At 45.4% G+C, this 72,089-nt stretch overlaps 1 protein-coding gene and 2 long non-coding RNA genes across 3 annotated transcripts; 2 read left to right on the top strand and 1 right to left on the bottom strand.

Moving 5' to 3' along the window:
* Positions 1-58,098: 58,098 nt before the first annotated feature.
* LOC124687135 lies at positions 58,099-58,860 on the bottom strand. The gene is made up of 2 exons (XR_006998103.1): positions 58,665-58,860; positions 58,099-58,424 (listed from the first exon to the last, which is right to left on the bottom strand). It is a non-coding gene; the product is annotated as an uncharacterized LOC124687135 (long non-coding RNA).
* Positions 58,861-59,422: 562 nt separating this feature from the next.
* Positions 59,423-61,872, top strand: LOC124687134. The gene is made up of 2 exons (XR_006998102.1): positions 59,423-59,636; positions 61,225-61,872. It is a non-coding gene; the product is annotated as an uncharacterized LOC124687134 (long non-coding RNA).
* A 1,797-nt stretch (positions 61,873-63,669) lies between these two features.
* On the top strand, positions 63,670-67,640 carry LOC124692260 (glutathionyl-hydroquinone reductase YqjG-like). Its single transcript, XM_047225586.1, has 6 exons — positions 63,670-63,866; positions 63,960-64,172; positions 64,331-64,507; positions 64,608-64,832; positions 64,910-65,038; positions 67,337-67,640. The coding sequence occupies exons 1-6, from the start codon at positions 63,777-63,779 to the stop codon at positions 67,568-67,570; spliced, it is 1,068 nt and encodes a 355-aa protein (XP_047081542.1). The 5' UTR covers positions 63,670-63,776; the 3' UTR covers positions 67,571-67,640.
* Positions 67,641-72,089: the final 4,449 nt, after the last annotated feature.

Below are 72,089 nucleotides of genomic sequence, written 5' to 3'. Positions count from 1 at the left end.
GCGCCCTCCACGCGCGATGGTCGCTGCCAACGGGCAGCTAATCGACGCGCGCACGCACATCGTCAACGACCAAGCGTGGCGTGCGCGCAACCGCCTGGACAACAACTACAGGGACGAGCAGCCGCGCCAGAGCGCGTTCACTCGGGTCAGCCCAGCATGTTTCGGCCCCGTGATCAGGGGCGAGCCGTACCCCATCGGGTTCAAGGGCCCCCGCGACATCGAGAAGTACGACACCCACATCGACCTGACGGTCTGGATCGATTCATACACCATGGCGATGGGCATCCAAGGAGTCGGACCTGCTCGCCGCTCGCTACTGCTGGCGTGTAGGGAGTTAGAAATCCCTGGGGTGTAACAGCGCCAGAAAAGTAGCTACTTGTGACGGTAAAGCACACGTCCGTTGGGAACCCCAAGAGGAAGGTATGATGAGTACAGCAGCGAGTTTTCCCTCAGTAAGAAACCAAGGTTATCGAACCAGTAGGAGATGAAGGCCACGTGAAGGTTGTTGGTGAAGGAGTGTAGTGCGGCGCAACACCAGTGATTCCGGCGCCAATGTGGATCCTGCACAACACAATCAAACTACTTTGCCCCAACTTAACAGTGAGGTTGTCAATCTCACCGGCTTGCTAAAAACAAAGGATTAAACGTATGGTTTGGAGAATTATGTTTGCTTGCAGAAAACAAAAGAGAACAATGATTGCAGTAGGTTGTATTTTAGATGTAAAAGAGTGGACCGGGGTCCACAGTTCACTAGTGGTGTCTCTCCAATAAGATAAATAGCATGTTGGGTGAACAAATTACAGTTGGGTAATTGACAAATAGAGATGCACATACATATCATGATGACTACTATGAGATTTACTTAGGGCATTACGACAAAGAACATAGACCGCCATCCAGCATGCATCTATGCCTAAAAAGTCCACCTTCGGGTTAGCATCCGCACCCCTTCCAGTATTAAGTTGCAACAACAGACAATTGCATTAAGTACTGTGCATAATGTAAACAATACAAATATCCTTAGACAAAGCATTGATGTTTTTTCCCTAGTGGCAACAGCACATCCACAACCTTAGGGGTTGCTGTCACTCCCCCAGATTCAATGGAGACATGAACCCACTATCTAGCATAAATACTCCCTCTTGGAGTCACAAGTATCAACTTGGCCGGAGCCTCTACTAGCAACGGAGAGCATGCAAGAACATAAATAACATATATGATAGATCAATAATCAACTTGACATAGTATTCCATATTCATCGGATCCCAACAAACACAACATGTAGCATTACAAATAGATGATCTTGATCATGATAGGCAGCTCACAAGATCTAAACAAGATAGCACAAGAGGAGAAGGCAACCATCTAGCTACTGCTATGGACCCGTAGTCCAAGGATGAACTACTCACGCATCAGTCCGGAGGCGTGCATGGTGATGTAGAGCCCTCCGGTGATGATTCCCCTCTCCGGCAGGGTGCCGGAGGCGATCTTGTGAACCCCCCGAGGTAGGGTTGACGGCGGCAGCGTCTCTGGAACTTTTCTCGTATCGTGGCTCTCGGTACTAGGGTTTTCGCGACGGAAGGAATAAATAGGCGAAGGGGCAGCGTCGGGGGGCGCCCGAGGGGCCCACCCCATAGGGCGGCGCGCTAGGAGGTGGGGCCGCGCCCCCCTATGGTGTGGCCGCCTCGTGGCCCCTCTTCGTCTCCTCTTCGGTGTTCTGGAAGACTCCATGGAAAATAGGACCGTGGGCTTTTGTTTCGTCCAATTCGGAGAATATTCGTAAACTAACTTTTCTGAAATCAAAAACAGCAGAAACGAGAGCGCCTGCGGCATCTTGTTAATAGGTTAGTCCCGAAAAATGCATAAAAACATTATAAAGTATGACTAAAACATGTTGGTATTGTCATAAAACTAGCATGGAACATAAGAAATCAGCTACCTGCCCCTCATGATGGACGGGGCGAATCGCCAATGGTTCAACACCCTCACTCCGAACAGGATCGACTCATGGGAGGAGGCCCGTGCTGCCTTATTCAGCACTTCGCCAGCGCGTACACTCGCGCCACCACCATCGAGGACTTGTACCGCTGCATCCAGGGCCCCTACGTATCAACTCGCCGATGGGTGCAACGCTGGCAGGATATGTGGACGATCTCTACCGGCATCAGCACCGACACGGCAATCTACTGCTTCCGTCGGTGCTGCCGGTACGAGCCACTCGGCACCAAGCTCAGGCGCGTTAGTGATACGTCTCCAACGTATCTATAATTTCTGATGTTCCATGCTAGTTTTTATGACAATACCTACATGTTTTATTCACACTTTATATCATTTTTATGCATTTTCCGGGACTAACCTATTAACAAGATGCCGAAGTGCCAGTTCCTGTTTTCTGCTGTTTTTGATTTCAGAGATTCTACACAGGAAATATTCTCGGAATTGGACGAAACAAAATCCCAAGGCCTTATTTTCCACGGATTGTTCCAGAACACCGAAGGAGAGACGGAGAGGGGCCACGAGGTGGCCACCCCACCTGGCGGCGCGGCCAAGAGGGGGGGCCTCCTATGGTGTGGGCCCCTCGGGACCCCTCCGACGCCGCCCTTCCGCCTATATATTCTTGCAGTCGCGAAAACCCTAAATCGTCCAGTCATATTCCACGAAGAGTTCCGTAGCCGCCTCCATCGCGAATAAAAGTTTCGGGGGACAGAAGTCTCTGTTCCGGCACGCCGCCGGGACGGGGAATTGCCCCCGGAATCCATCTCCATCGACACCACCGCCATCTTCATCGCCGTTGTTGTCTCCCATGATGAGGAGGGAGTAGTTCTCCCCCGAGGCTGAGGGCTCTACCGTAGCTATGTGGTTCAATCTCTCTCTTATGATGTGATCTTTATGTGATCATAGGCTTTACAATCTAGATGTCATATGCTACTCAAGTGTTTTATTATGTGAACTTTGGGGTTAGTGTGACCTCGGTGTAAAGGAACAGTGTGTGCACCGTGTGTAACTCCCTTATCAATTGTGGTGTGTTAGTACCTCCTATGAATGCTCACGTTGAAAGTGTGGGGTGTTTATTAGTACTTGGGAATACGCCTTTGAGGTGTGCTTTTGCACACTTGCCCAATGAATTTGAGTTCTTTATCCAACAAGAGAGTGTTTTCAGAGTAGTATGATGAAGTGCTTATATTTATGTTCAATTATGATTGCAATGTTGAGAGTAGCCACTAGTGAAAGTATGATCCCCAGGCCTTGTTTCCAAATACTGCAAACACCGCTTATTTACTGTTTTACTTCATGTTTATTTCCTGCAATATTTATTTCAGATCGCAATTACCATTTACCACCATCTATATCACCTGCGTTTTAATATCTCTTCGCCGAACTAGTGCACCTATACATCTGACAAGTGTATTAGGTGTGTTTGGGACACAAGAGACTTCTTGTATCTTAATTGCAGGGTTGCTTGAGAGGAATATCTTTGACCTCTACCTCCCTGAGTTCGATAAACCTTGGGTGATCCACTTAAGGGAAACTTGCTGCTGTTCTACAAACCTCTGCTCTTGGAGGCCCAACACTGTCTACAGGAATAGAAGTGTGCGTAGACATCAAGCTATTTTCTGGCGCCGTTGCCGGGGAGATCAAGACATGCTGCAAGGGGAGTCTCTCACATCCAATCTCTTTACTTTGTTTATTGTCTTGCTTTATTTTGTTTTCTGTCTTGTTTGCTTTCTTTATATCAAAAACACAAAAAAATTAGCTACTTGTTTTACTTTATTTAATTCGGTTTGCTTTATTACTTTTAAAATGAATACTCCTGAGAACACTAAGTTGTGTGACTTCACTAGTTAGGCTTAATGGAAAACAACAAAAATATTAGAGATCTTTATAGTATTTATCTTGAGTTAGGACATGAGGTGTTTGAAGAGAAAATTAAAAACCCTATGGAACTTTATATGCATGCTAATGGCAATGTTATTAGTATGAATGCTTTGAACACCATTGTTGCTAATGCTATGGAAAATTCTAAGCTTGGGGAAGCTGGTTTTGAGGAGCATGATATTTTTAGTCCCTCAAGCATGGAGGATAAAATTTACTTTGATGATACTTTACCTCCTATATATGATGATTACAATGATGACTATCATATTTTCAGTCCACCTACTATGGAGGAGAAAATTAATTATGATTACAATATTCCTCCTATATATGATGATTATGGTGATGAGAATAATAATGATAGCTATCTTATTGAATTTGCTCCCACTACAATTAATAGTAATGACTATGCTTATGTGGAGAGTAATAATTTTATGCATGTAGCTCATGATAAGAATGTTTCATGTGATAGTTATATTGTTGAGTTTGTACATGATGCTACTGAAAATCTTTATGAGAGAGGACAATATGGTTGTAGGGATTTTCATGTTACTAAAACACCTCTCTTTTTGCTTAAAATCTTGAAGTTGCGCTTGTCTTGTTTTCCTATGCTTATTGCATTATGCTTACATGACTTGTTTATTTACAAGATTCCTTTTCATAGGAAGTGGGTTAGACTTAAAAGTGTTTCTTATTTGCCTTTGATGCTCTCTTTTGCTACAACTCTTATTTCTTGCGAGAGCATCATTAAAATTACTGAGCCCATCTTAATGGCTATAAAGAAAGAACTTCTTGAGAGATAACCCATGTTTTTATTTTTTTTGCTACTGTTTTGTTGTGTCTTGGAAGTTGTTACTACTGTAGCAACCTCTCCTTATCATGTTTATTTCGTTTTGTGCCAAGTAAAGTCTCTAATAGAAAGTTGATGCTAGATTTGGATTTCTGCGCAGAAACAGATTTTTAGCTGTCACGAATTTGTGTTTTTCTCTCTGTAGGAAACTCGTAAAATTCTGAAAACTTCATGCGTGATCGTCAGATATGTACGCAACTTTCATTAGTTTTGAGTTTTCTGATCTGAGCAAGTTAAGTGCCTCGAAAAAATTCGTCTTTACGGACTGTTCTGTTTTGACAGATTCTGCCTTTTATTTCGCATTGCCTCTTTTACTGTGTTGAGTGGATTTCTTTGCTTCATTAACTTTCAGTAGCCTTGGGTAATGTCCGGAAGTGTTGGGAATGATTGTGTCCTCGCTGAACATGTGAATTTTTGATTATGCACTAACCCTCTAATGAGATTGTTTTGAGTTTGGTGTGAAGGAAGTTTTCAAGGATCAAGAGAGGAGGATGATATAATATGATCAAGAAGAGTGAAAAGTCTAAGCTTGGGGATGCCCTGTGGTTCATCCTGCATATTTCAAGAAGACTCAAGCATCTAAGCTTGGGGATGCCCAAGGCATCCCCTTCTTCATCAACAACTTATTAGGTCACCTCTAGTGAAACTATATTTTTATTCCGTCACATCTTATGTTCTTTACTTGGAGCGTCTGTTTGTTTTTATTTTTGTTTATGTTTGAATAAAATCGGATCCTAGCATTCCTTGTGTTGGAGAGAGACACGCTCCGCTTTTTCATTTGAACACTTGTGTTCTTAGTTTTGCTTTTAATGTTCATGGCGGAAGCTGAAAGTCGCTTCACTTATTCCTATTTGGTTGGGAACAGAAAATGCTTCATGTGGTAGTTGGTATATTGTCTTGAATAATTTGATACTTGGCAATTGTTTTGAGCTCTCAAGTAGATCATGTTTAAGCTCTTGCATCATGTAGTTTAAATCTATTAGTGGAGAACTACCGTAGAGTTTGTTGAAATTTGGTTTGCATGATTGGTCCCTCTAAGGTCTAGATATTTTCTGGTAAAAGTGTTTGAACAACAAGGAAGATAGTGTAGAGTCTTATAATGCTTGCAATATGTTCTTATGTAAGTTTTGTTGTACCGGTTTATACTTGTGTTTGCTTCAAACAACCTTGCTATCCAAAACCTTGTACTGAGAGGGAATGCTTCTCGTGCATCCAAAACCTTGAGCCAAAAACTATGCCATTTGTATCCACCATAACTACCTATATGTGGTATTTTTCTGCCATTCCAAAGTAAATTGCTTGCGTGCTACCTTTGAAATTTCATTCCTTGTCTTTGCAATACATAGCTCATGGGAAAGTAGCCTAAAAAACTATTGTGGTAATGAATATGTTGTTTATGTATCTTAGTTCTTATAAGTTGCTTGTTGTGCGGTAACCATGTTTCTGGGGACGCCATCAACTTGTCACACCTTTGTTGAATATCATGTGAGTTGCTATGCATGTTCGTCTTGTCTGAAGTAAGGGAGATTTGCCATGAGTTGAAATGGTTTGAGTATGCATGTTGTTAGAGAAGAACATTGGGCCGCCAACCAAAGCCATGCATCATGGTGGAAGTTTCATCTTGGACATTAATCCTCAGAATCTCTTATGAGAATATTATTTGTTGTTGAATGCTTAAAGCATTAAAAAGAGGAGTCCATTATCTGTTTTCTATGTTGTCCCGGTATGGATGTCCTTAAGTTGAGATCTATCAAAATCGAGAAATCAAATGCGATTTATCTCCTTGGACCTTTGTACAGGTGCCATAGAGGTACCCCTTTGTGACACTTGGTTAAAACATATGTAATGCGATGATAATCCATGGAAATCCGAGCTAATTAGGACAAGGTGCGGGCACTATTAGTATTCGATGCATGAGGCTTGCAACTTATAGGAAGTTTTATGCATAACCCATATGAATTATTACTACCGTTGACACAATTGTTTCCATGTTTTCAAAATAAAAAGCTCTAGCACATGAGTAATCCCTGCTTCCCTCTGCGAAGGGCCTTTCTTTTACTTTATGTTGAGTCGGTTTACCTACTTCTTTCTATCTTAGAAGCAAACACTTGTGTCAACTGTGTGCACTGATTCTTACATGCTTACTTATTGCACTTATTATATTACTTTGTGTTGACAATTATCCATGAGATATGCATGTTGAAAGTTGAAAGCAATTGCTGAAACTTAAATCTTCCTTTGTGTTGCTTCAATGCCTTTTACTTTGAATCTATTGCTTTATGAGTTAACTCTTATGCAAGAATTTTTGATGCTTGTCTTGAAAGTATTATTCATGAAAAGTTTTTGCTATATGATTCAGTTGTTTAGTCATTATCTTTTTGATTAGCAACCTATAGACCATTGCTTTGGGTCACTTCATTCATCTCATATGCTTTACAATAGTGTTGATCAAGATTATGTTGGTAGCATGTCACTTCAGAAATTATTCTTTTTATCGTTTACCTACTCGAGGGCGAGTAGGAACTAAGCTTGGGGATGCTTGATACGTCTCCAATGTATCTATAATTTCTGATGTTCCATGCTAGTTTTTATGACAATACCTACATGTTTTATTCACACTTTATATCATTTTTATGCATTTTCCGGGACTAACCTATTAACAAGATGTCGAAGTGTCAGTTCCTATTTTCTGTTGTTTTTGGTTTCAGAAATTCTACACAGGAAATATTCTCGGAATTGGACGAAACAAAAGCCCTAGGCCTTATTTTCCACGGATTGTTCCAGAACACCGAAGGAGAGACGGAGAGTGGCCACGAGGTGGCCACCCCACCTGGCGGCGCGGCCAAGAGGGGGGCGCGCCCCCCTATGGTGTGGGCCCCTTGGGACCCCTCCGACGCCGCCCTTCCGCCTATATATTCTTCCAGTCGCGAAAACCCTAAATCGTCCAGTCATATTCCACGAAGAGTTCCGTAGCCACCGCCATCGCGAAGACAAGTTTCGGGGGACAGAAGTCTCTGTTCCGGCACGCCGCCGGGACGGGGAATTGCCCCCGGAATCCATCTCCATCGACACCACCGCCATCTTCATCGCCGTTGCTGTCGCCCATGATGAGGAGGGAGTAGTTCTCCCCCGAGGCTGAGGGCTCTACCGTAGCTATGTGGTTCAATCTCTCTCTCTCTTATGATGTGATCTTTATGTGATCATAGGCTTTACAATCTAGATGTCATATGCTACTCAAGTGTTTTATTATGTGAACTTTGGGGTTACTGTGACCTCGGTGTAAAGGAACAGTGTGTGCACTGTGTGTAACTCCCTTATGAATTGTGGTGTGTTAGTACCTCCTATGAATGCTCACTTTGACAGTGTGGGGTGTTTATTAGTACTTAGGAATACGCCTTTGAGGTGTGCTTTTGCACACTTGCCCAATGAAGTTGAGTTCTTTATCCAACAAGAGAGTGTTTTCAGAGTAGTATGATGAAGTGCTTATATTTATATTCAATTATGATTGCAATGTTGAGAGTAGCCACTAGTGAAAGTATGATCCCCAGGACTTGTTTCCAAATACTGCAAACACCGCTTATTTACTGTTTTACTGCATGTTTATTTCCTGCAATATTTATTTCAGATCGCAATTACCGTTTACCACCATCTATATCACCTGCGTTTTAATATCTCTTCGCCGAACTAGTGCACCTATACATCTGACAAGTGTATTAGGTGTGTTGGGGACACAAGAGACTTCTTGTATCTTAATTGCAGGGTTGCTTGAGAGGAATATATTTGACCTCTACCTCCCTGAGTTCGATAAACCTTGGGTGATCCACTTAAGGGAAACTTGCTGCTGTTCTACAAACCTCTGCTCTTGGAGGCCCAACACTGTCTACAGGAATAGAAGCATGCCGTAGACATCAGTTAGCAGGGACAACATCTCTATCGCCGAGTTGTTCAACATAGCTCAGCGCTACACCGATGAAGATCCCACAGTCGACTCAGACGACGAGTTTGGCCAGCGGCACAATCGCCGCCCCATCCGACCCAACAATCGTCGCGACGACTAATGCTTCGCCACTTGCCCAAGCAGCAGCAAGCGCCGCGCCGATGGCGGCAACTCTGAGTTCATCACCAATGCCAACTATGGCCAGCGCGACCCGAAGTACTCCCGCCGCGACAACCGCGGCCCACAAGAGGTTCGCCCACCGGGCAAGTGGTTCGACCCGCAAAGCCTGCTCTATGCTCCGTGCATCTACCACAACAGAGAGGGAAAGCCCTCAACGCACATGACTGGGAACTGCTTTTCCCTTAAGCAGACCGAGAAGGCTCACCGCTCCAAGGAAAACGGTGGCGGCAAGGACCGCAACAAGTACCAGGACCAGCCCAAGGACGACGGAACTTCGGTCGCAGTGTCGGGTACCTCCACACCTTCACCGGGGTCGGCGACAGCCACGACAAGAAGGTCCTCGCACGAACGGTGCCTGTCAACGCAGTCGTCGCAGACGTCCCGCGCTGGCTCAACTGGTTCGAGCAGAGCATCACGTGGAGCCGCGAGGATCACGCTCCACGCATCGAGTATCCAGGGCGAGTGGCCCTAATCGTCAAGCCCAAGGTCGCCGACTACTGGCTCTCGAAGACTTTGATGGATGGAGGGAGATCCATCAACATAATGTACTACGACACCTTGACTCTAGCTGCCCGACTCGCGCCTTGAAGTGACAAGCGTCACCTTCCACGACATCATCCCCGGTAGGAAGGCCTTCCCAATCGGCAAGGTGACACTGCCGGTGACATTCGGCACGCCGGCCAATTATCGCACCGAGCGGATATCCTTCGAGGTGGTGAACTTCCGTAGTCCCTACCACTGCGCTCGCCAAGTTCATGGCCACAACACACTACGCCTACAACATGGTGAAGATGCTGGGGCCACGCGGCGTCATCACCGTCCGCGGCAACCCCGAGATGGCCCTGGAGTGCGAGGATAGCAGCGCCAAGCTCGCCGACTCCGTAATCGCCTCGGAGCGCGACAACACCGCCAAGCTCGCCAAGTACCCAGTCGACTGCAATGACCCGCCCATCCTCGAGAAGCCAACCGAGCTCGACTCATCCTCTCCGACCTTCCAGCCGATGACTGACACATGTCGAGTAGATTTGGTAGAAAATGATCCGAGTAGGCAGGTTATCATTGGGATGGGCCTGTCCGCCCAATAGGAAAGCTTGCTCATCAAGTTCCTCTGTGAGAATCGAGATATCTTGAGCACGGGATAACATATCCCAGACTTGTAGCAACTAATATGATTCAGATACGATTCAGACATATCCTCATGTAACCCTAGATCGGGGGTGCCTATATAAACCCTCGAGCTAGGCCCTGGAACACACACAATCAGAGATCGCATCTCACCTCCATAGCTCTCGGTGCTCTCGCCGACTGAGCCCCCCATTGTAATTATCCACTGAGTAATAGATCTAGCAGGACGTAGGCCTTTTACTCTCCGGAGGGGCTGAACCTGGGTAAAACCTTGCGTCCTGTGCACCTTGCTCCGTAGATGGTTACGTCGCCTTGCTCCCGCATCAACGAAGTGCTGCACACTGTAGCACCTTCCATGGTCATATCCACGACACAACGACGTAAGGAACCTCCACGAGGGTCGGGAGTGCACTGATATGTTGCAAACATATCTATAATTTTTTATGCTTCATGCTTGTTTTACACCAATTCATATATGTTTTGCTCACACTTCGTTGCACTTTTATACATTTTCCGGCACTAACCTATTAACAAGATGCCACAGTGCTAGTTCCCTGTTTTCTGATGTTTTGTATTTCAGAAAAGTTGTACAGGAAATATCTCGGAATTGGACGAAACAAAAGCCGAAGTCAATATTTTTTCGTAACAAAGACAGAGTCCAGAGGGGAGACGAAGAGGAGGCACAGGGCAACCAGACCATGCCTTGGCGCGGCCAGGCCTGGGCCCACGCCAAGCGGTGGTGTGGGCCCCTGGCCTCCATCGACCTCGCCTTTCCGCCTATTTATTCACGATCTCGAGAAAAACCAAAACAACAGAGCCTCCATCCACGAAAAGTTCCGTTGCGGCCGCCATCGCAGACCCTAGCTCAGGAGGGTTATGAAGCTCTTCCCGGCACCCTGCCGGAGGGGGTGATCATCACCGGAAGCCTCTACATCGCCAGGCCTGTCTCTGAACTGATGCGTGAGTAGTTCATCCCTGGACTATGGGACCATAGCAGTAGCTAGATGGTTGTCTTCTCCAATTTGTGCCTCATGTTTAGATCTTGTGAGCTGCCTAGCATGATCAAGATCATCCTTATGTAATGCTACATGTTGTCTTTGCTGGGATCCAATGAATACGGAATACTATGTTGAGATCGATTATATACTTTTCATATGTTATTTGTTATCTTTCATGCCCTCTGGTGCTAGTAGATACTCTGGCCAAGTAAATGCTTGTGACTCCAAGAGGGAGTATTTATGCTCGATAGTAGGTTCATGCCTCTTGTTTTCGGAAGAGTGACAATAACTTCTAAGATTGTAGATGTGTCGTTGCTACTAGGGAGAAAACACCAATGTTTTATCCAAGGGTAATTTTATTGTTTACTTTACACACATTTCTTAATGCGATAATTTGTTTCTTGCAACCTAATACTGGAAGGGGTTCGGACGATAACCGGAAGGTGGATTATTAGTCATAGACGCAGTTGGATTACGGTCTATGTATTATGTTGTAATGCCCAAACGAATCTCATAGTAATCATCTTGTCATGTATGGTCTTTATTCTGTCAATTGCCCAACTGTAATTTTTTCACCCAACATGTTATTTATCTTTATGGAGAGACACCTCTAGTGAACTGTGGACCCCGGTCCTTTCTTTTACGCTGATACATTCATCTACTGGAATCATGTTCTATTTACTTTCTGCAAGCACTGTTCTCTTTAATTCCACTGAAACATCTCTTTCCACTCGATACGTTTAATCCTTTGTGTTCAGCAAAACCGGTGAGATTGACAACCTGACTGTAAGATGGGGCAAAGTATTTTGGGTGTATTGTGTGCAGGTTCCACTTTGTTGCTGACGCCGGTAGTGCGCCCTACCACAAGTCAGCTAGCAACACCTTCAAAAGTCATGCCTTTCTCCTACTGGTCGATTCAACCTTGATTTATTACTGAGGGAAAAATTGTTGTTGTGCTCATCATACCTTCCTCTTGGGGTTCCCCAACGGTGTGAAGTCTACGCTACGAGCAACATCAAGACTTTTTCTGGCGCCGTTTTCGGGAAAAAAGATGATTTCTGCAAGGGGAGTCTCTCATTTCCAATATCTTTACTTTGTTATTGTTTTGCTTAGTTTATTCCATGATCACCTCCCATGTTTATGTTTCTTGTTTTTCACTAGTTAGTCTTAATGGAAAACAACAACAAAATTAGAGAGCTTTATACTATTTATCTTGATCTAGGACATGAAGTGTTTGAAGAGAAAATTAAAAAACCTATGGAACTTTATTTGCATGCTAATAGCAATGATATTAGTATGAATTCTTTGAACAACATTATTGCTAATGCTATAGAAAACTCTACGCTTGGGGAAGCTAGTTTTTATGAAAATGATCTTTTTAGTTCCCAAGCTTCGGAAGAGGAAATTTCCTATGATGATACTATGCCTCCAATATATGATGATTACAATGATGATTATGTTATTTTCAGTCCACCTACTATTGAGAGAAAATTAATTATGATTACAATATGCCTCCTATATTTGATGATTATGGTGATGAGAATAATAATGATAGCTATTCTATTGAACTTGCTCCCAGTACAATTAATAAGAATGACTATGCTTATGTGGGGAGTAATAATTATTTTATGCATTTGGCTCATGATAAGAATGTTTTATGTGTTAGTTTTATTGTTAATTTTATTCATGATGCTACTACAAGTTATTTTGAGAGAGGGAAACATGGTTTTATGTATCTCAACAATATTAAGTTTCACCTTTTTTATGTTGAAATTTTTGAAGTTGCACTTGTTTGCTTTCCTATACTTGTTGCTTTGTGCTTCCATGACTTGTTTCTTTACAAGATTATTTTTCATAGTAAGTGGATTAGACTTAAATTTGTTTTATATTTGCTTCTTGATGCTCTCTTTTACTTCAATTCATATTTCTTATGTGAGCATCTTCTCTAATTATTGCGCCTAGCTGAAAGGCGTTAAAGAAAAGCACTCTTGGGAGATGACCCATGTTTTATTTCTGTAATTTTTCTTTTGTTGAGTCTTGGAAGTTGTTACCTCTGCATTAACCTCTCCTTATCCTTTTTATTTCGTTTTTGTGCCAAGAATAGCCTCTAATAGGAAGAAAGTAAGATTTGGGGAAGTTGATGTCCTGAAACAGATTCTTTGTTGTCACCAAAAAATTTGTATTCCTAGCCAGAACGTCATATTGATCTAATAATTTTTTAGCATATGCCAGGTTATTATCTAACTTCCGTTAGTTTTGCACATTTTGATTTGAGCAACAGAGGATTTTTGAAAAAAATGATCTTTACCTGTTGTTCTATTTAGATAGATTTCTGCCACTATTTGCATTTGCCTCTTGATCTTTTTCTTTTTGAGTTATTTTGAGAGAAAAAGCTTTTTGAATAATTTGATACAACAGCTAATGTTTTAAAGGATGTTTGACTTATGTTAGAACTGAACGAAAGTGTATTTGTTATTTTGATTGCACTAATGCTGCTAATGACAATTGTGTGAAGTTTTGTATGAAGGAAGTTTTCAAGTGTAGGGAGAGAAGAATGATGTAATGAGATGAAGTATGGAAAAAATCTCAAGCTTGGGGATGTCCATGTCACCCCAAGAAATATACAAGAGGTACAAGCGTCAAAGCTTGGGGATGCCCAAGGCATCCCCTTCTTCATCAACAAAAATATCAGGTCATCTTTCAAGACACTATATTTTTATTGCTTCATATTATATGTGTTATTCTTGGAGCGTATTTATTTTTGTTTTTTGTTTTGTTTTGTTGCATATGGTTGGATCCCACCATATTTGTTTTGGAGAGTGACACATTCCATTTTCATTGCATAGAACACTCTAGTTTTCACTCTTATTGTTCTGCGAGTGTTATCTTTTGCTAGTACTGCATTCAGCTCTTGTTTTCCACTTGTATTTTGTTCAGAGCTTGTTAGTTTTCTTTAGTTAGGTATGATTGGCTCTCTGGACTTTATTGATTATTATCTATGAGAGTTGTTTCAAATAAATTTATTGGTGTTGGAGACGAGTAAAATGTTTCATGCTTATAGTGATGCAAAAGGGAGCTTATTTAGACTGTGCCTTAGACTTTAGCATGTCATGTTGGATGTTATTTTAATTATGTGCTTAGTAGTTATTGTTGAAGCATGACTTGTCTCAAATAGCTGAGAGTGCTTAATGTGCCATTGAAAGAATCATGCGTTGTTTCCATCATACGAATCATAATAGTGTGGTATTCTCCTTTGATGCTTTATTGGGTTGACTTGGCACATGCTTACATCATGTTATTACTACAAACTAGTCACCTCAAGCCTCTATGATCATTTAGTTTTTGACTTGTAATATCACTTTATGCTTTGATTAATAATGTTTTGTCCCTATGCATGATTATAGCCATTATTGCTCTCTTAGTTGGTCGCTCTCTGTCTTTTGCTAGCCTTCGCCCGTACGGAGTATGAGCTCTATTCATGCACCAACTCCCAAAAACCAAAGTTTGCAAATTTTGTCCACCATACCTACCTATATGTGGTATTTCACTGCCACTACAAAGTTAATTGCTTATGTGCTACGTTTAAACCTTCAAAAATTGTTACCTATTTTGTGTTCTTGTTTTAGCTCATGAGGAAGTGTCGAATGCTTTATTATCTCTTTCATGTTTATGTTGGCTTCACACTTTGACTAGCATGCATAATGTGCTAGTCCGTAATATTGCAACAAGAGCAGGCGCGGGTGCCCAACCCACTTAAATTGAACCAATAACCAAAATCTCCTAACACTATGTACTTGAGAAATCATGAACTTAGCTTGTTTAAAAAAAGGAGAAGAGGAACTTTATTGTTCTCTCTATGGAGCCGCTCCACACCTCTATTGTATTCAAAATAAAAAGCTCTAGCACATGAGTAATCTTGCTTCCCTCTTCGTAGGGTCTTTCTTTTACTTTTATGTTGAGTCTTCATCTTCTTACTTTATGCACCAATTAAGAGAGAATAGTTGTAATTCTGAGTATAATGTGCACAGTCCCAAAATTTATTATTGATTGATTCATGATTATGTTATTGCTTGTTCTCAAATTACTTGTACCTAGTCACCCTTTGAACTTTAAAGGTGTCCTGGCATTTATGTTTTGCTATTCCATAAAGGACAAGCTGAGTACCATTTTGCTATGTTTTCTCTATGTTAAAAAACAAATAGTTGCTTTCGAGTGCACAATTATTCATGATCTTTTGTTTGAGTTACTTCTCATGTTGTAACATAGTTGCTAAGTTCTATTGTTAGAATTATATCTATCATGCCTATGTTTAGAGTACTTTGATCCCAACTCACAATGCTTTTACAATAACTTGATCAAGATTGTGTTGGCTTCATGTCACCTAAAAAATTATTTTCGTTATCACATACCTACTCGAGGACGAGCAGGAGTTAAACTTGGAGATGCTGATACGTTGCAAACGTATCTATAATTTTTTATGCTCCATGCTTGTTTTACACCAATTTCTATATGTTTTGTTTACACTTTTTGGCACTTTTACATTTTTTACAACTAGCCTATTGACAAGATGCCACAATGCCAGTTCATGTTTTCTGCTGCTTTGTATTTCAGAAAAGTTGTACATGAAATATTCTCGGAATTGGACGAATCAAAAGCCAAACCTCCTATTTTTTCCGACACGAAGATGGAGTCCAAAGCAGAGACGGAGGAGGGCACCGAGGTGGCCACGCCACCCCTGGGCGCGGGCCCACCTCTAGTGGCGCCTTGGCATGGTGTGGGGCCCTCGGGTGCCCACCGACCTCGCCGTTCCGCCTATAAATTGCCTCCCGGCGCAAAAACCCTAAAAAAACTAGCCTCCGTCCACGAAAAGTTATGTAGCTCCGCCGCCACCGAAGACAAGTTTCGGGGGACAAAAGTCTCTGTTCCGGCACCCTACCGGGACGGGGAATTTCCCCCGGAGCCATCTCCATTGTGACGCCCGGGATCGGTACCATGAGGATTCCAGCGAACCCGCCGAAATCCGCACGATATCAATTCTGAGACGCCCTCCGACACGTCGTGCGCGACGAATCACACACGTGATGCCAGAGGAATTAACACGAGCGGTAACATTACAACAGGTTTACAATAAAGCCCACAAGAAACATTTATTACAGCAACGACTCCAATGAGTCAAGATACAAATATACGATACAAAGATCCGAACCATACAGAAGATCAAATACGTCCAAGTACAGACAAGATACAAATTGGACTAAGAGTCCTAAAGATAACCAGTGGGTCCATAACCCTGCCCAGGCCCAGCAGGAGGGTAACCTTGCTAACGTCGTCTTCATCGAGCATGTCTTCATACATGCCCGGTTATGTCCCAAGGCATCAATAAGTACATGTCTGTACTTAACAAGACTTCAAGATGTATAAGCATTCGTCAACCAGTCATCCTTTGTACTTGAGGCACGCAGGGGACTTAGAGGATGCAAGAGGAATGTCATAGGCAATATGGTGGGGTTAAGCGGCAGCGCGCAAGCACTAAAAACATATAGAAACACTCTACAACATTCGTCTATCAGAGAAGGTGAGAGAGCGCACAACTAACAGCTTCTATACTCTGCAAACATAACCCAACCGATGCGTTCCCCCCATCGCAAAGGAAATACTTGCAAAGGCACTCACAAGTACTTATTAGGTAACCGTTGTAGTAATGCTAAATTACTACATAAGTTATTAACAGATTATTAGTAACAACATAAAGGTGTAAGTTGTTCTATGATCGAGCTAAACAACTCCAAGTCATCCATAACTGCGGACACGGCTTATCGATAAGATGTACAGCCTGCAGGGGTTGCCCAAATGTAACCATACGCATGCTTGAACCCGCTTAATTACGGTGGAGTCTCACAATAAGACCATTCCCAGTTCAACAAGAAAGTCTATGGGGGCCACCCCACTAAGCTACCCGTAACGAAGTTCGGCCGCACTCTGAAGCGGACTCAGGGTTGCGTAGACGTCTAGGCGGGCACTAACGGCCAGGCACTAGATAAGTCGTCTAGCAATTATACATTACAGTACAGAATATAAACACCTGAAGGCAACATGAAGTAAATTGTGCATATCGTGCATATGAGCAAATAAAACCAAGGTTGTGGCCCCCTTTCAACAGACTTGAGAAAAGGTAATGGGTGAGGGGGGTCCCAGTAGTAATCCCCACGTACGGGTAGAGCGCTCAATCTCGGAACAGATAACAAGAACTCGGATCCTAGGGGACATTAGCGAGTTAAAATTCCGATGCTTTCGCAAAGGGGCTCACAGATGCCTCTGCTTAGAATTTTAGTTGTTAACATTAAGTAAAGCATGAGTATCTCCAACAAATATATCCATAAACCATGTGTCATGATGCCCCAACAGATAACCCGATAAGATAGCGATAACGGTAACGAGAAATAAACGGCACTAGCATGCACTACGACTCGAAAGGCAGACCCGATAACCAAACAACAGATGTAGGAGGGTGGTGGAGGCAATATGAGCTGCTTGAGGTAACAAGTGGATAGGACACGTGACAAGAACGCAACTCAAGGCTAGCATAAGAGATAAAGCAAAATAAAATAGGTGAGCGACTCCTGCAGAGACAGGAGTTTAGTAAATGCTTGCCTTTTAAAGATTGCCGAGTAACATCCGAAGGACTTGTCGTATCTCACATAAGCACTTCGTGATCCTATCCGGGATGAAGCAAATACTGGAACACACAACGTATGCAAGTCTTACTACTACAGATAAAAGAGTCGACATGCTCAAGATGATATGCATGACATGGCAGTGATGTGCGATGCAACTTAACCATTTTAATCAGAGTCGGAACCTCGGACAAACAAATTAGGGTTGAAGTTGCATTTCTACCGACAAAGTTAAGTGTTGATTAGCATGGCATGGGTGCGCAACGCAAATTTAAATGGAACCGGGATAAGATAACGATCCCGCACAATTCCATATTTAATATTAGGTGATTCGCTATTTATCCAAACCCACAAGATATGCGATGCGATGCAACATGATTGATGCAACAAGTTAGATGCACATTTATAAAATATAGGGTTGTTTTAGGGTTGGGGTCTCACGTCGCACATCCGAGAAAGATCGCCGGAAAGAGGTGAAGTGGCGAAGGTAGCCGATGTCTTTGGGTTCGAGGAGGAAGAAGGTGCCTTCGGGTCCAGACTCACCGGTCTTCGGATCCAGGAAGAAGAACATGAGGTTCCATGACGGAGGTCTTGATCTTCGGATCTGCGAGGAGAACTTGGGGTTCCGACTTCAACTGTTGGCGAAGAAGTTGAATCCGCCCCGGTGTCTTCGAGTGGCCCCATGTTTGTTCTTCGGAAGCATCCGCATCGGTTGACCTTGTCAATGTTACCGTCACAAGTATCATAGCGAAGGCGTGCGAGGGAATTGATTATAACCCCCCAAGCTCACCTGCCTTTGATCATATGCCCCTTTGTTGGTCTGCCTCTATGATAAGCCCCCCACTCCGGTTAACTATTGATGATTCCCTCCTTTCCCGTTGGTAACAGATTTGTCAACCTATAACCAACAAATAGGCATGGGAAAAGACAGCAATACCCTTCGGTATAATTCTGCTCCAATGCGCGAATTCACGCCCCTTCAAATCCAGGCCTCCATGTCAATCTCATCAAATTAATTAGCACCTGTGGTTCCACGAAGCAAAGGAGCTCTTGCCGCCTGTGGAAAGGGAGGCAGTAGCGGCCAGGTGCTGGCGGACGGGGGAAAGCGTTGAAGCGCAGCAGAGATGGGGGAGGACGGGGCAGAGCGCGAGCGGCCAAGTGCGGCTGGCGGCGTGAAGAGAATCAGAGGCGCCACAGGCCTGGGCGCAGCGGCCGGCGGCAGTCGGCAGGACTCGGTCGGGGTCGAGCGCAGCGGAAGGGAGGAAAATATCGCGGACGGCCCAAGCCTCACGGCATCATAACTCACGAACAGTTAACAAGGGCAGAACTGTCGTTGCAGGATGCAATTACCCATCATATTTTTGATTAATAGCTAATGCCGAGGTAAGCTGATAAAAGGGGGTCATTGTCACATTCCAAACCGAAGTGGGGGGCTTATAATGGAAGCAGGGGCTTTATGATCAAAGGCAAACCAACAGGAGTAGTTAAAATCGAATCTCCCAAGGCGTGCACAATAGAGAAGACGATTGATCGGCAGTCACTATGCACGACCAAAACAGAAGAGCCGGTGGCCTGGCCACATGATACTGGCCAGCACGCGCGAGGACAAGGAGCAGCTGCTCCTAGACTGTTGTGGAGTTGGCATTCGGGGAAGACGATCTGCAGGCAGCGCAGAACCTTGGCGGCTCCAGGGTCGCGTTGAGAAGGGAGCTGGTGGCGAGGTGGCCTTGAGCAACAACACAGGATGTAGATGAGGTCAAAGTTCGGTGGAGAGTGGATTGCAGCGCTGCACGATGAGGGTTCACGGAAAGAGCTCGACAACGCGATGTAAAACGCGCAGGTGCTCGACGGGCGCGCGGTGCAAGGTCAGGGAGCAGCGGACAGTGGCGACGTGGTCCTTGGCGACGCCGGTAAGAGGAGGCAGGGGCGCGGGCGTCCAGGAGGAGGGCGCCGCGCGCGAGGTGGAGGCGGAGCTGTGGCGCGGGAAGGCGCTTGACGGTAGGGCACAGTGGGGCCAGCAGCGCGGCCACCGGAGAAGGAGGGGGCACGTGACCGAGCAGAGTGAGCGCGCGCGACTGCTCGGGATGGAGAGAGGTGGTGAGGCGACGGGGACGGGTTGCGGGAGCGAGCGGTTCAGGACTTCAGGGTCGTGGCCTGCGTGCGGGGAGGCCAGAGAGATTTTTTTTGATTTTTTTTGAGTTAAGTCCATTTTAAACCTTGTACTTGTAGGCCATAGCTAAATCAAACCCCAAACTTACAATCCCTGAAGTTAGCACACTCAACTTAGCAATCCCAGTCTAATTCCAACCTTTGTTCCATTCCAAACGTATATTGCCGATGGGAATAAAACTGCTGCTTTTGTTTAGCAGAAAAATAAAACTGCTGCTGGGATCGGTTAGTTTGAGGCTTTGGTTGATTCTCTGTCGTTCTTTTGTTGGGCCGGCCCAGTCCTAGCAGCCAAGTCAGTACCTAAGGAGCCTGTGCCCTTGGTACGTGCGACTCAGCCACGACGGCCATGGCGATGAGCAGATGAGCGCTGCCGCCAGCGATGATCGTGACAATAAGAGCCCGGCCTTGGCAGGCAGCTTCTCCATCGCATCGAGGGAGCACACTGGTACTGCACCTCCCCAGTGCCCGGCTGCAGGAACACCTTGGCTACCTCCATGGTCTTGTTGAGGACCTTGAGAGCGAGGGCAACGGCATCCTCGCGGGTGATGCCGCCGCGGTAGTCCTCCGGCTACCGCGGCGTCCGCCTCCGGCTACCGTGGCGTTCGCGCGTGGCCGAGCGGCCGCTTCGACACCGAGATCCGCTCCGGCGAGGAGCGTATCCGGCTCGGAACCTTCGACACCGCGCACGAGCCGGCGTGGGCCTACGACGCCGTCACCTGGCGCCTCGGCCGCCCCCGTCGGCAAATGAACTTCGACGATGTTTGGACGCGCGAGCAGGCGGAGATGCTCGCGCCGCCATCGCCGGCCGTCACGACCGAGCAGCGGCGGCGCGCCCGCGAGCTCGAGCATCGTCTGCGCGTGGCGGAGCAGGACGAGCGCCTCCGCCCCGAGTGGGCGCGCGCGTTCCCGAAGGACGTCGCCGACATGGAAGCATTCTACGCTCAGAAGAAGGAGCAGAAGGCGAAGGCGGCGGCGAAGAAGAAGGCCGACCGCGATAGGTGCCGCGCTGAGTCGGCGGCGAGGAAGGTGGAGAGGGCGGAGAAGGCGGCGCGGAGAGCGAAGAGGGCGGAGGAGAAGAAGAGAGGTGTCGGACCGTCGACGAACATGCCCACCTCCTCCTCCTTGTTCGAGTGGACGACCACTCCAGTCTCCGATACGACTCCGACTAGCGGATCGTCGGACTACGACTGGGAGGACTCCGAGTAGATTAGTTTAGTTTAAATAAAATGTCGGTGTTTGTCGAACTTTTAATATATTTCGTAATTTTCAGTTAAATTTTCGTAATTTATTTGATTTGTTTGATCTGTTTTAAACGATATACGATTAAACTAGCCGTTCGCGTGGCCGCGTGCGCTGTATTTTGGCGCATCCGATGGAGGTTCAATTTTACCGCCCGCGCACGCGCTGCAGTTTGGTGCGTCCGGCGGGGCAAAGTTCGACCAAGCGCGCGGCAACCGTTTACAGCGCGTCGGAAGGAAGGTATAGCGTGCCAAATTTTTACGCGCTTGTTGGAGATGCTCTAAGGAGTCGCCGAAGGAGTGGAGGGCTCCGAACTGAGTGTAGCCGTGCTTGGTGTCGCAGAGGGACTGGACGAGCTGCTCGACGGCGATGGGCTCCTGGTAGGCGAGCACGTAGCGCTGGGCGTGGAGGCGGGTGGTGTTGGCGAGGACACGCTGTCCATCGGGAGGATGCCGATCGAGGGTCGAGCCGGCGTTACTGATCGCCTCCATTGCATATTCCACTCTTGGTGTAGACGGCCCTCCGGCCGCCGCCGCCGCCGCCGCATGCACTCCACTGCTTTCGCGAATCCTCTTTCCCCAAATTAAGCAGCCCAACTCGAACCGTGATTCTTCAGCGAGCCTATCAAACCCAACCTGGCAGTGGGTCTGCTCAAGTAAAAAAATCCCAGGGTTTGAGTAGCCACGTCAGCAAATTTCTACCAAAAACGGACCAAAGGTTGAAATTAGACTGGGATTGTTAAGTTGAGTGTGCTAACTTCAAGGATTATAAGTTTGGGGTTTGATTTAGCTATGTCCTACAAGAACAAGGTTTAAAATAGACTTAACTCATTTTTTTTTTGAGAGAAGACCACGTGTTCATTCATTCAAGCACACAAACAGCAGTACAGCACACACACGCGGACACTACCTGGAAAGATCCAGATGGACAGGTGTCCCGGATAAAATGCACAAAGCACCCTGGAAAGAGAAAAAAATACAAAGAAGCCCTTTCGGGGCCCTGCGCACACCACCGTCGACCGCCGATCCCGACCACCGCCGTCGCCGAAGCGCCGCCAGAGAGGGGAAACGCGGCGGCTTCCAAACGCCCAGCTTCGGGAAGCCCCATCGCAGCACCTCTGCTTTAAGAGCCTCAAAAGTGGCACGCCGGCGGCGGGACCTTGCCCTTGGGGCATATCGGCCGGGGGACGCCCCCGAGCTTCACGGAGCCCGTCTCCAGTGCCTTCCGTCGACGCTGTCGAGGAAGCGCAGAAGAGCCGCCTGGGGAGGCCAGAGAGATGGGGAAGAGTGGTGGTGGGTGGGAGGACCTCAACGCGAAAACGAAAAAGGACGAGGAGTTTTCTGCAAAAGAGGGGGCCGGCGGCGGAGGGGCGTGGAGTGCAAAAACTCCAGGGACCCCTAGGGTTCTTTCCACCGGGGTGGCCAGGTGGGCCGGGATGGTGTTGGGCCGAGTGACAAGGGATTAACTTGTCAATGCCTACAGATTGTAGACTAGGGTTTTGCTAGAAGTAGAGGGCAAGTAGATCTCGAAGGTTTCAGCCGAAAAGTACTCGCTGATTGTAAAAACTAGGGTTATGTTGACAATAAATTCGATCCTTTCTTTGTCCCTCGACTCCCCCTTATATAGGAGGTGGAGCCGAGGGTTTCGTAATAGACAAGTTTACAGAGTCCGGGAGGGTTTCCAACCCGTCCCGCAAGATTACAAGTATCCTTTCCTAATACAACTCTAGCTTTCCTTAACAGTATCTTGGGCTTCCGAATCTCCTTATTCTTCGGATCATGGGCATCCAGTAAACCCCGGGTACTATCTTCGGCAGGCCCATTGGGGATGCCTATGTCAGTAGCCCCCGAGATTTTGCTTGAATCGCAGAATCAGGGAAAATCTCCAGCTTTACATTCATTCCATTTGCCAAATTTATCATATATCTTTTAAATATGCAGTTCTATATTGTACAGGGATAACGGTAGTTGGGGCTAGTTCATCTGACGGATCAGGTACTAGTTAACTGCTCTAGTGGCAATCCGCAAAAACCTACTTCAAGATCACGTCCCTGGACATGATCTCGGGATACTGGTGTAAACTTCGACAGGTGCCGCTTAAGGTCTTACCATTCTGTCGAGTCCCAGTCGTATTTTATCGGGTACCTAACGCGTCCGTTAGGATTTTTCTTCGTATCTGCTGATACGGAAAAAAGTAGCGAACCGCCGTCAGAGACGGTGCCACGCCGCTCAGAACGGATCTGGGGTCTTACCTTCGCAGAGTTTTGCGGCATTCAGAGAATATTCGCGACTTCTAGCACTCTGAGAATATGTTGTCGAGTGCTTTTCGGCTGTTGGAATAGCACATTTTATCGAGTCATATTTGATGACTTATTTTGTTTTCCCGATGGGAGTATATGTAGAGTTATCTGTATAACTCGAAATATACTCACTTTTTCTTTCTTTTGGTCTAAATTCATCGGGCACGCGAACAGCGATCCCGATGGGAGTAGCCCCCGAGGCTACAGCCAAGGACTTGTACTTGGTTGTAGGCTCCACAGATTAATATCTTCGACCACTATATTTGTAATCTGTTCCCAGCTTTTTCATTTCTATCGGGTGCGCGACCAGCGCTCCCGATGGGAGTAGCCCCCGAGGCTATGAACAAATGCTTGCAGTTGGTCATAGGCTCTCGCCATTTCTATTTTGTCATACCCGAAATCATCTCTTTTTCCAAAGTAGCCCCCGAGCATTTGGGCAAAAACTTGTATTTGATCAAAGGCTCTCGAAATAATCTTGTGTTGTCGATATTTTCACCATGCTCCTTAGTCGGGTTTTTCTTTTGCCTTAATGACGTCATTGCTGATGATAACCACGATTTATTGTATTGGAAACATGCGAAAACCGCTTCCCTCACTGCCTCGTGGGTCCAAAATCCCCTCTTTAAAGGACACGTCGTGCAAGTGGGGGACACACGTCTCCCGCTTTTACTGGCACATGTACTGCAGGACCTGTAATTTCTCGTCATAATGAAATTACCTTTTTACCCCTTGACTACGTGTACAACATCTGGTCCACCATTTCTTCATCCAACGGTGCGTCGTTTCACCGCACCTGCATATAAGGTCATCGTCTTCCTCAATCAATACTTCCCCTCGCGCCGCACTTCTGTTCCTCTGCAAAAAAATCCTCCAGTGCTCTCATCGCTTTGTGTGCTCCTCCGAGGTTGTTCTGTTCTGCTCCATTCGGGTAGAAATCATCACCCTCGTGACACATCCAGCACCGCGCTCCAAAAAATCCACAATGGCCACCGAAGATTTGGAGTGGGAGAGATCCAAGATCTCCAGCCAGGATATGAACCTGCTGAAGAAGCTGGGATTCGCCAAGAAAAAGGATGCGCTTCGCTTCCCCCACGAGGAGAGCTACCCATCTCCTCCAATGGAGTACCGGGTTAGTTTCGTCGATCATCTCATCCGCGGTCTTTCCCCTCCTATCCATGAGTTTCTTCGCGGTCTTCTCTATGTTTATGGGCTTCAGCTTCACCAGCTGACGCCCAATTCTATCTTGCACGTGTCGATTTTTATCACATTGTGCGAATGCTTCCTCGGAGTCCATCCTAATTGGGCTTTATGGAAACGCATTTTCTGCCTCCGCCGCAATGGCTCCCACGGCGTCGCCTATAATATTGGCGGCGTCGTTATCTGTGTTCGCTCTGACGTTGATTACTTCGACGTCAAATTCCCTGATTCCGTCCAAGGGTGGCGCAAGAAGTGGATGTATGTGCATGAAGAAAGCTCTGATTCAGTAGAGTACAACATTGCCCCCTTCGACGGAAAAACCAAAATTCTTCGCCGCCGCTCCTGGGATGCTGAAGCTACTGAAGAAGAGAAATTGGAGACAGAGGCGCTGATGACTCGCATTCGTGAGCTTCAGAGTACCCGTGGCAAGGAGCTGTCGGGTATCCAAATCACAGCCTACTTCCTTAGGATTAGAATGCAGCCTCTGCAAGCTCGAAAAAATCCCCTTTGGATGTATGCTGGTGATGAAGACGTCGAGAGGCTCTCCACAGATCTTCCTGCAAAGGACTTGGAGAAGCTAATTCGAAGAATTTCCAAGCTTAACAAGAAGGACACCGTTCCATCTTCTTGCAAAGTTAAGCCATTTTGTGGCGCCAATCCTCTTCCCGAGGTAATTGTTCTTCTCAACTATTATGCCGTCTTCCCAAATTACTTCTATTGACCACTTTATTGGTAGCGAAATATAACGGTCTTGTCGATATTCTTTATATTCCACAGGGTCACCTTACTTTAACTTCTCTTCCTCCCCTTCCCGAGGGTGGGGAAGTCGAAGAAATGGCTGTTGTCACCGACGACAACCAGGGTGCTTCTCGCCCTGAAAGTGGAGTCGGGGGTTCCCAGAAATCTGCGGCTTCTCTTGAAAAAGAGAATGAAACGGAGGTTACTTCGTCGAAACGCTCGTCTATTCCTGCTGCTTCTCCGAAAGGCAAGAGGAAAAGAGATGAAACTATTGACTCTGGCGCCTCCAAAGCCGATACTTCCCGTGCCGAAAAGATTGTGCCCGATGCCGGGGAGAAGGCTTTGGGTCTTTATGATGCTGCTCTTATCAGCTCGTAAGTTTTTTTTATGCACTGCATTTGTCCCTTGCCGATACTTTTCCGAATTGTTTTCTCATCTTGTCGCTGAATTTGTTATATTAGCGATGAAGAAGAAGATGTGCCCATTGACGCGACTGCTCGAACGAGCACGTCCCATACTTTGGTTATCTCGGAAGCTCATCCTGATGGCGATGAAACTTCGCCTCCCCAACAAAACCTGGAACATCCAACTCCAGCTGTGAGCCCCCGGGCCCCTTCTCCGAAGAGAACCAGGTTGGAATCAACCAAGGAACCAACCATACTATCTGGTTGTTCCTCGACTCCTTTGATGGAAGAGGTAAGCTGTTTTTCTTTTGTTCTGTATTGATTTTACTACTTTGAACTTCCCTCCCTTTTCGCTTCTTGATGTCGAGTGTTTCTTCTTCTTATATTGATCTTTCGACATGATGATTTCTTCAGCCTCTTATGAAAGAGCTCATCCGCTTCAGTACCCGATTTATCGGGTACCGCGATTATGATGCCCAGCTCGAAGGTGCCTTCTTTCTCCTTGTCAAATATATTCTGTCGCTATTTTTGCTGCAGTTCTTTTACTCGCCTATTTTACACTGGCAGAGAAATTTGCGGAAGCCAGCAAACGTGCTGACGCTCTTGCTGCTAAATTGGAGCAAAGCGAAACGGCACGCATGAAAGCCGAAGCTGATGCTGCTACCGTCGAAGATCTTCAAAAGAAACTCGACGACGCAAAAAAGGCTCTAGAAGAAAATGTAGCTCAGCATGCTGCTCGAGAGGAAGAAATCCTTGGTCGACTAGAATCACAGTGTCGACGTTTTGTTAGTAAGTGTCCACACCCTTGTTGCTTTCTTTTGTCGTCTTTGTTCCTTCTTCTTGCTTGACCAACTATCTTTTTATTTTACTCAGGGAGAACAAACCAAGAGTATGAGCTGGAGAGCCCTGAGGGTGATCAACTCCTCGACGCTCTTTCGCTTCTTGAAATTCATGGCGATGAGGCTCGCGATGGCCTTTCTGAAGCTAAGATTGGCTTGTCGCGACTTTTCCCATATTTTTTCAAGAAAACGGAGGAACCTGCAACTTTTGTTGCTCTCGCCAAGTGCTTCACTTCCTCAGAAGACCTTGGACTCCAACTTCGTCAAGAGGGACTAAAATTTGGTGTCGAAGGTACGATGGCCTTAATTGCGGAGAGTCAACAACAAGTCGACTGGTCGAAAGTTGGCAACACGGGGGAGATCGAGACGAAGAAGTGGCAGTCGCTGATTAAAGCGGCGAAGCCCAGTTCGAAGAAGATCCTTGCCACTCTTGGATATAAGCCAACGCCTGCTCCAAGTTCTTCAAAACCGGAGGTCAAGTAGACCACTTTTGCTTTTTCTCTGTAGTTCCTCTCCCCTTTTGGCACTGTCGCCATAGTGTTCTTGGCGGTGGCTGCTTCAGTAGTTGTCTATAGGTCCTTCTTTTGTAATAGACGTGTACATACTTTCCGAATGAATGGAAATCTATCTTTGCTTAATGATTGATGTTGAAAATTTTGTTTTCAGTTGATTTTTGACAACTATACTGCAACTCCTGGTCCTTCCGGGGTTTTTCCTTCATCCCTTTCGAAGAAAAAACCTGTTGCTGTCGAATTTGTTGAGGATTCGTCGAGCAAAGATTCAGCGCAAGATTTGGAAGAGCTTCGGCAGCAACTCCAATCTATAAAGAAACAGTCGCTTATGCTCATGGAATAGTCTCGGAAATCCTCCTAGGAGAAAAAGGTTGCACTCCAACAGGCTCAAGATGCCATAGCTGAAAGGGACTCCGCGGTTGCTGATGCTGCTGCAGCTACGTCTCGAGAGAATTTTATGCTTCAACTGCTGACAGATGCTAGCTTGGATATGGCAGGTGTGCTTCAGTATCTTTGTCATGCTTTATCTTTCTTTTTTCCTTGTCTCCTTGCTGCCCGCTGATTCTGTCAAAATAGGTGCCTTCTTAAATGCTGCTACTGAAGATGAACGTGTTGAAGCTCGTTCCAATGCTCTTCTTAGGCTTGCACGTGATCATGGTTCAAATTTTTGGGGCACGCCTGAACGGACTCGCCAAATCGTCAGGTTTCAGGATCGCGCGCTTCAGGTTCGCGATTATCTTGACTTTTGCACAAGGACCTTGTCTCTGGTTTATGGCACCATGTTTCCTCGTAATAAGATGCCGGAGACTCTTCCTGCTTTGATGGACAAATTTCGGGATGATCCTCGAATCCACGGCTTTGTGCGGGCCCAACTAGCTGCTGGTGCAAGGTTTGCTATGATCATGATGAAAATTTGCTACCCGAAGTTAGACGTGGGTCAAGTTGTTCCGAAGTGCCTGGCCAAGATGGCGAAGAGGAGGAAGAACTTCAGCAAATATGACGATGTCGTGACCCCTGTTGCCGAAGATATGATGGATGAACTTCTTCGGATGGACGCCGAATTTTTCGTAAAGGGTAGCTATGCGGAACATAGCACTCGCGCGATAAATAATGAACGGCTGACGATAGATAATATACTGGGTAACCCTTGAATTTTTGTTACTCCAAGGATTGTATCTTGTGTGTAGTAGACATAATCTATATTGTAAAGTCACTATATTTCTATTTTTCAGTGCCAAGCCCCCGGGCGTTTTGATGGCGATGTTTTCTTTTTATGATGCGAGGTTGTCCCAAGGCAAGATAAATTATTTTTGTGCACTATTTTTGCGGGTACGAACCCTGAGCTTTCTGTTGATCGCTATTTAGCGACATATTTTTATTTGGCGAGGTACTTTATACCAAAGCGAGATATTTTGCAAGTTGTAATTGTCGGCATTGTGCATATATATATTGTATCTTCTGGGTAGAAGCCCCCGAGCCTGTCGAAAAGATATATAATTCCACTATATTTATTATATTGCAGCACCGCGAGCCCGCCTCATTAAAAACCTTTCCCGGCCCCACTCGGTACCCCGAAAAAGGAAAAGAGTGCGTCTGAAAACTCGCGGGCATTTCAGTACAGTGCATGTTTACAGAGGAGACTATATTTCGGCATCTAAGCGTAGAAACGCCTGAGTTGCGCCACGTTCCAAGGGTTTGGCTCAGCAATCCCCGTCTTCTTGTCCTTGATTCTGTATGCTCCTCCTTCGATTACCTCTGTGACGATGTAAGGTCCAAGCCACGGTGACTCAAGTTTTTCATGGCTTTTTTGATTGAGTCGTAAAACCAAGTCCCCAACTTGAAAAGATCTTGGTCGCAATCGTCGAATGTGGTAGTTTTTCAGGTCCTATTGGTATTTGGCGACTCGTGACAACACTTCGTCTCGAGCCTCATCGAGTGCGTCGACATCATCCTCCAAAGCTCTTCTCGAAGTTTCTTCATCATATTCTGTTACTCTTGGAGAGTCATGTTATATTTCTATCGGCAGTACTGCTTCAGCTCCATGGACCAGAAAGAACGGCGTTCCTGTGTCGCTGTATTTGGTGTTGTTCGGATGCTCCACAACACGCTTGGCAACTCTTCTGGCCAGGTATGCCGAGCTTTTTCCAATGGACCCAGCAAGCGCTTCTTGATACCATTGCAGATGATACCATTGGCTTTTTCGACTTGACCATTGGTCTGCGGATGTGCGATAGACGCAAAACTTAGTTTGATGCCCACTTCGGCGCAGTATGCTTTGAACTCCTTGGATGTGAAATTGCTGCCATTGTCTGTGACGATGCTATGAGGGACCCCAAATCGAAAAACAATGCTTTTCACAAACTTGATTGCCGACGCGCCGTCCGGTGAATTTATCGGCTTTTCTTCTATCCACTTGGTGAATTTATCGACAGCAACAAGCATATACTCATATCCTCCTCGGCGAAGCTTTGTGTAGTTTTCCCACCATATCGAGACCCCATTGAGCAAAGGGCCAAGACAATGGGATTGGCATCAATTCTGCTGCCGGAGAGTGAGGTTTGGCGGCGAATCTCTGGCACGCGTCACAAGTTCGCACTATTTTCTTTGCGTCCTGAATTGCTGTTAGCCAATAAAATCCTGCCCTGAAAACTTTTGCCGCGATAGCTCGGCTGCTTGCGTGATGTCCACATATTCCTTCATGTACATCTTTTAGGATGATCCTTCCTTCTTCGGGTGTGACACATCTCTGTAGCACACCCAAAATACTTCGCTTGTACAACTCCCCTTTTATTACTGTAAAAGCTTTAGATCGTCTGATTACTCTCCTTGCTTCAACTGGATCGTCGGGTATTGCTTTCCTTAAGATGTATGATATGTACGCCTGCATCCATGGAATGTGCACCATCATGACTAGCTCATGTTCCTCTTCTTCCTCCAATGATTCTTTGATGATATTCGAAGGTTTTTCTTCCCTCTCCTTTTTTGTTTTCATTGGCTTCGTTGATCTCTCGCTTATTTCTTCCCAAAATACGCCTGGAGGGATAGCGAGGCATTGCGATCCGATGTTTGCAAGAACTTCGGCTTCATCATTGCTCAGCCTGCTGATGTGGTTTAGCTCGCATCCATCAAACAGCTTTTCTAGCTCATTGTACATCTCCTTGTATGCTATCATACTTTCGTTGACTGCATCACATTGATTCATAACCTGTTGTGCTACCAACTGTGAGTCGCCAAAGATTTTTAGTCGTGTTGCACCGCAGGCTTTCGCCATCTTCATCCCGTGTATGAGAGCTTCATTGTTAGACACGTTTGGAACGTCATCCGTAGGACATACTTCAGTTTGTCGCCTTCAGGTGATACCAGTATTACGCCTGCTCCAGCGCCTTCTAGCCTTTTGGACCCATCAAAGTTCATAGTCCAGGTTCTCGACAAATCTGGAGGTCCTGTATTTTGTAACTCCATCCACTCTGCGATGAAGTCTGGTAAAATTTGCGACTTTATGGCCTTTCTTTTCTCATACGTGATGTCCCGAGGGGAAAGCTCTATTCCCCAAAGGGAGACACGACCCGTAGCTTCGGGTTGTTTAGTATATTTGATAGAGGAGCTTCATTAACTACTATTATCGGGTGTGCCGAAAAATAGTGTCGTAGTTTTCTTGCTGTTGTGAAAACTCCATATGCCAACTTCTGGTATTGCGGGTACCGTTGTTTTGAGGGTGATAGTACTTCACTGATGAAATATACTGGCCTCTGCACTCCATGGAGTTTTCCTTCTTCCTCCCTTTCGACTACCAGAACCGTGCTGACCACCTGAGGTGTGGCTGCGATGTATAACAAGAGAGGTTCTTTATCTTTAGGCGCCACCAAGATTGGTGGTGTTGAAATTGTGCGCTTGAGGTTCTCGAAAGCTCAATCTGCTTCTTCGTTCCATTGAAATTTCTCTCCTTGCTTGATCAACGCATAGAACGGCAGTGCTTTTTCTCCCAACCTGGCGACAAATCTACTTAAAGCTGCGACTCGCCCCGTCAGTTGTTGTATTTCTTTCAATTTTGTCGGCTTCCTCATAGTGACGATGGCCTGTATTTTTTCTGGATTGGCTTCAATCCCTCTTGCTGATACTAAGAACCCGAGAAGTTCTCCCGCAGGAACACCAAAAGAGCACTTTGTTGGGTTCAGCTTAAGGCAGAACTTGTCGAGGTTGTCGAAGGTTTCTTTCAAATCTTCGATCAGTGTTGCACCCTTTTTTGATGTTATCACGACATCGTCGATATAAACTTGTACATTTTTTCCAATCTGTGTCGCAAGGCACTTCTGCATCATCCGCTGATATGTTGCTCCCGCGTTTTTCAAACCAAAGGGCATTGTTCTATAACAGAACACGTCGTAAGGTGTTATGAACGCTGTCTTAGCTTCGTCATCTTCTTTTAATCTGATCTGGTTATAACCAGAGTATGCGTCCAAGAAGGAAAGACGTTCACATCCTGCCGTGGAGTCGATGATTTGATCGATCCTTGGGAGGGGAAAGTGATCCTTAGGACAGTGTTTATTGAGACACGTAAAGTCGACACACATGCGAAGGACTTTCGTATTTTTCTTCGGCACCATCATTGGGTTAGCTACCCACGTTGCTTCTGTAGATATCTCTTTGATAAAACCAGCATCTTTGAGTCGATCTATTTCTGATAGCATAGCTTTGCGGTTTGGTTCCGAAAAACGCCGCAAAGGTTGTTTAATTGGTCTCGCAAGAGGATCCAAGTTGAGGTGGTGCTCGGCAAGTTCCCTGGGTACTCCTGGCATGTCAGCTGGACACCATGCGAAGAATTTCCAGTGCTCACGGAGGAACTCGACGAGCGCGCTTTCCTATGCGAGATCCATATTTGTTGCGATGGATGTCGTTTTCTTTGGGTCTGTCGGGTGGATCTGCACCTCTTTTGAATCCTTGGCAGTATTGAAGGTTGGTTCTCTAAGTGGTCTCCCTGTATCTGGTAACACATCATAATCAGTGAGCCTTGGCGCCATATATTCTGCCTGCATCCCGAAAGTTTCCGACAGTCGATGAAAATCTTTGTCGCACTTATCAGCTAGCGCGAAACTTCCCTTGACTGTGATTGGTCCCTTGGGTCCAGGCAACCTCCACAATAAGTACGTGTAATGAGGTACCGCCATAAACCTGGCATATGCTGGTCATCCCAACAAGGCGTGATATTGCGACGGGAAATCCACCACTTCAAACTCCAGTTTCTCTATCCTGTAGTTTTCTCGGGTCCCAAACTGAACGTCGAGATTGATCTTGCCCAACGGATAACTTGGCTTCTCTGGCGTGATCCCGTGGAAACGTGTGTCAGTTGGTGTTAGATTTGCCAAAGATATGTTCATTTTCCTCAATGTATCTGCGTACATAAGGTTTAGGCTGCTGCCACCATCTATAAAAACTCTCGACACATCAAAACCAGCAATTACTGCGGGTAAGATAAGTGCAGATTGCCCTGGTCGAGGAACTTGCTGCGGGTGATCCGCAATTGTGAAGCCAATATCTTGTCCCGACCAATTTAGGTACTCGACTGTTGGTGGAGGCATCTTCTCTGCCATGAACACTTGCCGCGAGATTACTTTTTGCACCCTGTTAGATGGCCTGGCTTTCTGGATCATCGAGACCGCACCATTGGAGTTAGGATCGACATATGAAGGTGGATGTGGTGCTGCCGCTATTCTAAGCTGGTGCCGATTTTCATCCGTAATTGCGGGAGGAGGTGGGAGGTGGATCTCACTCCTTGGCCCTTGGGGGTTTCTGTTCACTGCCTGGGCATTGGCGATCCCTGCGGCCCGCAACATTGCCTGGAAATTGCGACAGTCTTTCTGGAGATGACCTGACTGCCTCTTTCCATTATTGTCGAGATAGAAGTGCATCTGACATGGCCCGTTCATCATTTCCTCGGGAGATATATACGGTCTTTGAAACCTTGGTCCACTATTTTGCCTGTTACCTCGGAAATCGCCTCTGTTGTCGCCTTGTTGCTCGTTACTTCTCTGGTAATCATCGCGATTGTTCCCTCCAGAGTTTCCTCGAAAACCAGCCGATATGTGGCCAGGAGCATCATTATTGTAGAACTGGCGAGAAAATCGCCTTCTATTTTGAAAATTTCGACTACGGTCCTCCTCTGGCGATCTATGTCGTTTGTTGTGTATCGCATCTTCTCCATCTGCCCATCTGTTTGCTATCTCCATTAGTGCTGATATTGTCTTAGGATTGGTTCTCCCTAAGTCCTCGACGAAATCTCCCCGTCGAATTCCTGCCACGAACGCGTCTATTGCTCTCTCATCAGATATATCCTCTGCCGAGTTTTTAATAATGTTCCATCTTTGTATATATTTTCTCATTGATTCATCGTGTTTCTGTCTACATGCCCTCAACTCTTCCAACGACACAGGTTTCTTGCAGGTAGATCGAAAGTTCCTCACGAAGATATCCTCAAAACTGTCCCAGCTATCGATGGAACCTGGGGGAAGTTTCTTTATCCAGGATCGCGCTGCGCCACTTAAGTGTACTTGGATACTTTGCATGGCTGTTGCTCTGGTCCCGCCTATCAACTTCACCATCTCGAGGTAATCAACGAGCCAATCCTCGGGATCGTGTAGGCCGTCAAATTTCTTGAAGTTTTCGGGTAGCTTAAACCCTTTTGGGACCCGAGTTTTTCGAACTCGTCTCGTAAAGCATGGTAATCCGCACATATCTTCATCGGCAACTTCTGGTGACTGCCTATGTTCTCTTCTTTCTTGTCGTGCCCTATCCACTCTTGCATGTGCCGCCGTATCTCTTGCTCCACTTGTCCTTGGTGGATCTTGCGCTGCTGTCGTGGGTCGTGGACTATTTTGCCTTGGAGTTCCTTCGGGAGGTGTAGCTGCAAATGCTGTTCCCATTACTCCAACTCCAGCCATTGCCATATTAAACAATGGTTCTCTCGGGTCTCCAGGAGGTGGTCTGGACGCGAGGATATAAGCTTGCGTTGCCATGTACCCAGATTCTGGGGTTTTCGGGATAATATTTTCCCTCGTATCAATCGTCATGAAGGACATGTCGAGATTTTGAATTATATTTCCTCTCTCTGCCTCGGGTATATTTTGCAGCCGAGATCTTGCTCTCCTCCGAGCTTCTCTGTGACTATCTCCCGAAGTTCCTGATTGTCGACTGAGCTCTGCTCGTCGCCTGCTTGATGCGGAGGCTGCCTCCTTTCTTCTATTCAGGGATGTTGTCTGTTTTTCCAGCTCCCTACTCACACGAGCAAGTCTATATTGATAGGCTTGCAATTCTTGTACAGTAGCGGTTGTGGTCATTGGTTCTGAGCTGTCCATGGCTCTTGCGGCTCTATCCCACGCTGTTTGCGGGAGTTGAACTCTTTCACGAGGTGAAGACCCGACATATTTAGTGCCTAGACCTGTTTTGAGATCAGCGGGATCAACGTATGGGTTTCCCAAATCGTCGAAAGCCTCTGACGTCTCTGGTTCTGCTCGGTTTGCCTCCTCGATCGCATAGACTTGATGATGTTTTGAGTGTTGATTTTTATCAGGGTTGGTGACACCATCATAAAGATTGGTGAAGACCTTTCCGATGGCAACAGATTTGTCGATGAAGTTGAAGCTGTCGATGCTATCGGAGTCGCTGCTTATAACAGAGTACGCAGACGACTCGAAGGATGTGTCGCTGAAGATCTTGGCGAGCTTTCCGCTTGCCTTGGTGTCGACGAAACGTGCCGACGAAAACTCTTCATCACTCGATGAAAAGTCAGAATCGATCGCTGAAAATTCCGACAAGATCGGAACTTCGAGACGATAGGATCCTTCCTTGTTGACGCCAAATCGGAATTCTCCGAACGTCATGACGATGGGCTCCTCCAGATACACACATGCATCCAAACGGGAGGGCGGGTGAGGAATAAAATCGACTAGATCAGTTTTTTCCTGTTTACCTCGATCCATCGCATTGCTTGCTACCGACGAAGTCGACGATTCTGGACGTGCCATCGAGATCAGCTCCTTGCAACCTCTAGTTCCTACAGACGGCGCCAATTGACAAGGGATTAACTTGTCAATGCCTACAGATTGTAGACTAGGGTTTTGCTAGAAGTAGAGGGCAAGTAGATCTCGAAGGTTTCAGCCGAAAAGTACTCACTGATTGTAAAAACTAGGGTTATGTTGACAATAAATTCGATCCTTTCTTTGTCCCTCGACTTCCCCTTATATAGGAGGTGGAGCCGAGGGTTTCGTAATAGACAAGTTTACAGAGTCTGGGAGGGTTTCCAACCCGTCCCGTAAGATTACAAGTATCCTTTCCTAATACAACTCTAGCTTTCCTTAACAGTATCTTGGGCTTCCGAATCTCCTTATTCTTCGGGTCATGGGCTTCCAGTAAACCCCGGGTACTATCTTCGGCAGGCCCATTGGGGATGCCTATGTCACTGAGCAAGGAAAATAAAGGGAGAGGGAATTGGACCAGGGAGAGAGGGAGAGAAGGGCCGCGGCTGGGCTGGTTTTGGGGCGCTGGTTGGGCCTTGGTGGCCTGGCCGGTTGAAGAAGGTTCTCTCCTTTTTTATTTTAAAATTGTCTCCTTTTTATTTGTTTCATGTTTAATTTGAAACCATTTTAAAATAGTTTTGGTACCATAAAAATACTATAGAAATATAGATTTAGTTTTGGGATGATAAGGAGAGGATAATTTTGGCAACAAAAATAAAGTTTAATAAAATAATTTAGAGTTCAAAAATATGCATGATGACATGATAACTTAGAATGACACAAAAAACACGCAACAGAGAAAAACTAATATATGTGGTTTTTCCGGGACGTTACAAACGACACCACTAACAGGGGATCGCGCCCCGAGATCCCACGCAAAGGTACGGGGGAGAGAGGTGAACTAGCGGATCTTCTGGCGACGTGTCGAACTCCTCGACACCACTAACAATAGTTTTTGCTCCATGCTGATCGGGTGACACCACTAACAAGAAGTCGTTTTTCCACTTTGATGATGCGCTTCCGTCGGGATCCTCCGAAGATCGATTCTATTAGGTTAAGGCAAAGATCGTCCAACCCACGTGGTTACCTAAGACTAGGAAAAACTCAGATAAGAGAGAAGACTCAAAACTCGCATAGGTAAGATGAGAAAGAATAGAGGTAAGGAGAAAAATCAGAGCTAATCAGATCTATCCAACGAATTTTCGAAAATAGGTTTTGACAATCTAACTCAACGACCGTTGGCAAGGTTATCCTACAGGCTGGACCAGCAGGGTACCATCAACTCGAGCTCTGATACCAACTTGTGATGCCCCAGGACCGGTACCATGAGGATTTTCCAGCGAACCCGCGAAATCCGCATGATATCGATTCTGAGACGCCCTCCGACACGACGTGACGAATAACACACGTGATGCTAGAGGAATTAACACGAGGTAACATTACAACAGGTTTACAATAGAGCCCACAAGAAACATATATTACAGCAACGAGTCCAATGAGTCAAGATATAAATATACGATACAAAGATCCGAATCATACAGAAGATCAAATACGTCCGAGTATGGACAAGATACAAATTGGACTCAGAGTCCTGAAGATAAACAGTGGCATCCATAACCCTGCCTAGGCCAAGCCGGAGGGTAACCTTGCTAACGTCATCTTCATCGAACATGTCTTCATAACTGCCAGGTTATGTCCCAAAGCAGCAATAAGTACGGGTTTGTACTTAACAAGACTTCAAGACGTATAAGCATTCGTCAACCAGTCGTCCTTTGTACTTGAGGCACGCATGGGACTTAAAGGACGCAAGAGGAATGTCATAGGCAATATGGTGGGGTTATGCGGCAGCGCGCAAGCACTAAAAACCTATAGAGACTCTACAACATTCGTCTATCAGAGAAGGTGAGAGAGCGCACAACTAACAGTTCTATACTCTGCAAACATAACCCAACCGATGCGTTCCCCCCTTCGTGAAGGAAGTACTTGCAAAGACACTCACGATGTTGACAAGTTTTATTAGGTAACCGTTGTAGTAATGATAAATTACTACGCAAGTTATTAACAGATTATTAGTAGCAACATAAATGTGTAAGTTGTTCTATGATCGAGTTAAACAACTCCAAGTCGTCCATAACCACGGACACGGCTTATCGATAAGATGTACACCGTGCAGGGGTTGCCCAATGTAACCATACGCATGCTCGAACCCGCTTAATTACGATGGAGTCTCACTTTTTACCAGCTGAAAAGAAATGAAACTTTTTACACATCTGCAAGCTAATGCCAATGACAAACCATGATGTCACTGATTTTTTTTTTCGGGAAACGTTTGCCATTCATAAGCCAATACATATGCCAAATTAAGGGTAGGTAGTAGTACAGTCACATCACATTGTTGAGGAGATAAAAGTTTAATTTAATTAGGACCATTATGTGACCTTATAGGTAGAATCCACCATGAATCCTAATTCACGTGCAGAGTGGAATTTTTGTGCTTCAAATAGAACAACGTGTTACCTTACTCCCTTTACCTCTGCCTAGATTTTGTTGTACCAATATAACACTGCAGTGAACAAATGATACAAATAAGAGGAAGAGAATACCTCAAAAAGAAAAAATACATGCCTTTGAATTTGTTGTTGGTTCGGTTGTGCCGAGTCCCCAGTGGCCTTGTTGATGCCATGGTATGCAAATTTGTATGATTATGCCAATTGACCTATGTGATTCGGTGTTGCATCGAACTTGTAAAAGGTGTATACACCTACTGACCTGAATAAATAATATCATGTGCATAACTTGTGCGCAGTTTATAAATTGGAAGGCTAGTGTGAACAAATTCAGAGAGAGGGGGCGGAGAAGAAACAAAGAAACAATTCTCTGTTGAAAATTCAGAACTAGCATGAGTCCTCTTATCTTGACACCTCTTCCACTATGCTTCTTGTTTTTGCAGGCAAGCATCCATATGAAGACAACATGTCAGGCATATTAGCACTGCTTACGTTTGCAATCAGAACAACACCGGACAATAGAAAGAACAAACAGGGTAGTTCATATGGGACTCCTCACCACAGGTGCGCTTCGAACGCGGTCCGAAGGGGCATGTACTGGAGGCGTCAAGGCCAGCCTTATGGCCTGGGTCGATGCCTCGATGGTCACACCGGCCCAACAGGTGTTGACCAGAGACCTCGAGCGCGAGAAGCTCTCCGGCCGGGCGCGCACCGGAAGGTCCAGAGCTGACCACACGGGAGTTCCTTTATAAATGGTGTAAGAAATTAAATGTCACCGTCATTTTACTAAATGCAAATATATTTTAGTCACATGATTCCTAACAAAATTCATGATAATACATATTCTCACCCTAGCATTTCTGCCTTCAGACCTTCAATAAATCTTTAGACCTGGATACTAATAACTCATATAGAAAATAAATAATTAGTCATATAGAAAATTCATAATTCATCAATTGGTGCAAATATATAATTGTATACTACCACCGACCCAACGTGAAGGTTTACTGTACTTACTCCTAATTAGCATCTGCGTATAAGCAGAAAACTGAAGTGTACAATATCTATCAGACTATAAGTACGAATTTAGTTCCCTGAATTCATCAATTGGTGCTTATATATAATTGCATACCACCACCGACCCAACGTGAAGGTTTACTATACTTACTCCTAATTAGCATATATATAATTACAGGAATTGCAGTAGGAAATTAGCAATAGGATGATGTCAACATGTATCACGATGATATCATGAATATCGACCCAAATGGGTACCGAAGGGGGCTGGAAGGTTATTCACGCATTGCAGTATTAACAATTACAGGAATTCGACAACAAACTTAAAGGTAAGTACGTACATGACCAGTATAATGACTAAAGACGATTGATCAGTTCTATTTTATGAAGGTCCATCTATCCCTTAGCTTTGTCTCACAATTTTCCATAGTGTACTCATGGTTGAATTACCACTGTGCTAAACGATCCTATTAACAAAGAATCCACAAAGATCACCACTATGAAAAATGAGGAGTACTTTTTTTTTGTAAAAGGCTAGTGTTGTTGGAGCATTTCTTTTTAGTTTTACTGTTGTGAAATCCCAACAATAGCATGATCATTGTGCTTCTTTAGAGGCGAGGTTAAGCAACTTTTGTTTCTCTGCATTTCCTTGATCCCTATTTTTTTTCCAAGGATCGGAGGCCTTCTGCAAACCTTAAATTCTAAAGCGCTGGATATTCCTTTTGTCAACCAAAAGCTTTGGATATGCTAACAGTTTTATGAGTATTTTTCAACAAAGTTACACTTGAAGAATTCTCAATGCAAACATACTTAATATGGTACACATATATGAACTTCGCCTCAAATGGGTACTGAACTGATCTGTGAATAATGAAAAAATACCAAGAAGGCACTGCAAATAAACCACAAAGTAACCAAGAGTTTAAACCCAACCCGGGTAATCTGACGATCATCCAATTCAAAACTGTTATTGGAGGCTGATCACACAATGCCTCTACACCCTTACCTTGTCCCTGCCAAATCACAGATAAACCACGTGATTATCAGAGAAAAATGAGGCAAAAAATTTACAAAGAGAAAAGGGAAAAAATCAAAGGAAACACGACTAATATATAGAAACGCAGATAAACTCAGGTTTGTACTCTGTATTGGAAGACATCCAGTAGTGAGTGTTAAATTCTTGAATGCAGGAGGTACTTAAGGGAAGGATGAGGGGCAAGCAAATGCAGCCTTGACCGAATATGGCCTAGCGTGTCCTGGTTTCAATATCAACCATAGACGGTCTAGAAAGTACAACGGTGTTTTCATTTACCAGACTAAAAAAAGGATAGTCCCCTGAGTTCTCTCTTATAACAACAGCAATTCATCATCGTTTCTTTGCATTAACACATGTAAAACATATAGTAGACAACCGATGTTGCTTGGGAATAAATAAAAGTATATGATATCATATATGAAAAGTCACTCTATTATGGGAGAAGTATGTCTTGATCGTGATTTGTGGTTTTTGATACTAATGTGACATGATATTCATGATATCGTCGTGATACATGTTGACATCATCCTATTGCTAATTTCCTACTCATTTCTCATCATCCTCCCTGGAATCTACCGTGAAGATGCCACCCAATCTAACAATGGCAAAATTCGGACAAAAATACCAGCTGAAAAGAAATGAAACTTTTTACACATTTGCAAGCTAATGCCAATGACAAACCATGATGTCACTGATTTTTTATCGGGAATCGTTTGCCATTCATACGCCAATACATATGCCAAATTAAGGGTAGGTAGCAGTACAGTCACATCACATTATTGAGGAGATAAAAGTTTAATTTAATTAGGACCGACCTTAGGGCATCTCCAGCGGCGCGACGCAAACGGACGCTGAGCGACCGTTTGCGTCCGCTTTGACCGTAAATGCGTTGGCACCCTCTCCAGCGGCACGACGCAAAGTGATCGGGCCGTCCGCGGAGACGTAAACCTGGCCCAAATATGCGCCAGGTTTGCGTCTCGGCGGACGCTGCGCGGACGCGCAAAGTGTCCGCTCCGGTCTTCACCGGGCCCGCCTGGCAGCGAGCCTGCATCGAGGGCATCGCTTCGGCGGCCATCGCTTCCGCGGTCAGCGCTTCCGCGTCTGCGCCGCAGCCTTCGCCATGAATGCCGCGACTGCCTGTTCTGCGTGTGCACTGGCGGGCGGCGGCTGGGCTTCTGCGGCGCCGTCAATGGCATCGTATCTCGCGCGCGGCCGCCCTTAAAAGTCCACCGGCCGCGTTGCTCTTTCGCCCACAGCTCCACACGCACCACAACCGCCGCTCCGCCATGGGGAAGAAGAACGACTTCGAGGCCTCCGGCAGCGGCAGCAAGAAGGTGTCGCTCCCCGTGACGGTGGGGAGGCTCATGCACGGCAAATGGGTGCCGTGCGACGCCTGGTCCGGCGTGCAGCTGCCTGGCGGCTGGCGGCTCAGCTGCCGCCGGGTTCCCATCGAGCCTGATCGGACCGCGGAGATCCGGCGCAGGAGGCGGTATCTGCCGGCGGACCTCCGCGCCGATCCGGCGTACGCCATCGACTCCGAGCAATGGCGTACGTACCTGTCCACGGAGACGGACAGTAGACGAAGGGATGGCTGCATGGGCGACAGGGATTATCCCTTCGGCCCTGCACCACCGGCTCGTCGTCAGCAGGCACCGGCTCGTCGTCAGCAGGCGCCGACGCGTCGTCAACAGACGCAACACAACGACCGCGAGGACGACGACGACGAAGCCTACGCCGCGTACGACGATGACGACGACTACATCGAGGCGCTCCCGTACCATAGCGAGGAGGTGAAAGACGACAGCGACGACTACGTCGCTCTCGTCTTCCACGAATGGCAGCAGGCCATGGCGGAGGGCCGGAACTTCGAGTTCCCCGACAACATGACGGACGACGAGATGGCGAAGCTCGGCATCCTCGTCTCCGAGTACGACGCGCCTGTGCAGCCGCCGCTGCCCCGCTACGCCACCGCTGTCATGCCGCCGGGCCTATCGGCGGATGAAGCCCTTCGACAAGCGCTCCTGGACTCGGCGGCCCCTCCTCCACCGCCGCCACAGCCTTTTCCCTGGGCGCCTCCTCCACCGCCGCCACAGCCTTATGGCTGGGCGCCTCATCCGCCGCCACAGCCGCAGCCCTGGGCGCCTCCACCGCCGCCACAGCCGCAGCCTCCTCAACCTCGAGCACCGCGAGCGCGCCCGGCGTACGCTCCCCCGGATGGCTACTGGCCGTGGGTCATACCGGAGCTCATCCTGCTCGACAGCGACGAGGAGCAGCACGGCCACGATGCGTAGCAGTAGTCGTTTAGGTTTTTTTTATGTTTTAAGTATGTAAATTATGTTTCATGTTTTAAAAAAATGACTCCTCCTAAAAAATGCGTCGTGCCGCTGGTGCCACCCCCGACGCAAACGGACGCGCGGTCGATTTCGACCAAAAGGCCCGACGCAAACGGACGCGCGCGGACGCTAAAATGCGTCGCGTCGCTGGAGATGCCCTTATAGGTAGAATCCACCAGGAATCCTAATTCACGTGCAGAGTGGAATTTTTGTGCTTCAAATAGAACAACGTGTTACCTTACTCCCTTTACCTCTGCCTAGATTTTGTTGTACCAATATAACACTGCAGTGAACAAATGATACAAATAAGAGGTAGAGAATACCTCAAAAAGAAAAAATACATGCCTTTGAATTTGTTGTCGGTTCGGTTGTGCCGAGTCCCCAGTGGCCTTGTTGATGCCATGGTATGCAAATTTGTATGATTATGCCAATTGACCTATGTGGTTCGGTGTTGCATCGAACTTGTAAAAGTTGTATACACCTGCTGACCTGAATAAATAATATCATGTGCATAACTTGTGCGCAGTTTATAAATTGGAAGGCTAGTGTGAACAAATTCAGAGAGAGGGGGCGGAGAAGAAACAAAGAAACAATTCTCCGTTGAAAATTCAGAACTAGCATGAGTCCTCTTATCTTGACACCTCTTCCACTATGCTTCTTGTTTTTGCAGGCAAGCATCCATATGAAGACAACATGTCAGGCATATTAGCACTGCTTACGTTTGCAATCAGAACAACACCGGACAATAGAAAGAACAAACAGGGTAGTTCATATGGGACTCCTCACCACAGGTGCGCTTCGAACACGGTCCGAAGGGGCATGTACTGGAGGCGTCAAGGCCAGCCTTATGGCCTGGGTCGATGCCTCGATGGTCACACCGGCCCAACAGGTGTTGACCAGAGACCTCGAGCGCGAGAAGCTCTCCGGCCGGGCGCGCACCGGAAGGTCCAGAGCTGACCACACGGGAGTTCCTTTATATATGGTGTAAGAAATTAAATGTCACCGTCATTTTACTAAATGCAAATATATTTTAGTCACATGATTCCTAACAAAATTCATGATAATACATATTCTCACCCTAGCATTTCTGCCTTCAGACCTTCAATAAATCTTTAGACCTGGATACTAATTACTCATATAGAAAATAAATAATTAGTCATATAGAAAATTTATAATTCATCAATTGGTGCAAATATATAATTGTATACCACCACCGACCCAACGTGAAGGTTTAGTGTACTTACTCCTAATTAGCATCTGCGTATAAGCAGAAAACTGAAGTGTACAATATCTATCAGACTATAAGTACGGATTTAGTTCCCTGAATTCATCAATTGGTGCTTATATATAATTGCATACCACCACCGACCCACGTGAAGGTTTACTATACTTACTCCTAATTAGCATATGTGTATAAGCAGAAAAGTAAAGTGTACAATATCTATCAGACTATAAGTAGGAATTTAGATCTAACTATTAAAAGAAAAAACATACTGCCACACGCTGAACAAATGATAATAACCGGGACACAAAAAATTCAAGATACATGCGATGGTTTGATTGGTTTTAATTAGAAAGCTATAAGAGTGCATGAAAGAAGATCCTAACAGAGAGGTCACATACCAAGTCGAAGATCGACATTCAAGTTTCAACAGACGTGGTGCTCGGAATGGTGTAAACTCATGAACTGACAGAACTTTGCCAGGCGATCCGTTCGGCTCACGTTTTCTACTGTGTGGATTGGCGGCGAGGCCCCCGATCCCTGGCTACTCGGCGTCGGTATATAGAGGGACGGGCGTGTGCATCGCGTGCAGAGAAGCCCAAGGCGGCGATGTCGGTTCTATCCAGCGTAGCGCGGATCTCGTCGACGCACGGAGTCACGGAGGGGATCATCGGCGTGAAGCGACAGCGCCGGCAGATGGCGTCGGCGGCACCGTCCGCCCCGGCGCCAGAGATTCCATCGTCTTAGGGCTATTTCTAGGCGCGATTAGGCCCGTGGCCCTTGATTTCTACTACCCCCGCCGCCCAGGTCCGGGCTGCCTCCGAGCCAGGCCTTCGATTTTGCTGCAGCTGCCTCCAGGTCCGGGCCACCGCCGCGCAAGGCCCTGTCGATTTTGCCTGTCGCCGCCCAGGTCGGAAGGGGATCGAGATGCCAGGTACCGGCCAACTGCAGTTGCTAGCGCTGCTCTTCGAAGGCTGAGGTGGGGAGATGAGGATGAAAGAAAGGCCAACGAACAGAAACTGCTGAGTCGTGCATGCGTGGGTGGCCGATTTCGTTTATTTTTCTCTTTTTTCTCCGTGCCGAATTGGAGCCACGGACGTACCAACCATTCCACCACCTCTAGCCATTCAATGTATTCCCTCCGTCCCGTGGAAAGTGTCGGAGCGCCTAGTCAATGTAACTTTTACAGAAAACCTCCTACAAACTCGGTTCTTCTCCGTTTTGATCCTTCAGATCTGGATTCAAAATTCCGTTCTTCTCATCTCCGGCCGTCCTCGCCGTTCTCGAATCCGGCCGCATCTCCACCACCGGCCGCTCCCTAGCGGAGGGCGAGGGCACTCTGCCTCTTGGGCTCCCCGAACCGGTGGGGCGTAGGAGCCCCTGCTCGAGTTGGCCTGCCGCCCCCTCCGCCCGACTCGCCCTTGGGGCCCTCCTCCGGCTGCGTCCGCGAGCTCGTCCGCCTAGGCTTCATCCTTGAGCTCGTCCGCCTGGGTTACGTCTGCAAGGAAGAGGACGAATAAGAAACTTAATCTCCTGCAAGCTCCTCCGATAGCATCCTCTGCCACCACCTGGGAAAGTTCGAGGTCTGCCACGGCCTGTCAAGTTGGAGCCCTGCGCCACCTGCGCTACACCGTCGGCCCGTCGCTGCCGACGCCGCCGACACAGCAGCTCGCCGTGCTCGTTGTCTACTTGATCTCCAGCAGCAGCTCCACAGCTCACCGTGATCGTCGTCTACTTGGATCTCTAGCAGCAGCTGCGCAGATCGTTGTCTACTAAATCTCCAGCTCTGCAGCTCGCCGTGGATCAGCAGACAGTTCTTGATTTAAATTTCAGTCCACCGACTCATGAAAATAGTTACAATTGGCTACATAGTACATATGCATAACATTGTTATTCTAGGTTATGAAACGCATGGACTGAGTAACGGATATTGGCAAGAAGAATGCAACATCTTAGGTTCATTTGATCAGTTCATTTTTTGAACTCTCCATGATGAATAAAATTCAGTGACATATCAATTTTCAGTGACTAAATTTTGATCTAGTTTGAGATTTACAGCAAGAAAATTTCAGGCTTTATTATGACAGAAAATGTATGAAAATGACAGAAAATGTTAATAGCAGGACTGCATGTGCAGTTCCAGTAATGCAAACATTTGCATGATAATATCTAATGACAGATACCAAGTTGGAAAACCATCCTTCTATTCCACCAACAACAAGGAGTATCATGTTAACCAAAGTTAAGTGGCATTGAAATCTATGCCAGGATTACAGAGACATGACATTTCAGATCAGAATTACAGAAATAATTCATCCAACAGGTGATGCAATATGCACTTTAGGTACCCTATCAGCCAACTTATCAAGAACCCAACAACACAAGAAAATCAATGAATGTGAATCAATTTACTGATAGCTCTTTGATCCTTTGATAGATCAACTGAATTGCGTTGTTGAATTCAGAAATATAAACAAGAAGAACAAGCTATGCAGATCTAACAAAAAACACTAGACCGCTAATGTATACCACCTAATGCACACCAAAACTAGATCTACTTCTTCATCCAGTATTATCCTTGCTTCAGGTGACTCATATAGCTTATCTTAAGACCTCTTGCTAAAAATAAAATCAGCACATGTAGAGGGGCTGCTTGGTGACGATGAGCCAGAGCCATCCGTATCTGAGGAAGTTCTGCACGGCGCCGATGAGCAGCATCGCCTCATCGCCCATGGCGACAGCATGGCGGAGAGCAAGCCAGCAAGGAAACAATATGCTTCATTCCTGTCTTCAGTAAATCAGTGTCAAGTAAACAACGTCAATACAATATGATAGAACTAGCAAATGTATACGGTTACCATTACCCTGAGGCCCACCGTCAACATTCAAGAAACTGGAGGTAGCTTTACGCATGACAATTAAAAAACCAGAATAAAACCCTCAACAATTATTATGAGTTCATGCAGACTAGGAGTGGCTAAAATTATTGATTTCAGTGGTTAGAACACTGCTGCATTATGCAGAGTAGGAGTACAATACAATCTCACAGCTTTAGATTGTAAATCAGTAAAGCTGAAGAAGCCTACCTAGTCTAGACTTAAATCTGGATGCTAAATCTTGTGTAGTGACTGGAGCCACAGCAAGAAGAACAGTCCTCACAGGAGATACACTGGCACTGGGACTTTTTGAGGAAGCAGTAGCCTTTGATGTAGGTTTTGAGGAAGATGGTGTCTCCTCCTTGATGCCTGATGCTTTGGTGTCCTACTCAAAGAACAATCGTTTTAATAATAATCTAAAGAACAGTGTACATGTCCATGGAAATAAGGTTTGGCATCAGAACAATCATTTTAATACTGATCTAAAGAAGAACAATCATTTTGAAACAAAGTTTATTTGGACTTACAAATTCCAACTTTACTTTGTTTGAAGATGTACCTCCAGATGCATGTTTTTGCGTCATCACCACCTGATTTACAGTGCAGCTAGCTAGATATCATCATCTTCTTCCCTGTTTTGACACATGGAGTATGTCACTACTCATGAGCATGAGAATGTGTATTCATCAGGAGATGGGGAACGCGCAGATGCTCTGTTCCAGCCGGCAGGAGATGGGGAACGCGCAGATGCTCTGTCCAAGCTAGCAGGAGATGGGGAACGCCGAGGAAGCGGGCCGGCCGGTCGCAGAGCCGCCTCTCCAGAACCCACTGCTGCGCCACCGTCCGGCATGGATGACAAAGGTGGAAGCTTCGTCCACATCGTCGCACCCAGTACCGTGGCACCGCAGCACCAGCTCATCGCCTCCCTCGTCCCCATGAACTCCAGATCGAGCGCCTATGCTCCTAAGCGAAGCCGCTTCACCTCGATCTGCTGCTGAACCGCCGGAGTACGCCAACCCGTCTAAATCGCGGAAAAAAGTCGATATTTAGCGACGGGGGAGTGGATGGAGGCGCGGGGGAGTGGAGGAGGGGGCGGAGGAACCACGCGGGGAGTGGAGCTGGAGGAGGCACGGAGCTCCGCGGCGCGGGCGAGGGCGGGGTGGCCGCCTATGGAGCGGGGAGCCGGCGACAGAGCGGCGGAGGGAGGGGAAGGGGTCGCGGAGGGGAAGGAGACGATGCGGAGGACTGCAGCTTTGGTCGGAGAAACTAGGATGGCGTTCCTGCAAAATGGGGGTTGCGACATTTTCCGCGGGAAGGAGGGAGTAGTAGAGATTACTAGAAGGACCTTGCGCGCTTTGCTGCGCCGTTTTTGTTCATGGTGGAGATTTTCCTCTTGTACATGCATGGTGGGATTGATTGCTTCATGGTGCCATTTCCGGTCTCATTTCCTCCCTCTTTGTAAAGGTCATGCGAGAGCCAATAAGCGCTATTCTTTTTTTTTGAATCTTCACTCTTGGTCTCCACTTTCGGATCCGTGCAGAAGAACATAGCTCAGTGGAGCTCGGGTCTTCCCATCATCATGACATAAACCATGAACCAATTACATGATCATGGATTACCGAGAGAGAAGTATGCAATCTGCAAAAGAATAAGAACACCACCACCATCATTAGACATGCAGATACCTCTGAAACTTCTTAAGCCAACTATACACATGAGAGATCCCTAAAACAGCAGTGCTTGACACAGCCTAGCCCGTTTAAGACCGCGACGTCCGTGAGACGCCTCAGCAGATTGCACCTTATAAGACAGAAAGGCAGAAGAGCACAAACGAACAAGAACACAAAAAGGAGAAAAAAAGCCAACAACAACCTCACCACCCAAACCGCCAACTATCCAGATCCCCCACCAAGAAACGCCAATGACAGGCGACAAATGAAAAAAAACTCAGGCAAGAGCAACTGTGAACTTGCAAGATTGACTAAAATCAGCGACAAATCGCACGGCTCCACTGGCAACCACCGTACAACACACGCATGGTAGGGGAGAAAATCGCCGTTGATATGAAGGAATCGAACCAAGCAACACCTACCCACCACCACGGTGATAAAAAAACAAAAAAGAGATAAAATCATGATACACTTCAACCACAACATAAATTAAATCCCGCGGGAAAACAACCACTGACCCGAAACCTCAAGAAGCCAGCATGCACCACTGCCAAGCACGCGACCAAATCCCTATTTCCAGTCCCAAAAAATAACCACCATACACCATTTTGTTGAAGATATGCCCAAGAGGCAATAATAAAGTGGTTATTATAATATCTTTGTGTTTATGATAAATGTTTACATACCATGCTATAATTGTATTAACCGAAACATTGATACATGTGTGTTATGTAAACAACAAGGAGTCCCTAGTAAGCCTCTTGTATAACTAGCTTGTTGATTAATGGATGATCATAGTTTCGTGATCATGAACATTGGATGTTATTAATAACAAGGTTATGTCATTATTTGAATGATATAATGGACACACACCCATATGAGCGTAGCATAAGATCAAGTCATTAAGTTCAAAATGCTATAAGCTTTCGATACATAGTTGTCTTAGTCCTTTGACCATGAGATCATGTAAATCACTTACACCGGACAGGTACTTTGATTACATCAAACGCCATTGCGTAAATGGGTGGTTATAAAGATGGGATAAAGTATTTGGAAAGTGTGAGTTGAGGCATATGGATCAATAGTGGGATTTGTCCATCCTGACGACGGATAGATATACTTTGGGCCCTCTCGGTGGAATGTCGTCTCATTAGCTTGCAAGCACATGATTAGATCATGAGAGATGACATACCGCGGTACGAGTAAAGAGTACTTGTCGGTAACAAGGTTGAACAAGGTATGAAGATACCGATGATCAAACCTCGGACAAGTAGAATATCGTGTGACAAAGGGAATTGGCATCGTATGTAAATGGTTCAATCGATCACTAAGTCATCGTTGAATATGTGGGAGCCAATATGGATCTCCGGATCCCGCTATTGGTTATTGCTCGGAGAGGAGTCTCGACCATGTCTGCATAGTTCGCGAACCGTAGGGTGACGCGCTTAAGGTTCGATGTCGCATAAGTAGATTTGAATATGGTATGGAGACGAAGTTTGTTTGGAGTCTCGGATGTGATCCAGGATGTCACGAGGAGGTCCGAAATAGTCCGGAGAATAAGATTCATATCAGGGAAGTTGATTTCTGGGTTTCGAAAAAGTTCGGGATTTTTCCGGTGGTTGACTGGAAGGTTCTAGAAGGTTCCGGAGGGGTCCACCATGGGGCCCACGACCTAGGAGGCCTAGCATGGGCCGAGGGGATGCTCCCTGGCCTAATGGGCCAGGGGCACATGGCCCCCAAGGCCCAGGCCGGCCAACCCCCTAGGGTTTCCCTGGGGGATCAACTTGGGGGAGGGGAAATCCCTCTCCCCCCTCTTGGCCGCCGCCCCCCCAACCCTAGATGGGAAGGGGGGCCACCTTGGCCGGCTGACCCCCTATATAAAGAGGGGAGGGGGTGGCCGGCCACACCCCCCATCCATTGCCTCCTCCTCTGGCCGCCTCTCCCTCCACCATACGCTGCTCCGGCTTAGGCGAAGCCCTGCAGTTTTCTTCCTCCACTACCACCACCACGCCGTCGTGCTGCTGGAACTTGGAGGAGATCTACCACACCTCCGCTGCCCGCTGGAACGGGAGAGGAAGGAGCTTCATCGACACCGTACGCGCGACCGAGTACGGAAGTGCTGCCGGATTGCAGCACCGGGGACGATCGTCTACATCAACAACGAGATTAATCTCGCAGACTTTGGAATCTTCGAGGGTTAGTCTCATCTCCATCTTGTTGCTTCGATCTTGTAGATTAGATCTTGGGTGTTCCATAGATTAGATCTGTTGGTTTTATTCGTCTTGCGATAGGAAAAAATTTGTTTTCTATGCTACGAACCCCTCAGTGGTATCAGAGTCATGTCTATGCATAGATCTGTTGCACGAGTAGAACACAATGGTTTTGTGGGCGGTGATGCTTTTGTTGCTTTAGTTTGTGTACTTTGCTTCTTGCGGGATGGTGGGATGAAGCGGCCCGGACTAACTTTACATGACCGCGTCTCATGAGACTTGCTCCACGCTTGACATGCAACTTGTATTGCATAAGTGGCTTTGCGGGTGTCTGTCTCTCCCACCATAGTGAAGATTGTAATTTACACTTCTATTGTCAACACTAGTATCACCGTTGTGGTTCATGTTCGTAGGTAGATTGGATCTTACTCGAAAACCCTAAACCACGTAAAATATGCAAACCAAATTAGAGGCATCTAACTTGTTTTTGCGGGGTTTGGTGATGTGATATGGCCATGATGTGATGATGATTATATTTGATGTATGAGATGTTCATTATTGTATTATGGCAACCGACAGAGCCTAATGGTTGTCTTTAATTTTTGTTAAAGACCTGCGTGTCTATTCATCATGTAATAGCTTTATTTCAAGTAGTTGTTATAGTAGCTATAAGTGATGGACAACCATGAAGCGGTGCCACTGACCTTGACGCCATGCTGGTGATGATGGAGATCATGTCCGTGCTTTGGAGATGGAGATCAAAAGCACAAGAAGAAAGGCCATATCATATCACACATTGTGAATTGCATGTGATGTTAATCCTTTTTATGCATCTTATTTTGCTTAGATCGCGACGGTAGCATTATAAGATGATCCCTCTCACTAAATATCAAGATAATAAAGTGTTCATCCTTAGTATGCACCGTTGCTAAAACTTGTCGTTTCGAAGCATCTCGTGATGATCGGGTGTGATAGACTCTACATGTGCATACAACGGGTGCAAGCCAGATTTGCACACGCGGATACCAAGGTTGCCTTGAAGAGCCTAGCATGTACAGACATGGTCTCGGAACACGGGATACCGAAAGGTAGAGCATGAGTCATATAAATGATATGATGAACACTTTGAGTGTTCGCCTTTGAAGCTACATCTTTTCTCGTGAAGATCGGACTTGGTGTAGTGGATTTGGTTCGTGTAATCACTAAGACAATGCGAGGGATGTTGTTTTAAGTGGGAGTTCACCTAGTTAATTTAAGAATTAAAATTGAACTCAATTTATCATAAACTTAGTCTAAACTCTTTGCAAATATGTTGTAGATCATGGCGCCCCCTCCATCAATTTTAACCAGTTCCTAGAGAAAGAAAAGCTTAAGGGCAATGGTAGCAACTTCACCGATCGGTTCCGTCATGTGAGGATTTTCCTCACTGGTGGAAGCCTGCAATATGTGCTCGATGCACCGCTAGGTCCCCCACCACCTCCTCCAGTGTCCGAGGACATAAAGAATGTTTATGAGACTCGGGCAACTCGGTACTCCGAAGTTCAGTGTGCCATCTTGTGCAGCTTAGAGGCAGAGCTCCAAAAGCGTTTTGAGCACCACGACCCATGTGAGATGATGTGTGAGCTCAAACTTATCTTTGAAACTCATGCGGCCGTGGAGAGCTATGAGGCCTCGAAACAGTTCTTTAGCTGCATGATGGAAGAGGGCAGCTCCGTTAGTGAGCACATGTTCGCCATGTTCGAACATGCCAAGAAGCTCAGTGACATGGGGATGATGATCCCTAACCATCTGGGTATTCACCGTGTCCTTCAATCACTGCCACCAAGTTACAAGAACTTTGTGATGAACTACAACATGCAGAACATGAATAAAGATTTACTCGAACTCTTTTCCATGCTCGAAGTCTCGTTGAAGTTGAGATTAAAAAGGAGAACCAAGTGTTGATGGTCAACAAAACCACCGGTTTCAAAAAGCAGGGCAAGCCTAACAAGGGAAACTTCAAGAAGGGCGGCAAGAAAGTTGCAGCGCATCCTGAGAAGCCTAAGGCTGGTCCTAAACCTGAGACTGTGTGTTATTACTGCCAGGGGAAGGGGCACTGGAAGCGTAATTGCTCCAAATACTTGGCCGATCTGAATAGCGGCCACGTCAAAAAGAAAGGTATATTTGATATACATGTTATTGATGTCTATCTTACTGGTTCTCGTAGTAGTGCCTGGGTATTTGATACTGGTTCGGTTGCTCACATTTGTAACTCGAAACAGGAACTGCGAAATAGACGAAGCCTGGCAAGAGACGAGGTGACGATGCGCGTTGGAAATGGATCCAAAGTCGATGTGATCGCCGTTGGCACGGTCCCTCTACATCTACCTTCGGGATTAGTTTTAAACCTCAATAATTGTTATTTGGTACCTGCGTTGAGCATGAACATTATATCTGGATCTTGTTTATTGCAAGACGGTTATTCGTTTAAGCCTGAGAATAATGGTTGTTCGATTTATATGAGTAATGTCTTTTATGGCCATGCACCTGAGATGAATGGTTTATTCTTGTTAAATCTCGATAGTAGTGATACACATGTTCATAACATTGATGCTAAGCGAATTAAATTGAATGATAATTCTACTTATATGTGGCACTCGTCGTCTTGGTCATATTGGAGTGAAGCGCATGAAGAAACTCCATTCCGATGGACTTCTTGAGTCACTTGACTTTGAGTCACTTGACGGATGCGAGGCATGTCTAATGGGAAAAATGACTAAGACTCTATTTTCTCGGTACAATGGAGCGAGCTACGGACTTATTGGAAATCATACATACCGATGTGTGCGGACCAATCGAGTGTAGCATCGCGCGGTGGTTATCGTTATGTTCTAACCTTCACGGATGATCCGAGTAGATATGGATATATTTACTTTATGAAACATAAGTCCGAGACTTTTGAGAAGTTCAAGGAATTCCAAAGTGAAGTAGAAAATCAGCGTAACAAGAAGATTAAGTTTCTCGCGTTCCGATCGCGGAGGCGAATATCTGAGTTATGAGTTTGGCATGCATTTAAAGAAATGCGGAATACTTTCATAGTTGACACCGCCGGGAACACCACAGCGCAATGGTGTGTCCGAACGTCGTAATCGAACTCTCTTAGATATGGTTCGGTCTATGATGTCTCTTACCGATTTGTCGTTGTCGTTTTGGGGTTATGCATTAGAGACAGTCGCATTCACTTTAAATAGGGCACCATCTAAATCCGTTGAAACGACACCGTATGAATTATGGTTTAGGAAGAAACCTAAGCTGTCGTTCCTTAAAGTTTGGGGTTGTGAAGCTTATGTAAAGAAGTTACAACCTGACAAGCTAGAACCCAAAGCGGAGAAATGCGTCTTCATAGGATACCCTAAAGAAACAATTGGGTACACCTTCTATCACAGATCCGAAGGCAAAATCTTTGTTGCCAAGAACGGATCCTTTCTTGAGAAGGAGTTTCTCACTAAAGAAGTGACTGGAAGGAAAGTAGAACTCGACGAGGTTGATGAACCTTCTCTCATAGATCAGAGTAGCGCAATGCCGGAAGAATTTTCTGCGCAGCCTACGCCGATAGGAGAGGAAGCAAATGATGATGATCATGAAGCTTCGAACGTGGAAGCTACTGAACCTCGCAGATCGACGAGGGAACGTACCACTCCTGATTGGTATGATCCCTGTCTAAATGTCATGATTGTGGACAACAATGATGAGGACCCTGCGACGTATGAAGAAGCGATGATGAGCCCGTATTCCAACAAATGGCAAGAAGCCATGAAATCCAAAATGGGATCCATGTATGATAACAAAGTATGGACTTTGGTAGACTTACCCGATAGCCGCAAGGTCGTCGAGAATAAATGGATCTTCAAGAGAAAAACAGATGCCGATGCTAATATTACTCGTCTATAAAGCTCGACTTGTCGCAAAGGGTTTTCGACAAATTCAAGGAGTTGACTACGATGAGACTTTCTCACCCGTAGCGAAGCTAAAGTCTCGTGAGGATTTTGTTAGCAATAGCTGCATTTTTCGATTATGAGATTTGGCGGATGGATGTCAAAACGGCGTTCCTTAATGGTGATATTGAGGAAGAGTTGTATATGGTACAACCCAAAGGTTTTGTCGATCCTCGAAAATGTCGACAAGGTATGCAAACTTCAGCGTTCCATTTATGGACCGAAGCAAGCATCCCGGAAGTTGGAACCTACGCTTTGATAGAGTGATCAAAGACTTCGGTTTTATACGGACTCATGGTGAGGGTCGTATTTACAAGAAAGTGAGTGGGAGCTCCGTAGCATTCCCGATATTATATGTAGATGACATATTATTGATTGGGAATGATATAGAACTATTAAGCAGCGTTAAAGGTTATTTGAATAAGTCTTTTTCAATGAAAGACCTTGGTGAAGCAGCATACATTTTAGGCATCAAGATTTATAGAGATAGATCAAGACGCCTAATAGGCCTTTCACAGAGTACATACCTGGACAAGATTCTAAAGAAGTTTAGAATGGATGAAAGCAAGAAAGGGTTCTTGCCAATGTTGCCAGGTAAGGTCTTGAGTAAGACTCAAGGTCCGGCTACGGCAGATGAAAGAGAGAGGATGAGAAAGATCCCCTATGCTTCGGCAGTAGGCTCTCTCATGTATGCCATGTTGTGTACCAGACCGGATATCGCACATGTCGTTAGTTTGACCAAGCAGATATCAAAGTGATCCAGGAATGGAACACTGGACAGCGGTCAAGAATATTCTGAAGTACTTGAAAAGGACTAAGGATATGTTTCTTTGTTATGGCGGTGACCAAGAGCTCGTTGTAACCAGTTACACCGATGCAAGTTGGAACACCGATCCTGATGACTCTAAGTCTCAATCTGGGTACGTGTTTATATTGAATGGTGCGGCAGTAAGTCGGAGCAGCTCCAAGCAAGGCACGGTGGCGAAATCTTCAACTGAATCTGAATATATAGCGGCTTCAGAGGCTTCATCGGAAGCGGTATGGATGAAGAGGTTCATTGTTGAGCTTGGTGTGGTTCCTAGCGCATTGGACCCGTTAGTCATTTATTGTGACAACACGGGTGCCATCGCCAATGCAAAGGAACCAAGGTCACACAAGAAGCTGAAGCATATCAAGCTGCGTTTTCATTCGATTCACGAGTACATCGAAGATGGTGGAGTAGAGATTTGCAAAGTACACACGGATCCGAATGTTGCGGATCCGTTGACTAAAGCTCTCCCTAGGGCAAAGCATGACCAACACCGTAATGCCATGGGTGTTAGGTACCTTACAATGTAATCTAGATTATTGACTCTAGTGCAAGTGGGAGATCTGTTGGAGATATGCCCAAGAGGCAATAATAAAGTGGTTATTATAATATCTTTGTGTTTATGATAAATGTTTACATACCATGCTATAATTGTATTAACCGAAACATTGATACATGTGTGTTATGTAAACAACAAGGAGTCCCTAGTAAGCCTCTTGTATAACTAGCTTGTTGATTAATGGATGATCATAGTTTCGTGATCATGAACATTGGATGTTATTAATAACAAGGTTATGTCATTAGTTGAATGATATATGGACACACCCCCATATGAGCGTAGCATAAGATCAAGTCATTAAGTTCAAAATGCTATAAGCTTTCGATACATAGTTATCTTAGTCCTTTGACCATGAGATCATGTAAATCACTTACACCGGAAAGGTACTTTGATTACATCAAACACCATTGCGTAAATGGGTGGTTATAAAGATGGGATTAAGTATTTGGAAAGTGTGAGTTGAGGCATATGGATCAATAGTGGGATTTGTCCATCCTGATGACGGATAGATATACTCTGGGCCCTCTCAGTGGAATGCCGTCCGATTAGCTTGAAAGCACATGATTAGATCATGAGAGATGACATACCGCTGTACGAGTAAAGAGTACTTGTCGGTAACGAGGTTGAACAAGGTATGGAGATACCGATGATCAAACCTCGGACAAGTAGAATATCGTGTGACAAAGGGAATTGACATCGTATGTAAATGGTTCAATCGATCACTAAGTCATCGCTGAATATGTGGGAGCCAATATGGATCTCCGGATCCCGCTATTGGTTATTGCTCGGAGAGGGGTCTCGACCATGTCTGCATAGTTCGCGAACCGTGGGTGACGCGCTTAAGGTTCGATGTCCCATAAGTAGATTTGAATATGGTATGGAGACGAAGTTTGTTCGGAGTCTCGGATGTGATCCAGGATGTCACGAGGAGGTCCGGAATAGTCCGGAGAATAAGATTCATATAAGGGAAGTTGATTTCTATGTTTCGGAAATGTTCGGGATTTTTCCGGTGGTTGACTGGAAGGTTCTAGAAGGTTCCGGAGGGGTCCACCATGGGGCCCACGACCTAGGAGGCCTAGCATGGGCCGAGGGGATGCTCCCTGGCCTAATGGGCCAGGGGCACATGGCCCCCAAGGCCCAGGCCGGCCAACCCCCTAGGGTTTCCCCGGGGGATCAACTTGGGGAGGGAAATCCCTCTCCCCCTCTTGGCCGCCGCCCCCAACCCTAGATGGGAAGGGGGCCACCTTGGCCGGCTGGCCCACTATATAAAGAGGGAGGGGTGGCCGGCCACACCCCCCATCCATTGCCTCCTCCTCCGGCCGCCTCTCCTCCACCATACGCCGCTTCGGCTAGGCGAAGCCCTCGCAGCTTTCTTCCTCCACTACCACCACCACGCCGTCGTGCCGCCGGAACTTGGAGGAGATCTACCACACCTCCGCTGCCCGCCGGAACGGGAGAGGAAGGAGCTTCATCGACACCGTACGCGCGACCGAGTACGGAAGTGTCGCCGGATTGCAAGACCGGGGACGATCGTCTACATCAACAACGAGATTAATATCGTAGACTTTGGAATCTTCGAGGGTTAGTCTCATCTCCATCTCGTTGCTTCGATCTTGTAGATTAGATCTTGGGTGTTCCATAGATTAGATCTGTTGGTTTTATTCGTCTTGCGATAGGAAATTTTTTGTTTTCTATGCTACGAACCCCTCACATTTTCCCTACGATGAGCCAAACAATATGCTGACATATATCAACTAATCAAAGCACTATAGCAGAATACGGGCAACAATTCAGTTTTATCCTCAAAACTGATATGTACATACCTCGACCAAAAGAATTGTTGCAGTCATATTACAGAATTTAATTAATGGTATAGGACAGTGTTTTGCATTATTTTTGTGAGCACACAAATTTTTTATGCAGGTGGAATCTAAGGCCATTTTGGCACACAAGACAGTCGGGTCAGACAACCATTTCTTGCTAGATCTCTGATCGCAGTAAAATGGGAACATAATATAGAAACTCCAAGCATGTTGAAGTGAAAATAAAACAATACCAAGCATGACAAGTTGTTGCCGGTCTAAGGTGTGATATATGTACCCACATGGTTTAAGAGTTTAAAACAACACTTCTACAGATTGACTAAGCCTAGTAGGTGCACTCTAACAGGACATGATTCAAGCATGGGCAATGCCTGAACTTCAGGCCATGAAGTAGCACTCCTCCAATGAATGGACAAAAAGGTAGTTGCTACAGTGCTACTACAACTCCTACCATTTGATTTCATTTTTGTTTTAGATGCAACAGCCTTTCATGGATGACCTCCTGGAAGATGACAGTCTCCAACGAAAAAACCATTTATCGACCAAAAGAAGCACGTGTAACAGAGAATCTACCATGCCACCATCACATAAATCATGGTCAGCGTACACTCTACCAGGAAAGGATCACAAAGAGATGACCATGACATAAGTTAAGACCGTAATATATTCTACAAATAAACTTGGATTCATGGTAGAGCCAAAGATAAAGAAACCACAAAAACCAGGAGGTGAACTAAGAAATACTTCGATTGTATGAAAAGGTATATATGAATGCAGGAAACAAGTAAAAATAGATGCATACTGCTTAAAAAATAAAACACTATCATATTATGTTACCTTACAAAATAGTGGTTATAGATGATAAATATAATTTGAGAGGGAGCGCTGACCTTGTTTAAATCTTTGTTGCATAATTGTAGAAGGAGGAGACAAAGTATAGAGATTAATTCAATTGTTGGGTACTAACACCACAAAGCCCTTGTTTTGTTCTTACAGCACAATAAATTCATGCTCCGATGCTGGTAACTGATAAACCTCTACATCATATATGCTAATTGCGTCGCAAAGAAATGCACCAATCAATAAAACTTAATGCAGCCGATTTAGCACATATGTTAAAGCAGCTGGGTAAAAAGAACATATATGAAGCTAACAGCCCAGCTGAGAATAAAATGCATGAACTGAGCTAACTGAATATGCCAAATTAACTCAATTCAATCACTCTAGCTAGAACCAAATCACTATTGTCCATTGATAACCAACGCATACAAATAAATACACACACATATCCTACATCCACATTTACCAGAATGCAACCCATCTCCTCCCCGAAGCTTCCATTCCCCCTGCCAGAACACCAATAGTTAATAGTAAACGAATCCAGCAGATAACCACATACATAAAAACAAAATGGATCACAAATCCATGAGCTGAACCAAAAATGTATTCCCTCTCTAACCAACAAGGAACACGAATAAAAAATGCATGTGTCTGCAACTTTGAGATACGGACGCTCTACCAAAATCATGAAACCTGAATTAGTCAACAAGTCATTGAAGGGAGTGAGCAAGATCTGATTGGCTCACCCGCTCCCAAAGATCATTTGCAGTCTACTCGCATCGCTTCGTAGCTCCTCCATCTTCTCAGGGCGGATGACCGCTGCGGCCTATTCACTGCTCGTCAGTCGCCGACGCAGGTAAACGATGTGTGACCTCGCTTCCCTCGCTGACCACGTCTCCAATGACGGCCAAAGGTGGTCGCCGGCACCGAGGCTTCACCTCTGCATCGATGCGGATCTCCATCGCTGGCGCGGTGTCGCCCGACCACGCCTCCGCTTCTATCGGGGGCACCGACGCCAGCGCGGCCTCGCCTATGTGTCGGGCCGATCCTGCGCGCCGCCCCGTCCTCCTCTAGCACGGCACCTGCAAGTCTTCACCATGGGTAGGTTCCGGCGGCAGGACCGTGGGAGTGACTGGGGGGATTGCTGCGGCGACGGCGTTACTATGGGGAGTAGAAGATGTGTTGTTTTTTCACGGGATGTTGACTGGCTTAGGCCTCGTTCGTTTCATCCCAACCCGGGGGGGTTCGGATCGAAATCCCCGTGGTTTAGCCAGGATCAGACCCGCGGGTGTTTAATCCCGGCGCTCCATTAAGACGTGTTCGGTTAAAACCTTCCGGGATTCGACCACGCCCAATTTCCCCTCGATCCCCTTCATTTCGCAGGGAAAACAAAACACGACCCTTATCCCGTGGACCAGATCCCGAATCGGTACGAGACCGCAGTGTCCCGTCTCTCTCGCCCCGACCTATCCCTCTCCCGCGATCTGGATGGGCCGGCGGCGCGGCGGCGCGGCGGCAGGGGCAGATGGACAGCGGCGGCGCAACTAGCCGAGCAGATCAAGGACACGTGGTTCTCCCTCCCTCCTCCCTCTCCAACCCGGCGGCAGAGAGACCAGTCGAGCGGCGCGGGGCCCGGCGACCCCACCTCCGTCCGAGCTCGGCGTCGCCCGTGAGACGTCATCTCTGGCGCCCTCTCCATCTCCGGATGCGTCGAACTGGTATGCCCCTACTCTTCTTCCTCCTCTTGACTGTCGACGATTTCTAGGGTTCTTGGCAACGCCCGACAATCTCTGTTGATGCGTTGGCAGTAGCAGCTTTGTGTGCTCGAACGGTTGGGCAGTAGCGGCATACTAACTCTTTTTCCTGTAAGCTAGCACCTGGAACCTCAATTGCTAAGTGACAGCATGATTAGTGACCGTATTGGAAGCTGGTTGTGTGCGACATATTCTTGGCTGTGTAGCAGGTGCATCCACTAACAAGGCTTACGAACCGAACTGCGGAGTTCAGCATAGTGCACGTATTGTATCCTGCGTCTTTGTAGACTGATTGATGCCGATTGTTCTCACATGAATACAAGTACTAGCAGTAGCTTAGGCCGCTCCCTTTGAGATCAGTTTCTAAAACAGTTTCCAAAGTATGATTGGAACATGGGTGCTAAACTTACAGTTTCATACAACTTGCTAATACACAAGCTAAATTTTTTTTATTACTAGAGCACAACGCTTGAGCAATATCGGGGAAACTAGTGGAGTGGTTGGTGCATTATTTGGTAACTCAGCTCTAGGCTTTGTATAGTCCAACCGGTAATAAAGATGGAGTTCTGGTGATGAATTTCAGTAGTTAGCGAATCTTGGACTAGTGACACAATTTTGTGTAGCATAAATTTTGAGATAGAATAAGAGTGACACGATTTTGGACTAGCGAGTGAATCTTGTATGTGTTCTTGTAGGTTTAGCTACACTTATGTATAACTGTGAGGCTGCTGTCAGAAGTTTGTATGCATAGCTCTGAAAAATGCACTGACAACGTATTACTGGTAATATCCTACTGCTTGCATAGCTATCTGCCATGGGTTTTCTCTGTAGATTTCTTTGATGAGATATTCTTGAAGTAGCATCGGTATTTGGTGATGCGTTATTGCCTTGTTCTATTCTCAGTTTCTTCAGAAATGTTAGAGGGGATCAGGCCTTTTAGTTCATATAAAATATAAGACTTGTTTTCTGTTGAAAACATAATCTTACTAGGGCCTTTGCATATTACTAATGTCACTTGTTGAGTTTTCTGATTGAAGAAGTAACCTGAGAATTATTCCGTCATTAGTTTCTTTATACAAGTAAAGTCAGTTAAATTATCTTGCGAAAATAGAACATAGTGTGCATTCAAATAGATCATATCCTGCTATTTTACATATGACAGTTTCCAGGAAGTTTTTTTTGCGACAAAGTTTCCAGGTAGTTTCAGTCGTATATTATGCAATTCTGGATGTCATATTACTACACGAACGAGGACCTAGCATGCCCATGTTTCTTTAGTTTTTGATTGCTAGTGGCCGCAGAGTATATCAGCAAGAGGCCCAAAGAATGGTCCTTTTTGTAGTGACACAGAAACATGCAAAAAAAGTTATGCTCCAGTTGATTGTTTTGTACAAGTATGAGTGTGTAACCTTGTTTGCTGGTAATCATTTTATCTGTATGATAGATATGTCAAATGATCAAACTTTTTACCTTGTTTTGTCTGCCCATCAGTTTATTTATAATAGTTGTAAGATACGTAAATCTGAAGCACCTTATTATTTCTTAAATACAGGAGAAAGACATGACATGATGATGAAGCTTTTTTAGATCTTGTCGTCTGTCACAATTTTCTTTCGATGTCCAGCTTATATGATGGGAGATCAAGGATGAACCGACTAATGTTTGATCAGATGTCTAGCAAGTTATTTTGATCTGGCTATTCTATGCTGCGTTTTGCTATTTAGCCGTGAATATATGTCAATATGTGGTGTAATATTGGCAAAAAGACTGCTAAACTGATGTTTGGTTCAGCCATGTAGTACAAGCTAGCTTTGGTTTAGTCATGTTGCTACTTGTACTTTCATCTAAACGTGGCGGTGCACTATCGCCGAGCTGCGAATTGTGTGGCGATTGGGGTGCAGGACCTGAATGATGAACTCGTGTCAGCGTACTCTTTGGGAAGCACCTTCAGTCAGCGTACTCTTTGAAAATTAGATGCTAAGAAAAAGAGAGGAATGAGGAGCTGAGTTGCCAAATCATCCTTCCAGTTGTGAAGAGTTCAAGGACCTCCTGGATCAGAGAACTTGATGCTTCATGCTTCAAACTGAACAAATTGATATTTATGTTTGTGTTATTGTAATAAGCTGATGACTCTTTCAGAGCACTTGATGTGTATTTTGTTTGAGATAACAATTTTACTGAAATCGAGTTTTCATTGTCACCGAAAATTGATTCAAAGTTGCTATGGAGTACTTATTATCTGCTGTGTGCACTAACGAGCTGATGCTGCTTGTCCATTGCCGCTGCCTAACTGCATGTGCTGCTGCTAGCTGCTAGGCGCTGCATGTGTGTGCTCCAGCGGGATTAACCGAATGAGCAGTAGGGACCAGAATCCGGCAGGGGGAGGGTTGGTGGGATTGGGGTGACATGATGGGATCACCTGAATACACGGGTGGTTACTTCCCTGCGCGGATTGATCCCGCAGGAACCGAACGAGGCCTTAGGAAGGAAGCGGTGGGATCGAGTCGACTAAACCGATCTAGGTGCTGCCGTGGAACAAGTGGAGCGAACCGACCAAAACAAACGGGCCACCGTGGAGCAACCACAGCTCGCGGCAACCCTGGGAGCTTAGAGCATCCCAGCCGTTGGGGCTCCCCAGGCCGAAATCCGGCGCTATTTAGCGCCGGATGGATGTATTTTTTGGCTGGGAGGCCCATTTTCCCAGTGGCGAGCGCATGGTCGCCTTCACCCACCGCGTGCATAGCGACGGTGTCGCCGGGAAGGGCAACCGTCGGAGTGCCCTCGTCGCTTTGAACCGCCGTAATAATGGTCCGCGAAGTGGTCTGGAGAGCCCAAACGCCTCGTCGGGAATTGTCGAAGTAGCCTCGACGCGAGAACCGCCGTAATGGAGCATGAACTCCGCGAAAGAGCAACCGCCGCTCTCTTCGTCGAGAGACCTACATATACGGTTTCCAACGGCCGACGCCATTCATCTATTCTCTCCTCACCATCTTCTGTCAACCATGAGCGATCGCTCTTGGCCATCGGACACCGACGACGAGGGAAGGCGCCCGGATGGCGCCACCGGTGGGATCGAGCCGCATCGTCCGAGCAGGCGACGATTCCCCCCGCCGGCCGCCGAGGACGAGTGGGATGACGACGAGGAGGAGGACGAAGAGGCCGTGGAGCCGGCCGAGGAGCAGGCCGAGGAAGAGGCCGAGGAAGAGGAGGAGAAGCAGGAGGAGGAGGAGGAGGACGAAGAGGCTGATGAGGACGACGACGAGGAGGACTCAACTTCCTCCGACGAGGAGGTGATGAGCCGGAAGCGTCGCCGCGATGACGATGAGGCGGGGCCATCTAAGAAGAAGAAATAGTTAAAGTTTGTTTTAAAGTTTTTATATGTAATTTTTATGTTTATTCGAATTATATATAATTTGTCTATGTTGCACCACTTGAGAGTTCAAAGCTTTCGTTCGACGATGGTATTGCCGTAGATCGGGAAGACGAGGGTAGTGCCGTAGATCGGGAAGACGAGGGTATTGCCGTAGAAACCCATGCCATTGTCGCCGACAGGTCGGGGCCACCAAACGGTTCCCGCGATTTTCTCTCATCCGGAGTCCCCGAGCGCTCCCCGGGGGGCCGGGGATGGCCTGGGCTCTCCGGACGGATGAAAGGCCTAATCCGGACGAAAATGAGAAACCGGGGGCGCGACTGGGCCGTTTTCGTCCATCCGGATGACAAATCGCCGTCCTGGGGGCCTCGTCGGGGAGATGGCTAGAGATGCTCTTAGAGCTCTTGAGAGACAAGGAGTCTATATAGTATCCAGCTGTGATGCTCTAGAGTCTAGTCCTGTTTGCATTCAAATTCAGCCACTTTTCGTCTTCGGAATGCGTCAAAGATCCGAAGCGAAGCCCGGCCATAGCCGCCGTTGTCGCATCAGGCCAGAGGGGACTGCGAGTCTTCTGATCTTCTAACGATACAAGCCATTGCTGTCGTCACTCCACAGATCAAGAAACAGCAGCCCCCATTACAAAATGGTCCGAAAGCCCACCGGCAGTGCTTGTGCTTGGTGGCGTGCAATACTGCTGCCTATAATAATACCCTCCCACCATCACCGCTCTAGCCATGCTCGGTCTTGTCCCCTCCTCTTACCTCTTCTACCGCCGCCTCGCCGCCGCCCGTACGCTCTCCGCCGCCACTCGCCTCTCCGTCAAGGTAACTTCCGTGCTTGATGTTCGAACCCCTTACTCAAGAAACCCGTGGTGCTCGTTACTCGGTGTTCTGAATTAATTGTTCTTGGTGCGCCAGATGGCGCGGTCAGCGCTGGACGAGGTCACGGACTCCGGCGCCTTCGACCGGTCGCCGTCCACCTTCCGGAGCTTCGTGTCCAGGGACAGCTCCGCTCCCTTCCCCGCCGTGGCTGGGAGGTACCACCTCTACGTCTCCTACGCCTGCCCCTGGGCGTCCAGGTGCCTCGCATATCTCAAGCTCAAGGGCCTCGACAGCGCTATCGGCTTCACGGTGAGCATTCGATGTCGCAGCTACAGTTTGTACTAAATCTGAGTCAGTTAAAAAAGAACGGAGGGAGTAGCTGTTAGTACATCTTAATTTGTTGGAGCACTGCACTGATTGATTGCTGTACGAAATTGCCTGGCGATTCGTGCGTGCGTGATTGCTAGTCGGTGAAGCCCATCTTCGGGAGGACCAAGGAATCCGACGATCATTTGGGGTGGGTGTTTCCTGCCGCCACAGACGAGGAGCCCGGCGCCGAGCCCGATCCTTTCAACGGCGCCAAGACCGTCAGGGAGCTGTATGAGATTGCAAGCACCAAGTACACAGGGAAACCAACTGTTCCTGTGAGTCTGGATCTGGGAAATATAAGTATAATTCATTGTTCCGCTTCATAATTGGAGAGAGGATCGGATTGATATATCCTTGCATTGTGTGGTATTGCAGCTTCTGTGGGATAAGCAGCTCAAGACTGTCGTGAACAATGAGAGCTCCGAGATAATCCGCATGCTCAACAACGAGTTTAACGAGATCGCGGAGAATCCCGGGCTGGATCTCAACCCGGCGCATTTACAGGCATCCATAGATGAGATCAATGATTTGGTGTACGATGCTATAAACAACGGTGTGTACAAATGCGGCTTTGCCAAGAAACAGAGTCCATATGATGAGGTAATTCTGTACTTTCGTCAGGTCAAATAGGACGCTTCAGATGTTTCACCAGCCTTTCTCTTGATGAAAATATGCAGGCCGTCACAAACTTGTATAACGCTCTGGACAAATGCGAGGAAATCCTTACTAAGCAACGTTTTATGTGTGGCAACCAACTGACGGAGGCAGACGTCCGCCTATTTGTTACACTCATAAGATTTGATGAGGTATGGATTTCTGACTGGAAAGGAAAAACATATGTGCAGCTTAGCAAGTTTCTACAATTTGTCCCATAACGATGCTAGTTTTGTGCATATTGTTATGCCAATGTGAATGGCTGAGCTAGTCCACTCAATCTAATTAATCAGCACAAAGTTCTGCTCTAAATCTAGTCGTTCCAACTAACAGCTCTATGTGTTTTTATTTTGTTTGTTGCTCTGCTGATCACTTCTAACAATAGATGGTCTAAACCACCATAAAAGATTATAACCAGAATTTGGAGAAGGTTCTAGAGTGATTTGGCCTGCTGCCTCAAGCCTTTGCAGGGTAAATAGTTTTGGTTAAAAATTATCTAAAAAAATTCTTGTTTAGAAAAATCGATGCGTTTCTAATTTCACGAAATCCTGGAAAGTTGCTTTTATTAGTGAGTACCAATATGCAGAAGTTTCGACAAAAAATTGAACCCTGAGCTCAGAGTGGCAGCTGAGCATATGGCTGCTGCTAATAACATTTAGTTGAACCAGCATTCTTTCTTATCCCAGGACCAGAGGACAAGTTTAACTGTTTAAGGTTAATTAACATTCAGATAACGTACGGATTCCTGGTTCGAGTCAAGTGGTATGATCGAAGTCATGATGGTAAGTATTTGACTAGCCAGGAAAAAACAGTTCGTAAGAAACAAAATATTTAAGGAGAAGTTAGGAAAAAATACGAAGGATTATAATAAAAATTCAGGTAGGTCGAAAATACAGAAAAATGATGAAAAGTCATGAAAAATGAATGAACAATAGTCTGAATTTATTAGAAAAGAAAATAGAGATTTTATTATCATTACCTCGGTAAACCACCATAAAGGATATCTCCAGAATTTGGAGAAGGCTCTAGAGTGCTGCTGCAAGCCTATGCAGGGTTAATAGTTTTGTTTATAATAATCTAAAAGCAACTTCCTTTAGAAAAAATCGCTGCATTTTTAATTGCATGAAATCTTGAAAAGTATTTTGTTCAGCGAGTAGCAATATGCATAAGTTTTATCGAAATTTTGAAACCTGAGCTGATAGTGAGACCTGAGAATATGGCTGCTGCATACTCTATTATATTGGGTTAATGGGTTTAGTAGCATTTGCTCTCTTTTTTTGCGGGGGGTAGTAGCATTTGCTTGAACCAGTAGTACTTCCTATCCCTGATCAGAGGACAAGTTTAACCTCATCCTGATCCAAGTCTATGTCAAGCGTCCTGATCCAAGACATGATGGTGGGTTTTTGCACATTTTGCACACTAGCTAGAAAAAAACATTTCTTAAGAAAAAAAAATCAAGGAGAAATTAGGAAAAACAACACTAATAAGAATTATATAAAAATCAGGAATGCCAGCAATACAGAAAAATAGATGGAAAGTCGGGAAAATTTAAAAAATAATAAGAAAATCTAAATATTTGGATAAATATTTCAGATTTTTTTTATGATCATTGTCTCAGACTCTCAGTAGCCCTTGTTATATGTTTTTTTGTTCCAAGCGTCCTTGTCCTACTAAAAGTATACCTCGATTATCAATATGATTTCACACAGATCAAAGTACAAGATGAACAATCATATAGGAGTATCACTCAAATTTGAATGCCATTAATCAATCAAATTGTACTCTCATGTTGAAAATGTTTATGTATAGATTTGTTTGTTTATATACACCTAGTATATCTCGATTATCAATATGATTCAGAGGCACAAATATCAAAGTGCAAGACAGATAGATATATACACACCCACCCTCTATCTTCGCAACCGTAACTGATTTTTACGTCACGTAAATGTTTTACCATGGCAACAAAAATTAATTACATGACGTAGGAAAATATGACGTAAAATACATATTTTTGCTGTATTTTTTACGCTATAATGTTTCATGCAGTGCATTTCTTATGTCGATTTTTTGTTGTGAGTTCATATAAATGTAATTATTTAAATACAAAACATAATTTTATGAAATGTAATAACGTAAAATTATGTTGGGTGCAAAATAAGTTTTCTGCACCCTGGGGATCGAATAGGGTTCCTATATATTGTATGTTATAATACTCATATGCTTTGGTGTGATAATTCTAAGCGATCAAACGGCTCCTGATTCGGGTGTCCAGGCACCATGTTGCCCCTACTAATTTAGCTATATACATATTTATATATATAGATTAGATATATATATATATATATATATAGAGAGAGAGAGAGAGAGAGAGAGAGAGAGAGAGATAGTGTGTGTGTGTGTGTGTGAGAGAGACCATTTGATTATGACTCTTGGAATTTATTTTCCAGGTTTATGCTGTTCACTTCAAGTGCAACAAGAAACTCATCAGGGAATACCCTAATCTGTTCAATTACACCAAGGACATTTACCAGATTCCTGGCATGAGCAGCACGGTTAATATGGAGCACATAAGGAAGCACTACTACGGAAGCCATCCATCCATAAACCCGTATGGGATTATCCCAGCAGGCCCCAGCATCGATTATAATGCTCCACATGACAGAGAGAAGTTGTTTCTGTAAAACCCGTTTGTATTGTGGATGTATTGCTGCAAGCCCGTGAAAATAATTAATCGTTGCCTGTATTTCTGCATGTGTTTCTCTTGTTTGTTCAAATCCTAATATGTTGTTGTTTTGTGTAACTAGCAGAGTGACCCACACACAGGGCAGCTAGATTTTTCTTTTGTATTTTATATTTTTGCATGGCATGCATGTAAAATAATTAAATATAAAGTTGAAATCTTGAACCTATTAATGCAGCAAATTCAATGAAATAGTCAGTCTTGACAGTTTAAGAAGTCATTTGGTGTAGATGGAGTAGGTAAACACTAACAATCGGGGTCCGATTGGAAACGATGAACGATTCATCGGACCTCACCGATGCCGTCGATCTCATCTCAAATTAAACGACCATATGTGCACCTTACTCCATTAATTACGAGATGACGTTAATTCTGCTCATCTCCGCTTGTAATGGCTCCTCTAACTACGCGCATGGAGTGCGCCTTCCATCCCATCTCCTTGCTTCCTCTGCCGCCCCTCCCCACTTCAATCCCTTCCCATCCCTGCCCTCCCCTCGCTCTGCTTCCCCCCAGCCCCGAGGCACTTCTCCCCCGCCCTGCAGTCCTACACCTCCACCATGTCATGTCGTGCGCCGGCAGGCATGACGCTCTGCCGCGGATCGCCGGAGCAGAACTGACCAGGGGCCGAAGGTAGTAGGTGTCGAAGACGGAAATACGTCGAACCTCCCGTCAGCTGCTGTCAAGGATTCGATCCAGCCGAAGCAGTTGGCCATTAGCTGCTTCCGCTGCTCACATGAGCCTTCTCTATCTCCCCGATAACAACACGATTCCTTTGTATATGCACGATTCCTTTGTATATGCAGTCGTGAAATCAATTTTACCAACAAATCTGGCCAATGTAGTTACAGTCTGGCCGAAGCAATGGGATGGAGGTTGCTTTTGCTGGTGCAGATCGCTGTCTTAATGAAAGTAGCTGCAACTAGTCTACGCTAAGTTGTGATCACATCTTGTGTCTATTTGGGTTTAGATCTGTGTGAAGTAACATAAGTAATAGGGAGGTGATTTGGAACATGGGTGCATATGCTCCCTATATTTTGAAATGCATCTTATGTACATTTTCAATTTTAAAAAAATTGAAACAAAAAATTTGTACGTACATCTTCACGTGCTACACGCTCACAAAGTCGTTTCATAAGAAATCGACTTATCATATGACGTGTGTAAAAAAGACAAAATTCAGTGCTAAAAATAATGCTTTTCACAAGATAAAATTTCTCCTTTTTACATAGACCACAAAAAATATTGGTTTTTCGTGAAACTTGGTGAATGCACATACATTATGGAGACGTATATGTAGAATTTTTCATCCAAATTTTTTGACATTTCGAAATATGTTTTTTTGGTAGAGGGAGCATACGCACCCGGGAGCCGAATTGAATTTCCGCATAAGTAATGTTGACGTTGCTTTCTTTGTCATAGTATTAGGCATCCATTTGTTTGCGGCAAGCTATTTTTGTGTGCGTTATATAGTGATGATGAACTTAGTGGTTTTGGAGCAGGCTAGAGGTTGCTTCATGTGATTTATATCACCGTCAACGACGATATGAATCGAAAGTTAATTGCAAGTGACCGAGGTTCCAATCTATTCATCTATTCTCTACTTTCGAAGTTTAAAGTTGTTCATATATATCCAATCTATCATATACTTCACTATGAACTAGGCCATCATGGAGCAGTAGAAGGAAGCGGGGTCACCATCTGAATGAAGCACTACCGCAATCTGAATGAAGCATAGTGACCATCCGAAGGAAGCATGCCAAAATTGACCATTGGCATTTGAAGGAAGCAAGACCACCAAACGAATGAAGTACAGTAACCATCAGGAGGAAGCAGTACAGAATCAACCGATGGTGTCTGAAGGAAGCACGACCGACCACCATCGGAAGGAAGCATTGCCATCATCGTCCAGTGGCATCTGTGTTTTCCTAGATGGCCCAAAGCCTCACACTATGGCATGTTTTGTTTTATAGAAACAATCATGAAGCAAGAATGAAACAAGTAGTATAACGAACGAAAATTGTTTTCACTGATCTTCTAAAATTTGCTTCGTCGAGAGCAACGACATCTTGTAATTGGGAAGCATACAAGAAGAAAGTAGCACAATTAGTGGAGGCATTTATCATTACCTATCTTGTATAAAAAGTGTGATTCAGACTCAAATGGTTTGCCCATGACGCAAATTTTACATTGAATGGTAGCAAATAGTTATATCTTTTGAAGCAACGTTCCCTATTCTTATGAAGCATGCCTCAACAACAAAAAAGATTCATATTAGCATGCTGGAAGCACGTGTCTGCTTAATGGAAGCAATACCATGCTAGTGTGGAAACATGATTTTTTTAGCATGTGACGCAAGTATTGTTATACCACAAAAAAGTCGTTACAATTATCTAAAATAACAAGATATGCTTCCTGATAAAATCTAGAATTAGTTTCCAAAAATAAAAAATAAATTCATATCAGAGTAGGAGTAGTTAATTCCGGAATCCACTTAATTAGGATTAATTAGTTACCTAGAAAATGACGTCCTAATTTTGCAAGGATGAAATTAGGGAAGCATTAAATAAGGAAGCATGCCATTAGTGCCTTTAGTACACGCGTGGATCTGCTACTTCAAATCAGACGGTCCAGCTCAAACAAATCGAACGGCATATCAAGGGTCCGATGGTAGGCTCTAATCGGGATCCGATTCCTAGTGCTTCCCGATGAAATAACATAGACGTTGAGCGATCCGGACGTTTGGGACCTAGCAACAAGCGAGGTTGAAATCCGATCCAATGCGTTAATGATTGCTATGTGATTAGCATCTAATATAGCATCGAATTAACACGTGATTTTATTTTCCTTGTGCTACTAGTTGGATACGCATGATATAGACCTGGCCGTATGCACGTGAGAACGTTTTGATTGCAAATTCAGTACAGGAGCCTAGCGAATTCAATGCATTCCATTTAACATATGCAGCGATCAACGTACCCATAAGACAACTTAGAGCAAGTACAATAAGGTACAGTCAGCTGACTATAAGAGATAAAATATTATAAATTTGCTTAGTTGGAGGAGAGAGATTAGGAGAGAGAAGAGGAGTGGGCTCTTATCTTATAGCCAGCTCTAGCACATGCTCCTAGGAACTATGTGAGACTAAAAGGTGAGCCATGTATTGTAAAAGTACTACACTTTTATAGCTCACTATTGTATATGTTGGCTCTAAGTTAGCTATAGATGACATGGCACTTGGCTTATAGCCAGCAGCTGGCTACACTATTGGAATTGCTCTTATAGTGGGAGTACCATCACAGGACCCAAAGCATTTTGGTGACATGACATGATAATAAATAAATAAAAAGATGAAGGTGATAACTAGCTATGTTACCATAACATCACACTTCTCAAGACAAGATGAATCTACAATCTAATAAATATAGCATGCATGATACCACATATAAGTAACTATCCACTAGTAACATAGGATAGTAATATACACCATGTTACTACTCTATGTTACGCTCCACTATGATTAGTCTAAAAAATTACTCTGACCATTATTTAGTCAATAAAATATAAAATATTTTAGTCAATAAAATATAAAATATATGTAACAAAAATATCATGGATAGAAGTTATCAACGTAAACGCTTACTAAACCTTGATTATCACGGATAGTATGGGCTAGTTCGCACTTAAAATAATCGACTCTAAAAATATCTGCGTTATCAATACATGACCAAGTTTTCAGTCTTATAATGTGTCTAGTAGCACGTGCTACAGCCGGCTCTTGCATTTGAGTTCACTTAGGTTCTCTCTCTTCTTCTCTCCCTCCAACTAAATATACTCTCTTCGTCTCAGTTTAACAGGCGCGCACGTAGTTTAAGAAATTACTTTGACCATTATTTTGGTCAATAAAATATAAAATATATGTCATAAAAATTATATCATTGGAAAGCTTTTTTACATACAAATATAATGATATAGATTTTGTAGACATAAGACTTATATTTTGTTGACCAAATCAATGGTCAAAGTTTATCTTAAACTCCGTGAGTGCCTGTTAATCTGAGACGGATGGAGTAAGAAATATATTTAATTCCGTGTAACCTGCTGACTAAGAGCAAGTTTAATAGTATAGGCAACTGCTGACTATAAGCAAAATGCCATATCATCTATAGCCAATGATGAGACCTAAGGTCTAGGGTTTGGCCCAATCTCACGAATTTGACCAAGATTGGTGAAGAGGGGGATGGGAAATGGAGGAAGAACACAAGATCCAAAGGCAAAACACACTCACACACCCAATACAAACCAATGCAACTCCCTTAGTTGGTTAGACTAAGCCAATAGAGACAATCCTAGGAGAGACCCATGGGTAGAATCCAAAGATTGAAAGATTGGTAAAGGAATCCACTCTAGAACATGGATGAAAGAGTGCTTGCACTAGAATCAACCATGGAGAGAGAAAGATC

This window comes from Lolium rigidum, chromosome 2 (assembly GCF_022539505.1).
Source record: "Lolium rigidum isolate FL_2022 chromosome 2, APGP_CSIRO_Lrig_0.1, whole genome shotgun sequence".
NCBI classification, from domain to species: Eukaryota; Viridiplantae; Streptophyta; class Magnoliopsida; order Poales; family Poaceae; genus Lolium; species Lolium rigidum.
Note: the sequence above shows the minus strand (reverse complement) of the source record. Positions and strands in the feature narration are given on the sequence as shown.

Excerpts from the sequence above, each read along its gene's own strand:
- LOC124692260 (XM_047225586.1), top strand. The coding sequence starts at position 63,777 with ATGCTCGGTCTTGTCCCCTCCTCTTACCTCTTCTACCGCCGCCTCGCC. Across the intron at positions 64,508-64,607 it reads CAGGGAAACCAACTGTTCCT|CTTCTGTGGGATAAGCAGCT; the intron begins GTGAGTCTGGAT and ends GTGGTATTGCAG. Across the intron at positions 65,039-67,336 it reads CACTCATAAGATTTGATGAG|GTTTATGCTGTTCACTTCAA; the intron begins GTATGGATTTCT and ends TTTATTTTCCAG.